We start from the raw sequence: 72089 nt of genomic DNA, 5'->3' as shown, positions 1-72089 counted from the left end.
ATGAAATTAGAGATCAAGAGTTCCGTAGAAAGGGGTTAGAATACTTCCTTAAACAAATTTGAGTCCCAAAGGTATGGAATTGATGCAAAATCTCAAGCCAAAGTAAAGCTTTTTCTTTCTCTACTTCAATTTCTCTTCCCTCTCTTCTCAAACTTATGCTACAGCTCTTGAATTTTCATTTAGTTTCTCCTTTAATTACTTAGGTTTAGCTAATGTAAGAATTTACTAGGTGACAAGCATGCATGAAAGAAGCCTATGTGTCATTCTTAGAACAAACATAGGTGGCACCCTCCTTAGGTTAGCTAGTGACACATGTCCCCCACTTTTTTTTTGTTAAAACTTAATATGAATCTTTCACAAATCATATCCAATTTCTAATATTTATATTTAGGTCCCTATATTTTAAATAAGACCTTATAAAATTTTTAAAAATGAAGGGTGTTGCAATAACTTAGGCACATGACTGGTCGAGATTTATAACTCTAGCACATGCTTCACTATAGTGGGTCTCCCTTTTTTTTTATCTGCACACCTTGGGCTCATCTACTTCCAGCCTCACCATGGTGGGCCTTCTTTCCCCGATTTGCTCACATGGGTAGCTCCTAACAGGGCCTCTTGTGTGACTCCTCGCACTTTCCTGCCACTAGTGCCTCAACAGCAACATACTGGTTGGCCCGCTTGAGCATTTCGGGAATAGTCGCTGGTGGCCTCTTGACTAGCGATCGAAAGAACCTTGAAGGTCATAAGTATGCCAAGAACGCTTGCATAGCCAAAGAGGGGTGGGCATCTGGAACCCCTATGATCTCATTAGCGAAGCAAGTGACGAAGAGGGAGAGGGATTCGTCCTCCTTCTGCCTTAGTCCAAGTAGCAAGGTTGTGGATAGTTTAGGTTGCACACTGGCTAGGAAGTGAAGCTTGAGTTTCTTTGCAAGCTGATCAAAAGACGAGATCGAGGACGACCTCAATTAGCTATACCACATCCGAGCCGGGCCTCGAAGGGTGGTAGGAAATGCCTGACACATTAGGGCATCAGAAGTGTCGTATATGATCATCTGGGCTTGAAAGGTGGTGACATGCTCCGCTGGATCAAAGCCACCATCATAGGCGTCCAGCGTCAGGGATATACTTGTCCTGAATTTCTTGGGCAAAGGGAGACCCAACCGAGGTATTTTCCCTAAGCTCCTCAGATTTATGGAATTCCCTTCAAATCTCATCTAGGCATTGATTCACTAATCATAATTGGGCTCGAAACGAGTCTTCTACCAAGTCGGATGATAGGGTGTTGGCTTTGGGGAAGGTTGAGGTAGCGCGTTTGGGCACAGGGATGTTGTGCTCTACCATTGGCCTCGGGTGCCCTGATTGCTCCCCGGTTGGGGGGTGGGCATCTAGAGCAAAAGGTGGCTGGTCGATTAGAGTGGCATTGTGAGGTGTAGGGATGAGCATAGGTTGGATCATGGGCATCGACCGTGGGGGGAGAACCGTCTACTGAGCTAACTAGGGTATGAAGGGAGCGATGGTCTATTAGGATCAAGAGCGGCACTAAGAGGGGGGGGGGAAGGGGTGAATTAGTGTAGTAGAAAATTTTCTTCATTTCAAAAGTCTTTGTTTCGATTAAAATCGATTCCGACGAAAATGGTTTCGGTTAATGTGATTTGCAGTAATGTAAAATACACAAATGAAAAGCAAACCAGAATTTAGAGTGGTTCGACTAATGTGACCTACATCTACTTTTGTATTCCTCCTTTGACGAGGTCACTAGTGTCCACTAAAGGCCTTCCTTCAATAGGCAAAGACCCACCATCTTTTACAACTCTTTCTCCTTTTATTGGGTTTAGGAGACAACCCTTACAAGTCTTACTCCTCTTTCTTGGATGGTTACAAGGCTAAGAGATGAAGGAGGAGAACTCTTCTCACTTTTATAACACTTTAAAACTCAAGAACTCAAGATTATGCAAATGCTTTCGTGCTCTTTCATACAGAAAAGGGTGAGATTTTTATAGGCCCCAATGGCTTCAAAATTGGAGCCATAAAGTGTCTTATTCAGGATTTTCGGGAGACTGGCGGTACCACCGCTTGACACCTAACACTGGGCAGTACCACTGTTGACACTGGGCGGTACCACTGCTTAACACCTGACACTAGGTAGTACCACCACCTGATAGAGCTCGGAGACTGAGCTCTGGCGGTACCACCGCCTGACGGGGCGATACCATCACCCAGTCTGGACAGTACTGTTAGGAAAAGAGTCGGCACTAAGAGGGGGGGTGAATTAGTATAGCGATAAAAATTACATTGGTTTGAAAAACCTTCATACGGTAAAATCTGATTTCGACGAAAACCATTTCAGAAAGATCTTTAAATTGAAAGCATATAAAAGTGTAGTTGATGTAAAGCAAGGAAGATAGTTTGCAATTAAGATAAATAGCAAAATAGAAATATAAACTAATTTATAGTGCTTCGGTCATCATGACCTACATCCACTCCTCTGATTCCTCTTCCATCGAGGCCACCGGCATCCACTATCGATCTTCCTTTAATAGGCGAAGATCAACCTCCTTCTTACACCCCTCTTCTCCTTTAACCGGGTTTAGGAGACAACCCCTACAAGCACTCACTCTTTGTTAGAACCCTTACAGATTCTAAACTTGGGGTTAATCTCTTTAGGGGATTGGCCTCCTTGGAACTCTATAGGGGTTCCTCCCTCTAAGTTGCTGCTCAAAGGCTGCAGAAAAGATTCATCTATTGCTTATCAAAAGAGGAGGAATATATGGCTATTTATAGGGCTTCTAAACCCTAACTCCTAATAGGACTCCTACTCAAGACTCTTACTTCTAACCAACTCCTAATGAGACTCCTACTTAAGACTCCTATTCCTTTACAACTCCTAATTCTTCTTTAAGAAACAACCTCCTAACCCTAGCTGGCATCTTTACCTCTTTAATAGGGGTTGGTTTAGGTAGGTTTTACATGAATGTCCCTCTCAATTAGGACTCTCTGTTGAATCTCATGTTTTGATGATAAAACCACTTGATATGTGTTTATGATTTAATTTGCATTTTAAGTGACGCAGGATGCTTCGTTCAGGATGAGACAATTAAAGTAGAAAAATCATGTTGTGCTAGAGAAACATGTTAGAAGATTGGATGTCGAGCCGGTGGATCGGTTGACGTATCGATAGAAGGCTTCGGGTCATGGATTCGGGCATCGGGCCAAGAAGAGAAGGTATTGCGCCAAGGATATCGGAGTTGCGGAGTCAACTAGCCGATTTGGCAATAGGCCGCAAGAGAGGACGATGCGCCGAAGAATCAGACGAAGTGTCGAGGGACCAATGACATGTCGGACAACTTGATTAATTGCTTAGGAGTAATTGTCTAGATCGAACTTTTATTTTACATGTGCATGATTAACTACGATAGCTTGAAGACATAAAGCAAGTCTATCGGAGTCATGTTCGATGGGTGTTCGAGAGTCCGAAGATTCGTCGGAGATGTTGCCGGAACCAAACGAGAAGAAATCAGGGACTTGTTAGAGTTTTCGGAAGTCTGTCGAAGAGATCGTCGGAGGTTCACGGAGATCACTGAACAGGCTCAGCTACTCGCTGAACTCGCCACAAGATCGGGAGCCTGATGGGAGTCTGTCGGAAGAAATCCGAGGGTGTATCGGAAGTCCGCCGGAAGATCGCCAGAAAGCTCGTCGGAAGGAGACTTGACGCTTGTCGGTTGAAAACTTACTTAGGACTATGTTTTCAGTTGCATAGTTTGCATGTAATTAGTGTTAGGATTAAGGGATAATCATATATCTGGTTAGGGGCCAACCAGACCCGATATTACCTAGTTTGGGCTGGATTTGAAGCCCATCTAGTGACCCGTAGGACCGAGCGGTGGAACCGTCGGACTGGGCGATGGCACCACCTAGAACCTGAGGATCGGGCGGTGGTACCGTGGGACTGAGCGGTGGCACCACCCAGCACCCGAGAGGTCTGGCGGTGGCACCGCCGGACTGGGCGGTGGCACTGCACAGCATCCGAAAGGTCGGGCGGTGGCACTGCCAATAAACGGTCAATGTGATATTGACAGGCGGTGGCACCGCCAACTTCGGGAATCCAAGAGAATTCAAATTTGAAGCTCAAATTTGAATCCTCTTGGGGCCTATAAATACCCCTCAATTCTCAGTTGAGATTACAACTTTTTGAGAAGCAATAGATTGAGAAAAAAGCCTTAGCAAAGTCTTTAGCAAGTCTTATTTTCAATTGCTTGAGTGTTCACTTCCTTCTTTCTCTTTGAAAATTTGTAAGAGTGTGAACCACTTGTAAAAAGTTATAAGAGGGATATTTGTCCTTCCCCTTTAAAGTGATTTGCTAGTGGAAGTTGGGAGCCTCATAGAAGAAGGCTTCGCAAGTGGACGTAGATCATTTGACCGAACCACTTTAAATTGGTATGTTCCTTGAATGTGTGAGTACTTACCTTTCTGAAATTGTTATTTACATTGCAGCAAGCTTTCATTTTCATCTTCTCACTTTACTAAAGTTACTGTCGAATCGAAATCTCCTTGCATTTACGAATTCATTTTCAAACTTACAAGTTTTAATTTGCTGCACTAATTCACCCCCCCCTCTTAGTGCCGCTCCGATCCTAATAATTGGTATCAGAGGCATGGTTTTCCACTTTGGTTTAACACCCAAATAGAAATGGCTCTTTACGACTTTCAAGAGGGTCACTCTCTCATTCGTCCTCCCTTTATCAATGGAACAGACTATACTTGTTGGAAAACTCGAATGAGAGTTTTCTTACTTTCGTTGAATCTCGAGCTTTGGAATATTATCGAAAATGGATTTCAAAAATCTTCTCTTCCAATGAGTGAATGGGATGAATCGGAGAAGAAAGTTTTTGCTTTAAACACAAAGGCTATGAATGCCTTATATTGTGCACTTGATAAAAATGAATTTAATCGCGTTTCGATTTGTGATTCACCTTTTGATATTTGGAGAACTCTTGAGGTCACTCATGAAGGCACTAGCCGAGTGAAAGAGTCCAAAATCAATATTCTTATGCACTCTTACGAACTTTTCTGAATGAAACCAAGTGAGTCCATCAAAGACATGTACATCTGTTTCACGGATGTCATCAATGGACTAAAAACTCTTAGTAAAAATTTTTCTAACTTTGAACTAGTAACTAAAATCTTAAGATCCCTTCCAAAAAGTTGGGATCCAAAAGTTATGACCTTTCAAGAGGCCAAGGACTTTAAAACATTTCCTCTCGAAGAACTAATTGGATCTTTAATGACCTACAAAATGAATAATGTGATAAAAAGGGAACTCGAGAACAACTTTCCAAAGGACAGGAAGGATTTGGGATATAGAACACATGAAGACTATTCGAGCATAAGCTCAAGTGATGATGAACTTAAACTATAAATGAAATAAAAATTAAAAAGCAAAAAGAACGAAACTACTTGCTTTAAACGCAAGAAGAAGAATACAAATTGGAATGAATCGAGCTCCTCCGAAGATGATGAGAAAATTAAGAAAGGCGAGGTGGCAAACTACGCCTTAACCGCTTTCAACGATGAGGTAATCGAAATCCCCCTAATTTATTTCAAAATTACATAATGCTTTTCATAATACACTTCTTTTTGTAATTTAGTTTTGAATCATTTTTTTTAAAATTAAATGTTCGAAAATAAAAATGCAAAAATATGATCATGCTCGTAATCTTGAAAATGACAATGAAAATTGCATGTTCTATGTTAATGCAATAAAATATTAGATATAAATCTAATACTTGTACACCTAGTAAGATTAATCTTATGAGAAGCAAGAATGTGTATTTTGATGATTTCCATATTGATTTTCAATGACGATGCATGACTTTTGAATGGAAGGCTTGATGATTTTTTATGAACCTTGTTTTTTGTTTTCAAACATGATGTATGGTTTTGACATAAGAACAAAATTTGAGCATGTTAATATAAAGTCAATCATATAAATTAAAATTAAATAAGTTTTAGTTATCTATAAGAATCATTCAAAATTATGTTCAATGAAACCAATGCAATAAAGTTGTAATGAAAATATTAAAATTTTGATACCATGATTTGATAATTTTATGTATGAGATTTTAAAAGTTATACATGATGATTTTTTGTGTTTTATTGATCTTGATGGTTTCTATAATGAAACTTATTTTTTGATCTTAAACGATTGATGATATATATATTTTTTGGCATAAAAAGGACAAAGGCATGCTTATATGAAGTAACTAAATAGATAAAAGTATTTTCTTGAAAATGATTTTGATTTGATGATTTGAACTTGAATGAGCTTTATCTCGATTTTTTGAGATTTATAACTTGAGATTTACTCTATAAAAATCGAGATCTTTTATCGTCAATGTTTCTTTTTAGCATCTACTATCCAAATGAATCATGATTGGTATCATTGCTATATTTCTTCTTATCGTGTGCACTAAAGAGAAAATTTTCCTAAATGAATCGTGATTTTTTGGAACCACAATTCTTATTATGATTCATAATGAATTGAAAAATTTTATATGCTTGAATTAATATCTTGTTCTCCTATAAGATTGAATGAATTTTATCTATATCATGATCTCCTAAGATTTTCCTTTGATTATTTAAGAGGAGATTTTTCAAAAGAAAACGTGTCTTTTGGTATTATCTTTTCATGATATGATTTTTATGCAATTACTTATATTTATGAAATATTTATTTCATCACCAAAATTCTCTTGATATTTTGAATGTGATGAAATGAAATAATGCATGAAATACAAATGATAAGTTAATGATCATGCATGATAGGATGTAATGAATTTTGACATTTAGATACCATCATTTGAATAGCTATGATCATGTTGCCAAAATGATATATTATGAATGCTTGAATATCATGTATGATATGCCCATAGTGATGATTGAGTTATTTGTATCATACATGAAAAATGAAAGGTATAGTTTTGAAATTGTGCATGTTCGAATTTGAAAATATGATGATGCATAATAATGAAATTGTGTAATGAAAATATTAAACATTTTGAAACCATGTTTTAGTGTCATGCACAATGATCATGCTTAATAAATTTTGAAATTATGCATGATGAATCTTGCGATTTACGAATTATTGATTTTTACCATAATAAAAGTGCCTTATTGATCTTTGTTGTAATAAATCTCATACTTTCGATTTGAAACATGATACATGTTTTTATTTGGCATACATGAAATAAAATCATATGAATTGAAATAACTAAAAAGAGAAAAATATTTTTCCTTAAAAAATTATTTTCTCTATCTTATTGATCTTGATGATTATTATGATAAATCTATGTATACTATTTTGAATCTCTTGAAAGTAATGTTGAGATTTTGATGAATTTGACGACTTGAATTTGAATGAGTTTGCATTCAAATTATGATCTTGATTTCTTGGATTTACTACTTGAGATTCTTTTTTAATCATAATCTCTTCTTTGTACACCTACAATTTTTGTTATTTATAAAAAGAAGAGATTTGATAAAATAAATCATATCTTTTGTAATTCAAGAGGTCTTATCTTTCATGACATGACGCCATTGGATTTATGGCTTATATGTCTTGAAATAATTGAAATATTTTACACTATTTTGTTCTTTCTTTATTCTTTCTTGTTTACAATGATAAAATGAAAAAAGTTATAATCATGCGTGGTATGATACAATTTGACAAATTAATACCATCATGATATGAAATATTTATGATCTGTAATGATGCATGCAATACTTGTGCTTTCTAATTATGATGTGATGTATTGCATATGATGTAAATCATGATTTAAAATGCTATGAGTTTTTGCTAAAATGATGTATGTTGATTTAATGCTTTGTGTCATGAATGCTCTAAATGATAAATGTTTGGTATCATGATCAAAATATTGATAAATAGTTAAAAATTTTAGTATCATGTATGATATGCTCATAATGTTAATTGATTTATTCAATATCGTGCATGAATGAAATATAAGGTTTTTGAAAATGTGCATGTTTTAATTTAAAAATATAATAATGCACGAATAAGATTGATAGTTACCTTTATCATAATTGAAGTAAAAGGTCTTCCCTTTTTTTTGACAATGACAAAGGGGGAGATAGCTAGCTAGCACAAGACAAGAGAAGCAAAAAAAATTACAAACGTACATATCTCAATAAGGGGCAAAACTTATTAGCTTGCTCATCTCAAAAGCAAAAAATGCTATCTTGTAATCTCAAACAAATGTGCTATCTTGCCTATCTCAAGAAGCAAAACTTGCAACTTGCACACTGCAATAGGAAGCAAGAATCATGAGCTTACACAAGAAAGCTATCTTGCATTTACTTTCAAAATTTTTGCTAGCTTGTATGTAGTAAAACTTGCATATCGTAAAAATTGCTAGCTTGTAGTCTAAAGAGAAGCAAACAGTTGCTATCTCAAGATGCTAAACATACTAAACTTGTACTTTGCAATGGAAGTAAAATTGCAAGCTCAAACATTACAAAGGAAGCAAAATTTGATAGCTTTCAACTTGCATATTTCGAGAAGGAAGAGTTGCTTTTTGAACATCTTAAAACTGCAAGCTTGCATGTTTTAAAATGTTGTAAAGTAGGACATGCTATTTTACTATCTTGCATATCTAAAACTTGATAGCTTACATATTCTAATGTGATATAGCACTTGCTAAATTTTTGCTAGCCTGCATGCATGATGTAGCATTTGCTAAATTTTCAAGCTTACAAATTGTATGATGATAAAACTTGATATTATATTTTTCATATAATAAGTTGAATTCATCTCTCAAACACATAGAAAGTGACACTTCTCCTTTTTGTTGATGACAAAGGGGGAGAAGTATGATCATGTTATTAATGATGACGTATTGCAAATATTCATGATGAATATTTGCAATGACTTGAATTTGACTTGAATTCAAGATTCTATCAATATCGCATATTGATAGGGGGAGTTTGTTTAAACTCCGGGGGTTAATGTTAACTCCATCATCAAGTGGTTGTCATCATCAAAAAGGGGGAGATTGTTGAATCTCATGTTTTGATGATGAAACCACTTGATATGTGTTTATGATTTAATCTACATTTTGAGTGACGCAGGATGCTTCGTTCAGGATGAGACAATTAAAGCAGGAAAATCATGTTGTGCCAAAGGAACATGTCAGAAGATTGGACGTCGGGCCGGTGGATCAGTCGACGTATCGACAGAAGGCTTCGGGCCATGGATTTGGGCATCGGGACAAGAAAAGCGGGTATTACGCCAAGGATATCGGAGTTGTGGAGTCAACTGGCCGATTTGGCAATAGGCCGCAAGAGAGGACGATGCGCCGAAGAATCAGACGAAGCGTCGAGGGACCAATGACATGCCGGACAACTTGATTAATTGTTTAGGAGTAATTGTCTAGATCGAACTTTTGTTTTACATGTGCAGGATTAACTATGATAGCTTGAAGACATAAAGCAAGTCTACTGGAGTCAAGTTCGATGGGTGTTCGAGAGTCTGAAGATTCGTCGGAGATGCTGCCGGAACCAACTGAGAAGAAATCAGGGACTTGTCGGAGTTTTCGGAAGTCCGCCGAAGAGATTGTCGGAGGTTCGCAGAGATCACCGAGAAGGCTCGACTACTCGCTGAACTCGTTACAATGAGCCTACTGGGAGTCTGCCGGAAGATCGTCGGAAAGCTCGCCGGAAGGAGACTCGACATTTGACGGTTGAAAACTTTCTTAGGACTATGTTTTCAGTTGCGTAGTTTGCATGTAATTAGGGTTAGGATTAAGGGATAATCCTATATCCTGGTTAGGGGCCAATTGGGCCCGATATTACCTAGTTTGGGCCAGATTTGAAGCCCATCTAGTGACCCGTAGGATCGGGCGGTGGAACCGCCGGACTGGGCGGTGGCACCGCCTAGAACCCGAGGATCGGGCGGTGGTACCGTCGAACTGAGCGATGGCACCGCCCAGCACCCGAGAGGTCCGACGGTGGCACCGCTCAGGACCCGAAAGGTCGGGCGATGGCATCGCCACCGACAAGCGATGGCATCGCTAGTAAACGGTCAATGTGATATTGACAGGTGGTGGCACCGCCACCGATAGGCGGTGGCACCGCTAGCTTTGGGAATCCAAGAGAATTCAAATTTGGAGCTCAAATTTGAATCCTCTTGGGGCCTATAAATACCCCTCAATTCTCAGTTGAGATTACAACTTTTTGAGAAGCAATAGATTGAGAAAAAAGCCTTAGCAAAGTCTTTAGCAAGTCTTATTTTCAATTGCTTGAGTGTTCACCTCCTTCTTTCTCTTTGAAAATTTGTAAGAGTGTGAACCACTTGTAAAAAATTGTAAGAGGGATATTTGTCGTTCCCCTTCAAAGTGATTTGCTAGTGGAAGTTGAGAGCCTCATCGAAAAAGGCTTCGCAAGAGGATGTAGGTCATTTGATCGAACCACTTTAAATTGGTGTGTTCCTTGAATATGTGAGTACTTACCTTTCTGAAATTGTTATTTACACTACAGCAAGCTTTCGTTTTCACCTTCTCACTTTACTCAAGTTACTATCGAATCGAAATCTCCTTGCATTTATGAATTCGTTTTTAAACTTACAAGTGTTAATCCGCTGCACTAATTCAGCCCCCACTCTTAGTGCCGCTCCGATCCTAACACTCTCCTAGCTAGAGTCCTAACAGACCCGTCCTCTTCAAATCAGCTTTGTCCTCGAGGCTGATGATTCATGAATTCTGAGAATTTGATCTTCAAGTCGTTATAGTCCTCCCAAGTGGCATCTTCTGTTGGTAGGTTTGCCCACTGTATTAGCACTTCAGTAGTGGGTCATCGTCATCAAGTCACGATCCATTGATCAATAATGGCACTTGGCTGGGTCTGGAGTTCTCCTTAGGTAGTCATATTTGGTGGGTGGCTTTGGGCTGTCTCCAAGCACCTATTTACAACTTTTGTCTGGCCGTCAGTTTGTGGGTGATATGTCATACTCCTTTTCAATTTAGTACTCTGCATATGGAATAATTTTGTCCAAAATCTGCTCGTGAAGATGCAAGTAGAATTTGTCACAAGCACAATGCGTCCCTTATAGCGTAATTCTTTTGAGTCCCAATTGTAATGAGCCACGGAGCTTGGTGCTTTCTCCAATTTTTTTATGATCTTACTAGTCTCCAAATCTTCCTACCATTCCCTCTTAATATCCTTAAGGAAGTCACTAGTCGAAAGTGAAATGGCCAAAAATTCAGCTTGCTTAGGTAGCCGTGAAAGCGCATCTGCAACAACATTCTCTTTCCCCCTTTTGCAAGTTATTTTATAATCATATCCAAGAAGCTTTGTTACCCATTTTTTCTGTGTGGGGGAAGATATCTTCTTCTCCAAGAAATATTTTAGGCTTTTATGGTTGATCTTGATTTGAAAGCATCACCCGATCAAGTACGATCTCCACCTCGTTGCTGCATGCACAATGGCGAGCATCTCCTTATCATATGTTGACATGTTTTGATGGGAGGGAGACAATGCTTTACTAGTGTATATGAGTGGTCGACCATCTTGCATGAGAACGTCTCCAATTTCGACTCTAGATGCATCGGCCTTAATGATAAATCTGGTAGCGCTAGCACTGGCATCGTCGTCATGGCTGCCTTAAGTTTGTTGAAGGCAGAGGAGGCTTTGTCCGACCATTGGAAGGTATCATTTTTTAGTAGAGAATGAGTGGTGCACTGATCTTTCCATAGTTTTTCATAAACTTACGGTTGTAGCCTATTAAACCGAGAAAGCCACCTAGCAATTTTATGTTCTTCGGGGTTGGCCAATTCTGCATTGCTTCTATTTTGGAGAGGTCCACCATCACACCTTTCTCTGATATGATATGCCCAAGGTATTCTACCTTTTGTTGAAGAAAGTAAAAATTCGTAGTGGCCGTTGTGTGTTCGAAAGGTGATTTTTGGTATGTCTTTTTTGCACACTCGTATTTGATGATACCTGGATCGAAGGTTCAGCTTTGTGAAGATTTGTGCTCCTTTTCATCTAGCAATTCATCTACTACTAGAATAAGGTATTATCCTTGATGGTTATGCCATTGAGAGCTCGGTAATCAACGTATATTCGCCATGTTCCGTCCTTCTTGCATACAAGTAGCACCAGTGAAGAGTAGAGGCTACAACTTGGCCGAATAACTCTTGTTTCGAGCATCTCTTTTATAATCCGTTCTATTTCATCCTTCTGGAGATTTAGATACTGATATGGCTAAGTATTTACTGGAAGTTTTCCTGGAAGAATCGTTATATAATGATCATGCTGATGGGTAAGAGGTAGGTTGTGCAGTTCGTCAAATATATTTGAAAATTCAGCAAGCAAAGGAAGTAGGTTTGGATCTTCAAATTCTATTGGCTGTCTCTTAGTTTGCTACTCAAGTTGTACCAAAAAGTCATTGCATGCTTTATGCAAAACCTTATCCATTTGTTGTGTGCAAATCGTCGTTATGTCGCCCCCACTTTTCTCGTGCAGTATCACCTGTTTCTCCTTATTGTAAAATTTCATAATTAGTTGCATAAAATTCCAAAAACATCACCTAATGTCGTCAATCATTTAATTCTGAGTATGGTCTCATGATCATCAAGTGGGAGGAGGAAGAAATATGCAATTATCTCTTGGTCCTACAGCAGTAGTTTCACTCGTGGGCGCCTACGATCACACTTCAAAATCCATCCGTCGACGACCTTAACGTCAAACCTACTGCAATTCTCAATAGGTAAGATCATTTGGATAACAACCTTACTATTTAGGAAGTTATTAGTGTTGAATCTCGAATTTTGATGATGAAGTCAATTGTCATTTGTTATCTAATCCATATGTTGAGGTAAGTGTGCAGGATTAACTACGATGGAAGAAAGACATGCAGCAGGAGTTACGTCGGAGTCAAAACTATGATCACGTTGGGGGTTCGAGAGTTCGACGAAAGTCCGAACGGTCGTCAGAGGTTCTGCAGGAACAAATCTAAGAAGTCCAAGAGTTTACCAAAGAAGTTCATCGAAACTCGCCAAGTGGATCGTCGCAAGTCCAAGAGTTGGCCAGAAGTCCGCCGGAGCATCACTGAAGGTTCATCGGATGTTCGCCGGAAGTTTGCCAGAAGAAGTGATTGACGCACCGGAGCAAGTTGCAGTAAATGTCTTAAGAAATATCGTAGTTAGCATATAGATTAAGCTAAGAATGGGAGGTGATCCCATTAACTTAATCTGGGGGCAATTGGGCCTTTGACAGACCTAAATTGGGCCGAATGGATCAGCCCATTCGGACCCAGATTTCCTGGCCGGCGGTGGCACTACTCGGGTCGGCGATGGCACCGCCCAGGAGCTCAGTCTCCCAGGAAATCTGGGTGGTGCAACCGCCCCAATCAGGCGGTGGCACCGCTTGGGCTCAGTCTCCGAGCAAGACTGGGCGGTGCAATCGCCCCAGTCAAGCGGTGGCACCGCCAGAGCTCGGTCTCCGAGCTCTGTCAAGCGGTTGTACCACCCCAGTCAGGAGGTAGTACCGCCAGGACCCCAAAAATCTGGGAAAAGATATTTCTGAGTTTCAAATTCAAACCAGTTTGGAGCCTATATATACCCCACCCTTTCCTGCATGAAAGGGCACCGAAAATCCAATCTTAGTCTGTGATTTTTAGAGCTCAAAAGTGTTGTAAAGGCAAGAAGTTCTCCTCCCTCTTTTCTTCCAAGTTTTGATCTTTTAAGAAAGGAGAGAAATTTCTGTAAGGGTTGTCTCCTAAGCCCGTCAAAAGGAGTGAAACTGTAAAAGGGTGATTGGCCTTCGCCTATTGAAGGAAGGCCTCTAGTGGACGTCGGTGACCACATCGGAGGAGGAAGCCAAAAGTGGATGTAGGTCAAGATTGACCGAACTACTCTAAATCTCGGTTTGCTTTTACTTTATGTTCTCTATCTTAACTACAAATTGCCTCCATAGCTTTACTTTAACTACACTTCGCCTAATCTAAGTTAAAGCAACTTCTGAATCGGCTTTCATACTGAAATCGCTTTTATCGTACGAACGTCGTATTTCAGTTTGCAATTACATTCTGTTCTCTATCTTAACTGCAAACTACCTCTATATCTTTACGTTAACTGCATCTCGCTTGATCACAAGTTAAAGTGATTTCCAAATCAGCTTTCTTACCGAAATCATTTTTATCATATGAACATAGTTTTAAATCATCGAAAGTTTTCCACTGCACTAATTCACCCCCCCCCCCCCCTCTTAGTGCTCTTGATCCTAACAATTGGTATCAGAGCGGGGTTAACTCTCAAACGGATTAAAACCCAAGAGAGATGGCATACGCCGAAAACCAAGAGGGCCACTCTATTATACGTCCACCCATGTTCAATGGGACGGACTACACCTATTGGAAGACCTGAATGAGGATCTTCCTTATTTTAATGGATTTTGAACTTTGGAATCTTATCGAAAATGGATTTTTGAAGTCTTATCTTCCAATGATCGATTGGAATGAATTGGAGAAGAAGACTTTCACTCTTAATGCAAAGGCTATGAATATCTTATTTTGTGCGCTTGATAAAAATGAGTTCAATCGTGTTTCGGTTTATGAAACTGCGTTTGATATTTGGCATATACTCGAAGTGACTCACGAAGGCACAAGTAGAGTGAAAGAGTCAAAAATCAATCTTTTGATATATTCTTTTGAACTTTTCCGAATGAAACCGAGCGAGACTATTGGCGACATGTACACCCGTTTCACGGATGTTGTCAATGGTCTAAATGGACTCGGTAAAAGTTTTTTATATTTTGAGCTCATAAATAAGATTCTAAGATCCCTTCCTAAGAGTTGGGACCCTAAAGTCACTGCTATTCAAGAGACTAAAGATTTAAACAACTTCCCTCTTGAAGAACTAATCGGGTTATTAATGACCTATAAAATGACTTGCAAGGCTCATGAAGAGCAAGAAGACATCCTTCCAAAGAATAGGAAGGATATGACACTTAGAACTTTAGATGACCACTTAAGAGAAAACTCAAGTGATAAGGACTGTGATGATGACTTGGCACTTCTAACAAGAAAATTTAAAAAATTTATTAAGAGAAACAAGTTTAAAAATGACACAAAAAATAAACTTGAATCCAAAAAGGACCAAGTTATTTGCTACGAGTGCAAAAAATTGGGACACTACAAAAGTGTGTCCCCAAGCCAAGAAGAGAACATCAAAGAAGAAGGCGCTCAAAGCAACGTGGGATGACTCAAGCGCGTCCGAAGAAGATGAGTCCAACACCGAGCAAGTTGCTCATTACGCCTTAATGGCCATCGGAGAAGAGGCAACAAATTTAATTGATGCAGATTTATCATTTGATGAATTATTAAATGCCTTCCATGACTTATTTGATAAATGTAAAACAATTAGTATAAAATATAAATTGCTGAAAAATAAGCATGATAGTCTTGTTAGCAATTTTGATAAATTAAAAACTGAATATCATGATAGTTTAGCTCAATGTGAAAAATGTCATAATCTAGAAACTCTTTAAAAGGAGAACTTGCTACTTAAGGACGTCTTGAAGAAACTTGAGGTTGGTAGCAAGTCTTTGAACATGATCCTTACAAATAAGGGCCACGTTCCCAAAAGAAGTGAAATCAAATTTGTGAGAAGTCCTCACCAAAATCCTACCATCTTGCCCTATCTTACATGTTCAGCACCAAAGCAAATGCAACTTTTATTGCAAACATGGACATAAAATATGTCATTGCCCATTCATGAAAATTAGCCCGAACGAACTGATTTGGGTTCCTAAAGGAACCATGATAAACTCTATGCAACATAATAAAGAATATAAATCAGTTTTTGAGGCACCCAAAAGTAAATGGGTACCTAAAAATTATCCTTTCTTGTAGAGACATACACCATCACAAGCTAGGATGGTATCTTGATAGTGGATGCTCAAGGCATATGACTGGAGATCTATCTCAATTCTCTAAGCTCACTAGCATAGACGAAGGCTATGTCACCTTCGGAGACAATAACAAGGGTAAAATCATTGGCAAAGGAACCATAGGTAATAAATCCAACTTCTTTATTGAAGATGTTTTGTTAGTTGATGGTTTAAAACATAATCTCTTGAGCATTAGTCAATTATGTGATAAAGGATATATCGTCAAATTCGAATCTAATGCTTGCATCATTGAAAAACCACACAAAAATATATCTATGATTGCATTAAAACAGAATAACGTATACGCCATTGACATCAATGATCTTTGTGTTGAATCTCGGATTTTGATGATGAAACTAATTGATTGTGTTTAAATGTTTGACTACATTTTGAGTGATACAGGTCTATTCGATCAGGATTAGACAATTAACGCAGGAGGAATTGACGTTGCGTCGGAGGAGATCACGTCAGGATATTGGATGGCAGAAGGCTTCGGGCGTCGGGCATCGGGCCAAGGAGAGCGAAATTGCGCCAAGGATATCGGGGTTGCGGAGGTCAACCGCCGATTGGGCAACAAGCTGCAAGAGAGGACGATGCACCGAAGAATCGGATGAAGCGCCAACCAATGACGTGCCGGGCAACAGAATGTCAATTTGCGTTATAATAATTGTCTAGATCGGAGTAGAGTGTTTGCTTGTGTGTGCAGGATTAACTACGATAACCAAAAAACACAAAGCGAGAATACCGGAGTCAAGTTCGATGGACGTTTAAGAGTCCGAAGAATCGTCGGAGATGCTGCCAGAACCAACCGAGAAGAAATCGGGAACCTGTCGGAATTTTCGGAAGTTCGCCGAAGAGATCGTTGGAGGTTCACGGAGATCACCGAGAAGGCTCGGCTACTCATTAAAGTCATCACAAGTTCGGGAGCTTGCTAGAAGCCCGTCAGCAGAAAGTTCGTCGGAAAGCTCGCCAGAACAAGACTCGACGTTCGCGGTTGAAAATTTGCTTAGGATGTGTTTTGGTTATGTAGTCCACTTGTAATTAGGATTAGGATTAAGAGATAATCCTATATCCTGGTTAGGGGCCAACTGGGCCCAAAGTCAGAGTTGGTTTAGGCTAAAAATTAAGCTAAACCAGCGAACTAGAGAGCCAAGATTGAAGCCCAACTAGTGGCTGAAAACACTGTAGTTGGGCTGAAAACACTGTAGGCGGTGGGACCGCCTAGCTGGGCGGTGGCACCGCCCACCACCCGAGAGCTGGGCGGTGACACCTCCTGGCTGGGCGGTGGCACCGCCCAGCACCCGAGCCCTGGGCGGTGGCACCGCTTGGCTGGGCGGTGGCACCTCCAACAGCGGGAACCCAAAGAGAATTCAAATTTTGAAGCCCAAATTTGAATCCTCTTGAGGCCTATAAATACCCCTCAAATCTCAGCTGAGTGAACAACTTTTTGAGCAGCAAGTGTTTGAGAGAAAAGCCTTAGAAAAGTGTTAGCTTGTCTTGTTTTCAATTTGCTAGTGTTCACCTCCTTCTTTCTTGTTGAAAATCTGTAAGAGAGTGAACCGCTTGTAAAAGTTGTAAGAGGGGTATTCACCCTTCACTTTCAAGAGACTTGCTAGTGGAAGGTGGGAGCCTCATCGAAGAGGGGCCTCGCAAGTGGAGTAGGTCATTTGACCGAACCACTCTAAAAATCGGCGTAATCTCTGGTTTGCTTTTTATTATTGTCATTTACATTACTGCAAATCTTCTTACTGCTTTAGTTCCTTATTACTCTTGCTGCGCAACTTTAAGAACACGCCTTCAAGTTAAATTTCTCAAGTTTTGTTCTTAACATACGAAAGATTTTTTTATTAAAACCGAAGTTTTAATCCACTGCACTAATTCACCCCCCCTCTTAGTGCCGCTCCGATCCTAACAATTGGTATCAGAGCCACGGTTTTCTACTTTGGTTTAACACCCAAATAGAAATGGCTCTTTATGGCTTTCAAGAGGGTCACTCTCTCATTCGTCCTCCCTTTTTCAATGGGACGGACTACACTTGTTGGAAAACTCGAATGAGAGTTTTCTTACTTTCTTTGGATTTGAATTTATGGGACATAGTCGAAAATGGATTTGAAATGTCTTCTCTCCCAATGAACCATTGGAATGATTTGGAGAAGAAGATGTTTTCTTTAAATGCAAAGGCTATGAATGCCTTATATTGTGCACTTGACAAAAGTGAATTTAATCGCGTTTCGATGTGTGACTCGGCTTTTGATATTTGGAGAACTCTAGAGGTCACTCATGAAGGCACTAGCCGAGTGAAAGAGTCCAAAATCAATATTCTTGTGCATTCTTATGAACTTTTCCGGATGAAACCAAGTGAGTCCATCAGAGACATGTACACCCGGTTCACGGATGTCATCAATGGACTCAAAGCTCTTGGTAAAAGTTTTTCTAATTTTGAACTAGTCACTAAAATCTTAAGATCCCTTCCAAAAAGTTGGGATCCAAAAGTTACGGCCATTCAAGAGGCCAAGGACCTTAAAACATTCCCTCTCGAAGAACTTATTGGGTCTCTAATGACCTACGAAATGAACAATGTGGCAAAAAAGAAACTCGAGAACAACCTTCCAAATGATAGGAAGGATTTGGGACATAGAACACATGAATACCACTCGAGTATAAGCTCAAGTGATGGTGAACTTAAACTACAAATGAAACAAAAATTAAAAAGCAAAAAGAATGGAACTACTTGCTTTGAACGCAAGAAGAACAAAAGTTGGGATGAATTGAGCTCTTCCGAAGACGAGGAGAAAATCAAGAAAGGCGAGGTGGCAAACTATGCCTCACCCTCTTTCAACAATGAGGTAATCAAAATCCCACTAATTCATTTCGAAATTACATAATACTTTCTTGAGTTATTTTTAATTTAGTTTAGGATTAATTTTCTTGAAAATTGCTTGTGTTATGTTAATGCAATAAAATGTTAGATATAAATATAATGCTTATACACCTAGTAAGATTAATCTTATATATGTGCTTGAGAAGCAAGAATTTGTACTTTGACGATTTCCATATTGATTTTCAATGTCGATGCATGACTTTTGAATGGAAGGTTTTATGATTTTTTTATGAACCTTATCTTTGGTTTTCAAACATGATGTATAGTTTTGACATAAGAACAAAAATTTGAAGCATGCTAATATAAAGTCAATCATATAAAGTAAAACTAAAGAAATTTTAAATATCTATAAGAATCATTCAAAATTATGTTCAATAAAACCTTACTTGATGTTGTAATGAAACTATTGAAAGTTTTGATGCCATGATTTGATGATTTTATGCATGAGATTGTAAAGTTATACATGATGATTTTTTGGTCTTGATGGTTTTTATGACAAAATTCATTTTTCGATCCTAAATGTTGATGCACATTTTTATCTAGCATAAATGACATGAATTTAAATAACTAAAAAGAGAAAAGCATTGTTCTTGAAAATTATTTTTCTCTATCTTGTTGATTTATATGAATCCCTTGAAAATGATTTTGGTTTGATGATTTGAATTACAAATGAGTTATATCAAAATCATGATATTGATTTGACTTGAAGTAATGAGTTGAAATCATTTTTTTTTGGAATTATGTGTTGCACTTTTTTATCTTGATGATCTTTGATTTTTTTTTGTTTTAAAACGATGATGCATGGATTTGAAAGAAAAGGAGATGCATGCATGGAATCAATCAATAAGTTGAAACAAAAGGAGGAAAGATTTTTTATTGAAAATTTTCTTTTTCTCTATCTTATTGATTTATACCTAAGAGACCAATAAAATTATTTATGTCATTTTGAATCTCTTGAAAGAAATGTTGAGATTTTGATGATTTAGACGATTTGAATTTGAATGAGTTTTATCTAAAATCATGATCTTGATTCCGTGATATTTACAAATTAAGATTTATTATGAATCAAGATTTTTCATTAATCGATCTCCTAAGATTTTCTTTTGATTATTAATGAGTAGGTTTTTCAAAAAGAAATCATGTCTTCTGGTATTCACATGTTCTAATCCTTCATGATAAAATTTTTATGTAATTCCTTATATTCATGAAATGTTTATCTCATCACCAATTATTTTCTTCTTGATATTCCTTATTTGGTGATATAAAATCATGCATGAAATACTCTTGAGATTATTTTGATGCATACAAATGAAAAGTTATGATCATGCATGGTAGGATGCAATTTGACAAATTAATACCATTATGATTTGAAATATTTATAATTTGGAATTATGCATGCAATACTTATGCCTTTTATTATGATAATATATGTGATGTATTGCATATGATGTGAATCATGAATGCTTTAAATGATAAATGTCTTGATATCATGATTGATGATTTTGTTCTATGCATAAGATTTTTAAAATTATGCATAATGAATCTTGTAATTTACAGATTATCGATTTTCTTTTTACCATAATGAAAGTGCCTTATTGATCCTTGTCATAATAAATCTAGCACTTTCGGTTTTAAACATGATACATGTTTTTATTTGACATAAAAAAAAAGGGAGGCATGCTTGAATGAAATAAATCACATGAATTGAAGTAACTAAAAGAGAAGAACATTTTTCTTCTTGAAAATTATTTTTTCTATATTATTGATTTTGATGAATCTATTTGTATTATTTTTATGAATCTCATGGATTATGAAAATGATTTGAATTTAATGGATTTTATTGAAATCATGATCTTGATTTCTCACAATTTTCTATTGAATGAATCAAGTTTGTTTTCTATTTAAAAGGATATTTATCAAAATTTTCATGGTCTTTTAGTATTCATGATATTGATAATTATATTTTGAAACTCTATGTAAATCAAGATTCTTCATCATGATTCTCTCGTTTTATAAAAGAGGAGATGTTCTATGTGAATCATAAGATTTTATATGCATGAATTGAGATTCTTTTTGCTATTAACTAGCAAGAAACTTGTTTTTGTAAACCATGACATGCTACTTGACATCTTGATAATTTATAACTTGAGTTTTCTTTTTGAATCAAGATTGTTTCCTATCATGTTTTCTATCTACAAAAGAAGAAATTTGTCAAAAATGATATATGTCTTTTGACATTCATTTTTCATCTTTATTATTTACCCTTATCATGATTTGAATATTATAGTAAAGAGAAATGAATTACATGATTGTATTGTTATTCCCTTCTATTTGACACTGACAAAGGGGGAGCAAAACTTGCTAGATAGCAAATTTGCTAGCTTGCACAATTTGAAAAGAGGCAAAATAGTCCATCTTGCACATCTCAAAAGATGTAAAATTTTGCTAACTTTTTTATGTGCAAAAGTTGATAGCTTGTATACTATAAATTTGCATACCAAAAATACAATCTTGTTTATCTCAAGATGCAAAACATACTAACTTGCACTTTGCAACGGAAGCAAAATTGCTATCTCAAACATTGCAAAGGAAGCAAAAATTTGCTAGCTTACAATTTGCATATTTCAAGAAGCAAGAGTTGCTTTCTTGAACATCTCAATATTGCTAGCTTGCATGATGTAGAACTTGCTATCTTGAACATTACCAAAAGTGCTATCTTATATGCTGTAAAACTTGTATATCTAAAACTTGATAGCTTGAATGTCCCAAGCATGATGCATTACTTGCTAAATTTTCTATCTTCAAAATTGCATGATGATAAAAATTTAATATTATGTTTTTCATGCAATGGTTTGAACCCATATAATAAACACATAAGAGTAGCTACTTCTCCTTTTTGTTGATGACATAGGGGGAGAAGTATATTGATGACTTCATGCATTGAATTAAATATTTTATATATTTGCATGATAGTTTAAATGTTTTTCATAACATGTGATGAATGTTACTTGGATTTGGGATAATCCAAGTGTTCTATCAATGGCATATTGATAGGGGGAGTTTAGGTAAACTCCGGGGAGTTAAGGTTAACTCCGTTAGTCATCAATTAGTTGTCATCATCAAAAAGGGGGAGATTGTTGAATCTCGGATTTTGATGATGAAACTAATTGATTGTGTTTAAATGTTTGACTACATTTTGAGTGATACAGGTCTACTCGATCAGGATTAGACAATTAACGCAGGAGGAATTGACGTTGCGTCGGAGGAGATCACGTCAGGATATTGGATGGCAGAAGGCTTCGGGCATCGGGCATCGGGCCAAGGAGAGCGAAATTGCGCCAAGGATATCGGGGTTGCGGAGGTCAACCGCCGATTGGGCAACAAGCTGCAAGAGAGGACGATGCACCGAAGAATCGGATGAAGCGCCAACCAATGACGTGCCGGGCAACAGAATGTCAATTTGCGTTATAATAATTGTCTAGATCGGAGTAGAGTGTTTGCTTGTGTGTGCAGGATTAACTACGATAACCAAAAAACACAAAGCGAGAATACCGGCGTCAAGTTCGATGGACGTTTAAGAGTCCGAAGAATCGTCGGAGATGCTGCCAGAACCAACCGAGAAGAAATCGGGAACCTGTCGGAATTTTCGGAAGTTCGCCGAAGAGATCGTCGGAGGTTCACGGGGATCACCGAGAAGGCTCGGCTACTCATTAAAGTCATCACAAGTTCGGGAGCTTGCTAGAAGCCCGTCAGCAGAAAGTTCGTCGGAAAGCTCGCCAGAACAAGACTCGACGTTCGCGGTTGAAAATTTGCTTAGGATGTGTTTTGGTTATGTAGTCCACTTGTAATTAGGATTAGGATTAAGAGATAATCCTATATCCTGGTTAGGGGCCAACTGGGCCCAAAGTCAGAGTTGGTTTAGGCTAAAAATTAAGCTAAACCAGCGAACTAGAGAGCCAAGATTGAAGCCCAACTAGTGGCTGAAAACACTGTAGTTGGGCTGAAAACACTGTAGGCGGTGGCACCGCCTAGCTGGGCGGTGGCACCGCCCACCACCCGAGAGCTGGGCGGTGACACCTCCTGGCTGGGCGGTGGCACCGCCCAGCACCCGAGCCCTGGGCGGTGGCACCGCTTGGCTGGGCGGTGGCACCTCCAACAGCGGGAACCCAAAGAGAATTCAAATTTTGAAGCCCAAATTTGAATCCTCTTGAGGCCTATAAATACCCCTCAAATCTCAGCTGAGTGAACAACTTTTTGAGCAGCAAGTGTTTGAGAGAAAAGCCTTAGAAAAGTGTTAGCTTGTCTTGTTTTCAATTTGCTAGTGTTCACCTCCTTCTTTCTTGTTGAAAATCTGTAAGAGAGTGAACCGCTTGTAAAAGTTGTAAGAGGGGTATTCACCCTTCACTTTCAAGAGACTTGCTAGTGGAAGGTGGGAGCCTCATCGAAGAGGGGCCTCGCAAGTGGAGTAGGTCATTTGACCGAACCACTCTAAAAATCGGCGTAATCTCTGGTTTGCTTTTTATTATTGTCATTTACATTACTGCAAATCTTCTTACTGCTTTAGTTCCTTATTACTCTTGCTGCGCAACTTTAAGAACACGCCTTCAAGTTAAATTTCTCAAGTTTTGTTCTTAACATACGAAAGATTTTTTTATTAAAACCGAAGTTTTAATCCGCTGCACTAATTCACCCCCCCTCTTAGTGCCGCTCCGATCCTAACACTTTGCAATGAAATGTGTTTCTCGATTTTGAATGAGGATGCTTGGCTTTGGCATAGGAGATTAGGTCATGCTAGCATGAAACTAATCACTCAAATATCATCCAAAGAACTTGTAAGAGGAATTCCTCATATCAAGTTCATCAAAGATAATGTGTGTGATGCTTGTCAATTAGGAAAATAAATTAAGGGTAATTTCAAATCTAAGAATCAAATAAGCACCTCTAGGCCCTTACAATTAATCCATATGGACTTGTTTGAACCAATCTCTACATCAAGCCTAGGAGGTAGCAAATACGCCTTCGTCATTGTAGATAACTATAGTAGATACACATGAACTTATTTCTTGAAACACAAAATTGAATGCTTTAGATATTTCATCAAGTTTTGTAAACTTGTTCAAAATGAAAAGGGTTTTATGATTTCATCAATTCGAAGTGATCACGGTGGTGAATTTCAAAACCATGATTTCCAAGAATTTTGTGAATCTAATTAATACAACCACAACTTCTCTACTCCTAGAAATCCTCAACAAAATAGAGTAGTATAAAGAAAGAATAGAAATTTACAAGAAATGACAAGAACCATGTTGAATGAACATAGCCTACCCAAATATTTTTTAGCCGAAGCCGTAAACACTACATGCAATATTTTGAATAAGGTTCTAGTAAGACCCTTGCTCACCAAAACTCCCTATGAGTTGTGGAACAATAAAAAACCCAATATTTCATATTCTAAAGTTTTTGGGTGTAAGTGTTTTATCTTCAATGAAAAAATGTCTTAGGAAAATTTGATGCTAAATCCGACGAATGAATTTTTCTTGGTTATTCTTCGGTTTCTAAAGCTTTTCGTATCTTCAATAAAAGGACTTTAATTATAGAAGAATCCATTCATGTTGTTTTCAATGAGATTTCTGAAATCAAGAAAAATGACTTTGATGATGATGTTAATTTCGATTCTTTGAATTTAAATGAAACCCCTTCTCCAACTAGCAACTTGGATATATCCACTTCTGAAACATCCTTTTCGTATCTTTAATAAAAGGACTTTAATTATAGAAGAATCCATTCATGTTGTTTTCAATGAGATTTCTGAAATCAAGAAAAATGACTTTGATGATGATGTTAATTTCGATTCTTTGAATTTAAATGAAACCCCTTCTCCAACTAGCAACTTGGATATATCCACTTCTGAAACATCCTTACCCAAGGATTGGAAGTATATAGATGCTCATCCTAAGGAGCTAATTCTAGGAGACACATCTAAGGGGGTTCAAACACGTTCTTCTCTTAAAAATTTTTATGCCAATGCCGTTTTTCTCTCCCAAATTGAACCTAAATGTATTGACGAAGCCATGAAAGATGATTCATGGATTATCGCAATGCAAGATGAGTTAAATCAATTTGAGAGAAATGAGGTGTGGAAGCTTGTTCTTAGGCCAAATGACCATTTAATTATTGGTACTAAATGGGTCTTTAGAAACAAGCAAGATGAATATGGTATCGTGGTAAGAAACAAGACTAGATTAGTGGCCAAAGGTTTCAACCAAGAAGAAGGTATCAATTACGAAGAAACCTTCACTCCTGTGGCTAGATTAGAAGCCATAAGGATGCTCCTTGCCTATACAGTAATAATAATTTTAAGTTGTTTCAAATGGATGTTAAAAGCGCTTTACTTAATGGCTTTATTTCTGAAGAAGTTTATGTTGAACAACCTCCCGAATTTGAAAATAATAGCCTCCCTAATCATGTATTTAAATTAACTAAAGCTCTCTATAGTTTAAAATAAGCCCCAAGAGCTTGGTATGATAGACTTAGTACTTTTCTTATTAAAAATAATTTCACAAAAGGCAAGGTCGATACTACATTATTTATCAAGAATTTTAAAAATAATTTTCTTATTGTTCAGATTTATATTGATGATATTATCTTCGGTTCTACGAATGAATCTCTTTGTGAATCTTTTGCTAAAACCATGAGTCTCGAATTTGAAATGAGTTTGATAGGAGAATTAACCTTTTTCTTGGGCTTACAAATTAAGCAACTAAGCAATGACATCTTTATTAGTCAAACTAAATATGTTTTAGATCTGCTAAAAAGATTTAATATGGATAGCTCAAAAGCTATTAACACTCTTATGAGCACCTCCACTAAGTTAGAAGTTAATGAAAGTGGAGAAAGCTTTGATCAAAAAACTTATAGGGGTATGATAGAAAGTTTACTTTACCTCACTACAACTAAACCAGATATCATGTTCAGTGTAGGACTTTGTGCTAGGTTTCAATCGAACCCTAAGATATCTCATCTCAAAGCGGTTAAAAGAATACTTAGATATCTTAAAGGTATCATAAATATAGGATTATGGTATCCAAAATCCAAGAATTTTGAGTTAATTGCTTATGCTGATGCGGATTTTGCTGGGTGTAGACTAGATAGAAAAAGCATATCAAGAACATGTCAATTTTTGGGACATTCCCTTGTTTCCTGGTCATTTAAGAAACAAAACTCGGTTGCACTATCAACAACTGAAGCTGAATATATTACAGCTAGTGCATGCTATGCACAAGTTGTGTGGATGAAAAATACCTTAGAAGATTATAAAGTCCATCTTAAAAATATTCTCATTAAATGTGATAACACAAGTGCAATATGTTTAACAAAGAATCCAATTCAACACTCAAGAACAAAACATATTGATATTAGATATCACTTTATAAGAGATCATATCACTAATCATGATGTAATCATAGAGTTCATTGATACTAAGCATCAACTAGTTGATATTTTTATAAAATCTCTAAGTGAAGAACAATTTGATTTCATTAGAAGAGAATTAGGAATGTTAATATGTCCGAATGCATAAACTTGTTAAGATTATTTTTTGGACTTTTTTGATTTAATGATCAAATCACTTAATTGCCATGATGATTTTACATAATTACATGCCTTAATTACATGTTGGAAATTATGTGTTTTGGATACAAAAAATTTTCATGATAATAAGCATGTTTTATCTTCATGATTGAATTTGAAAATCTATAACAAAACCTCGTCCGAATGCATGAAAGTGTTAAATTTCATTTTCGGATCTTCTTGATCCTAACAATCGGATTTTCTCGATACATTATTCTCTTCCGGACTTAATAAACATATGTCATATCGAGTTTTGGATTCACATCATTGATTTTTTATATATGGAATCAACTAGCAAATGCATCTCTCATAGACTTATCATGTGAAAAATATCTTTCGAGAAATGGATTTGACGATTCCTTCTCATATCTTTTGAGAAATAATTTTATGTGTAAAGATTTGATTCACACACATATCTTGATTCTTGTAAAAATAAAACGTGCTTTAATATCTTATCAATTTTAACTTCATTTGAGTAAGCTCACAAATGACTTTCCTCATTCATACAAAAAGATAATAACAAATAAAGAGGAAGAAGCAATGAAAATAATCTCCATGTCATGTTTTCCTTGAGATGTTTGTATATTTGGTATCCTATCACTCATTATTGAAAAATGACAGACCTAGTTAAAATTTGCTAATATTGTTCTCCTTTCCGTTGATGACAAAGGGGGAGAAATATATGAATTGATACTATGAGTGCCATATTTGAATGAAAAATATATGAATTGATGCTATGAGTGTCATATTTGAATTTAATGTTATATAAATTGATATTATGAGTGCCATATTTAAATTTGAATTATGTTAAGATATCAAAATCTTGTATCGAAATATATGATAAATTGGTGATAGAATTGCTATGATTGTCATATTTGCATTATGCCATATTTGCACTATGTTAAGATATCTAGAGCATACATCGCAATTCTACAAATTGATATCTTGTCATGTGATGAAATGCTATGATTGCTAAACACTTGAAACGTTGGTATTATGTTAAGATATCAAGAACTTACATCGCAGTCTTACATGTTGATATCTTACCATGTGATGAATTGCTACGATTGCTATCTTTCATATTTGAAATGTAAAACATGAAAATGGATGTCAAGCCTTGGCATCATTTTCAGAGAAATACATCATGATAGGAATCATGATGGGAGCATTGATAAGGTTAAACAATCTTAACTTATCAATATGTCTCTTGAATTCAAATGCTTTGAATTCAAGAATAACTTATCTCAAGTATGGCATATAGATAGGGGGAGTTAAGGTCAACTCCGTTATCAATTGATTGTCATCATCAAAAAGGGGGAGATTATTGAATCTCAGATTTTGATGATGAAGTCAATTATCATTTGTTATCTAATCCATATGTTGAGATAAGTGTACAGGATTAACTACGATGGAAGAAAGACATGCAGTAGGAGTTACGCCGGAGTCAAGACCATGATCACGTTGGGGGTTCGAGAGTTCGACGAAAGTCCGGACGGTCGTCGGAGGTTCTGCGGGAACAAATCTGAGAAGTCCAGGAGCTTGCCAAAGAAGCTCATCGAAACTCACCAAGTGGATCGTCGCAAGTCCAAGAGTTGGCCGAAAGTCCGCCGGAGCATCGCCGAAGGTTCGTCGGATGTTCGCCGGAAGCTCGCCGGAAGAAGCGATTGACGCACCGGAGCAAGTTGCAGTAAATGTCTTAAGAAATATCGTAATTAGCATATAGATTAAGCTAGGAATGGGAGGTGATCCCATTAACTTAATCTAGGGGCAATTGGGCCCTTGATAGACCTAAATTGGGCCGAATAGATCAGCCCATTCGGACCCAGATTTCTTGGCCGACGGTGGCACTACTTGGGTCGGCGATGGCATCGCCCAGGAGCTCGGTCTCCCAGGAAATCTGGGTGGTGCAACCGCCCCAGTCAAGCGGTGGCACCGCTTGGGCTCAGTCTTCGAGCAAGACTGGGTGGTGCAATCGCCCCAATCAGGCGGTGGCACCGCCAGAGTTCGGTCTCCGAGCTCTGTCAAGCGGTTGTACCGCCCCAGTCAGGAGGTAGTACCGCCAGGACCCCAAAAATCTGGGAAAAGATATTTCTGAGCTCCAAATTTAAACCAGTTTGGGGCCTATATATACCCCACCCTTTCCTGCATGAAAGGGCACCGAAAATCCAATCTTAATCTGTGATTTTTAGAGCTCAAAAGTGTTGTAAAGGATAGAAGTTCTCCTCCCTCTTTTCTTGCAAGTTTTGATCTTTTAAGAAAGGAGAGAAATTTCTGTAAGGTTGTCTCCTAAGCCCGTCAAAAGGAGTGAAACTGTAAAAGAGTGATTGGCCTTCGCCTATTGAAGGAAGGCCTCTAGTGGACGTCGGTGACCTCATTGGAGGAGGAAGCCCAAAGTGGATGTAGGTCAAGATTGATCGAACCACTCTAAATCTCAGTTTGCATTTACTTTTTGTTCTCTATCTTAACTGCAAACTGCCTCCATAGCTTTACTTTAACTACACTTCGCCTAATCTAAGTTAAAGCAACTTCCGAATCGGCTTTCATACCGAAATCGCTTTTATCATACGAACGTCGTATTTCAGTTTACAATTACATTCTGTTCTCTATCTTAACTGCAAACTACCTCTATATCTTTACTTTAACTGCATCTCACTTAATCACAAGTTAAAGTGATTTCTGAATCAGCTTTCTTACCCAAACCGTTTTTATCGTACAAACGCAGTTTTAAATCGTCGAAAGTTTTCCGCTGCACTAATTTACAACCCCCCCGCCCACCCCCCCCCCCCCCTCCCTCCTTAGTGCTCTTGATCCTAACAATTAGTGCTTCCCGTGTCGATAAGAACGATCAGTTGTTGTTTGAGAAGGCCTTCAACTTTCATCGTTTGCGGGTTTGAGTAGCCGGCTAGTGCATGTACCGTAACTTCCGTCGGTTGTGGCTCTTCTTCTGCATCTTCTTCTTCATGTTCAAGGCTCTCTTTTGAATGTTGAATTACCTCTTCTTCTACTGGTTCAATCATAAGAAGTATCCCTTTACTATAGTGATGCTCACGGCTCCATGGCTCGTCGCAAAGCTCTTCTCTTGTCAACCTCTTTGGTGCAAGGACTCGGTCGACAGTAGGGGGGTTGAGGGCTTTAGTATTGCTAGTCGAGGAGCGACCCTAGTCCTCCGAGCTTCATGGTTCCATCGCTCCTCTTGATGTCGTGTGAAAGAGATGGCTGCCATAAGCGTGTACGGTTGTCACGCTTTAACTTCTCCCTGGATCTCCGGCTTCAAACCCTCAATGAAAGTCTCTAATAGCTAATTTTGAGACCAATCACGAGTTTGATTAGATAACCTTTCAAACCTAGTTTGGTGCTCCTGAATGATGGAGGTTTATCGGATCTTTGCTAGTTGTCCGTCAATGTTCTCGTAATCGGTTGGTCCGAAGCGGATCAATAGTCCTTCTTTAAATTGTCGCCATGAGAGGATTCCATGAGTGTGTTCAAACTAATCAAACTATTGTATGGCATCCCCTTTAAGATGTATAGCCACAATTTTCACCATAGATGCGTGGACAGTTTTATGGTACCGAAAATATCGCTCCCGCACGAGATCCAACCAATCGGGTCTCCTTCTTCCCATCTAGGGAAGTCCACCTGCATGCGTGGATAGTTGGGGTCAGTCATTGAGCCTCCCCTCCCTTGGAAGTCATCTCTTTAGGCTTAGTGCGATTGGGCAAAGCTCTCTCCTTGATGTGATTTCTTCGGGCTTAGTGGTCGGCGTAATCTGAGTTCGATAAAGAGCGTCTGAATCTTATCCTCTATTTGCGCCTCGAAGGCTTCGAATTTAGCATTGATTGCCTCCTTAGATGTCATAGTATATGCCTTCAAATATGTGATGTTAAGATCTCTCTTTTGTTATCAGGTTAAAGGCATGTATAGGTTGAGAGAAGTGATGGTCGAAAGGGTTGGTGGATCGATAGATGTAGGTTGCGGTTTAGGCTTGTTTTGTGGTTGTTTTGGGTGCATTTTAAGGGTATGGTTTGGTGGAGTTTTAGGGCTATGGATGAAAGTTTTGGATCTGTAGTAGATGACAGCAAAGGTTTGATAGAAATCAATGGAAGTTGTTCCAAATATGTGCTGTCTTGTATGAGCAGAATTATCATCGAAGAAACAACGATTTCTCGATGAAATTTCTACCAAAAACTTATGAGATTTGAGGAGGGAATTGACAGCAAAATCTCAGTTTATATGATAGCAAGGATGTATAATTTAATCAAAAAAATTTTGGCAGTATAACAGCAAGGAAATTGGTGCAAGTTGCGATAGCAGAATTCTTGTCAATAAATTTCAACGGTTTGGGACGAAAATTTGCAGCAACACAAAATCGTTTTTAGAGATAAATTCCTCAATAAATCAATATTAGATAGAAGCCAAGATAATCTATGAAGTGTATAAGAAATTTCATTCAAAAAGGATTGCAAATAGATTGGTTAAGGCAACAATATGTGGCTGAAAATTTCTGCAGATTTTCAAGTATAGCAGATTGGACGTAAAAGATCAGTAGTTTATATTAAAAAAATTTCAATGAAACGAAAGGGAAATCCACTGTTAGGAAGTGTCAAAGCTATTATAAAAATTTTGTAGAGATTTAAATAGAAAAAACATAGTAGAAAGATCAAACAATCTGTGCTATGCGGTTGGAATTTTATAGTGCAGATTTTCAAGTATAGCAGTTTAGACATAAAAGATCAATGGTTTATATTAAGAAGCTTTTGACAAAACTAAAGGAAAATCTACTGTTAGAAAGTGTCAAAGCTATCATAAAAATTTCATAGAGATTTGGATAGAAAAAATACAATAGCAAGATCAAACATATTATGCTATGCGGTTGGAATTCTGCAATGTATCTTTCGTCGTAGAGATGAAAATTTTACAACGAAAAGTTTATGCAGCAATTTTGAAACAATTTTTTTTTTAGATTTTTGAATAAGGATAACTAAATTGTAGTAGCAGTAAGGTAGAAAACCAGACACTGTTGCAATTCATGAGAAGATAAAAGAATGATCTGCGGTGGCGGAGATGACGGTGGAATTTGGTGATGATTTTTTAAGCAATTGTGGGAATTGCTTTGAGTGGCTGTGGAGAGTTGATGGATGGCTGTGGAAGGGCAGTGAGATGCCAAGAATGTTGCTCTGATACTAGGTGTTAGAACCCTTGCAGATTCTAAACTTGGGGTTGATCTCTTTAGGGGATCGGTCTCTTTGGAACTCTATAGGGGTTCCTCCCTCCAAGTTGCTGCTCAAAGGCTGCAGAAAAGATTCATCTATTGCTTATCAAAAGAGGAGGAATACATAGCTATTTATAGGGCTTCTAAACCCTAACTCCTAATAGGACTCCTACTCAAGACTCCTACTTCTAACCAACTCCTAATAGGACTCCTACTCAAGACTCCTATTCCTTTACAACTCCTAATTCTTCTCTAAGAAACAACCTCCTAACCTTAGCCGGCCTCTTCACCTCTTTAATAGGGGTCAGTTTAGGTAGGTTTTACATGAATGTCCCTCTCAATTAAGACTCTCATAGCTAGAGTCCTAACACTCCTCTCTCAAACTATTTTAACACTCAGACTAGAAGAGGAGGATTCTCACAAGAGATTACAATAGCGTTTTTTCCTCTTTAAATTCTCTGTGCTTGTGTTCTTTAACCAGGGATGAGAGGGGTATTTATAGGCTTCAAGTTGATTCAAATTTGGAGCCTAAAAATATCTCATCCCGGGTTTCCTGGGTCCGGGCGGTACCACCGCTAGTGTCAATCTGATACTAACACTACATTGGGCGATACCACCACCCATTCTGGCAATACCACCGCCTAGCATTGGTCCATTGGGCAATACCACCACCTGGCACCCTACTAGGGGCAGTACTACCACCCAGACTAGTGGTACCACTGTCTAACATAGTCTCGAAGATTGTGCCACGATGATGCCACTTCTTGGATCACTATTTGGGCCTTTCATTGGGCCCAACACGGTCCTTACATGGACCCAACTGGCCCATAATTGGGTTGGCCCAAATCTAATCTCAATTATATGCTAACTACGAAATCTAAGACATACTTAAGCTAAACAATTTCGTAAGTCTTGGTTTCTTCCGGCGGGCTTCCGGAGATCTTCCGGCATACTTCCGACGATCTCTCGGCAATATTCTAGCGGACTCTCAGTAAGCTCCTGGAATTCACGATGATCTTCTTGGCGAGTTCTGACGAGCTTCTTTGGCAAGCTCCGAGACTTCTCGGCTGGTTCCTGCAGAACTTTCGACGAACGTCTGGACTTCCGACAAACTCTCGAACTCCCAACGAAATCGAGTTCTTGACTCCGGGACTTCATATTGCTTTATGCCTTACTATCATAGTTAATCCTGCACATGTAAAAAACACACTTCGATCTAGACAATTATTACTAAGCTTGAATCATGTTGTCCGGCATGTCATTGGTCCATTGACACTTCGTTCGATTCTTCGGTGCATCATCCTCTCTTGCGGCCTATTGCCTAATCAGCCAGTTGACTTCGCAACTCCGATATCCTTGGCGCAATATCCGCTCTTCTTGGCTTGATGCCCGAATCCATGGCCTGAAGCCTTCTGTCGATACGTCATCCGATCCTTCGGTTAGATGTCTAATCTTCTTATATGTTCCACTAGCCCAACATGATTCTTCCTGTTTTAATTGTCTCATCCTGATCGAAGCATCCTGCGTCACTTAAAACGTAGATCAATTTATAAACACTTATCAATTGGTTTCATCATCAAAATATGAGATTTAACAGGTACCACCGCCCAGATAACTTGGGGCACTGCTTTCCAAGCAGTCCCACCATCGACCAAGAATTCAAGGGTTGAATGGGCTGCTTAATTCGGCCCAATTCAGCCCTGTTAAGGGCCTAGTTGACCCCTAATTAAGTTAGTGGGATAACCTCCTAATCCTAACTTAATTTATGATCTAACTACGATAATTAAGATATAATCATAGCACTTCTTATTCTGGTACGTCAATTGCTCTTCCAGCGAGCTTCCGGCGAACATTCAACGAACTCTCGGTAATGCTCCGGTGGACTTCTTGGTTGATTCCAACAGAACTTCCGACGAACTCTTGAACTCCCAACGAGATCTCGATCTGGATTCCAGCATAACACTTACTTTATATCTTACTGCTATCGTAATTAATCCTGCAAACTTTTCTCAACATATAGATTAGATCAAACAATTTACAATTGACTTAATTATCAAAATCCGAGATTCAACAATCTCTCCCTTTTTTATGATGGCAATCAATTGATGATTGAGTTAACCTTAACTCCCCCTATCTATATGTCATACTTGAGAAAAGACATTCTTGAATTCAAGGTCTTTGAATTTAAGAAACAAACTGATAAGATAAGTTCATTAAACTTATCAACATGCACATCATGATTCCTATCATGATCTAACATACGATTCCAAGTTTTTATCAAAATGATGTCAAGGCATGACATCCATTTTCAAGCATGATATCTCAAATATGAAAGATGACAAAGATAGCAATTCATCATTTTGTGACAAGATATTAATTGTACAATAGTAAGTTAAACTCTAGATATCTTATCATAATGAAAGAAATTTATCAAGCAAACATGTCAAGCATATATGATGAAATATATTTCATACATTTGTCATCAATTTACCACATTTTGGTATTATCTCTTGTCATCAACAAAAAGGAGAACAATTCAATAATATAAGTATGGTAAAAGAAAAATTCAAGCAAGTTTCACACTCAAAAGTTCTCATCATTAAATGTTATCAACATTAAAGTGATAGATTCCATCAACTTCTCTCCTTTTGTCATCACAATTTTGCATGAAGAAGAGGAAAGAAGGTAAGGAGGGAATCCATTAGGAACTAAATTTGTGAAATGATTTGAATCAAGTCAAAAACGATAAATAAGTTTTCGTTAAAACATGCTTTCATTTTGACAAAGAGAAGGAATTCATGAAAAGGATCGAGATATCCATATGAAATCAAATCCCCAATCTTGCAAATAATTATCACACACGAAAATTTATTTTTCAAGGATTAAGATATCCATTGGAATTCATAAAATTAATCTTTTATGAGAAGAATAAGGAAGAATTCATGGGAGAGGAGTATCACATGAAGGAGAAATTCACGAATAAAACTTCACAGTGAGAAGAGCATTACATCAAATCCATTTCTCATTAAAAATTCACAAGAGTGAAATCCGTGAGAGATGCATTTGTCAATGACTTCCATGTATCAAACATCAAGATATTTAAATGCACAATCAATTTATGCATGATAAAATGTTTTGGCATAGCCTTTCATCACTCTTTGCTTGAAATATCATTATTATTGCATTGTAGCATTCAAAAGTTCACAATATTAAGAATCTGATAATGCATCATTTGTATGATAAAGAGATCACAACATCATAAAATTTTCGGTACAGATTTTTGACATCAAAGTAAGAGTTATAACATCTAAGTAAGCATCTTATTCGCATCATAAGAGGAGAAGATTCGTACTCAAACATCATATAAAACTTGTATGGGAAAATGCATATCGCTCATTGCATATACTATAAGATCATGATTTAAGTGAGTGATCCAAAGAATTAAGAAAGTCCGAAAATAAAATTTAACAAATCCATGCATTCGAACAAATTAACATTCCTAATTCTATTCTAATAAAATCAAATTGTTCTTCACTTAAAGGCTTTATAAAAATATTGGCTAATTGATGTTTTGTATCAATAAACTCTAAGATTACATCATGATTATTAGCATGGATCTCATATAAAGTGATGCCTAATATCAATATGTTTAGTTCTAGAGTGTTGAATGAGATTTTTTGTTAAACATATTGCACTTGTGTTATCACATTTTATGGGAATATGTTTAAGATGAATCTTATAATCCTCTAAAGGTTTTTCACCCACACAACTTGTGCACAACATGCACTAGCTGCAATATACTCAGCTTCGGTTGTAGATAGTGCAACCGAGTTTTGTTTCTTAGAAGACCAAGAAACAAGTATGTCTCCTAAAAATTGACATGTTCCGGATGTGCTTTTTCTATCTAATCTACAACCAATAAAATCCGCATCAGCATAAGTAATTAGTTCAAAGTTCTCATATTTTAGATACCATAATCCTAGATTAGTGGTACCTTTAAGATATCTAAGAATTCTCTTAAATGCTTTAAGATGAGATATCTTAGAATTAGATTAAAACCTAGCATAAAGTCCTACACTAAACATGATATCCGGTCTAGTTACGGTGAGGTATAGTAAACTTCCTATCATACCCCTATAAGTTTTTTAATCAAAGTTTTCTCCACTTTCATCAATGTCTAACTTAGTGGAGGTACTCATAGGAGTATTGATGGCCTTTGAGCTATCCATATTAAACATTTTTAGCAAATCTAAAGCATATTTTGTTTGACTAAGAAAAATATCATTAGTTAGTTGTTTGATTTATAAGCCTAAAAAGAAAGTTAATTCCCCTATCAAACTCATTTCAAATTCAAGACTCATACTTTTAGCAAATGATTTACATAGAGATTCATTCGTGGAATCGAAAATAATATCATCAACATAAATTTGAACAATAAGAAAATTATTTTCAAAATTTTTGATAAACAATGTGTTGAATCTCATATTTTGATGATGAAACAAATTGATAGTATTTATGATTTGATCTGTGTTTCGAGTGATGCAGGATGCTTCAATCAGGATGAGACAATTAAAGTGGGAAGAATCGTGTTGGGCCGATGGAACATGTCAGAAGATTGGACGTCTAGCCGGAAGATCAGATGACGTATCGACAGAATGCTTCGAGCCATGGATTCGGGCATTGGGCCAAGAAGAGCAGATATTGCGCTAAGGATATCGGAGTTGTGGAGGTCAATTGGCCGATTAGGCAATAGGCCGCAAGAGAGGATGATGCACCGAAGAATCGGACGAAATGTCGATGGACCAATAACATGCTGGAAATATGATTCATGCTTAGTAATAATTATCTAGATTGAAGTATATTTTTATATGTGCAGGATTAATTACGATAGTAAGGCATAAAGCAAAATGAAGTCCCAGAGTCAAGAACGTGATTTCGTTGGGAGTTCGAGAGTTCAACGGAAGTCCGGACGTTCGTCTGAAGTTCTGCAGGAACCAGCCGAGAAGTCTCAAAGCTTGCTAGAGAAGCTCGACTGAACTCGCCAAGAAGATCGTCATGAAGTTCAGGAGATTGTCGGAAGTCCGTTGGAACATTGTCGAGAGATCGTCGGAAGTTCGCCGAAAGATCGCCAGAAGCTCGTCGGAAGAAACTAGACTTACGGACTTATTTAACTTAGGAAATATCTTAGAATTTGTAGTTAATACATAATTGGGATTGGAATTGAGCCAACCCAATTAGGAGCCAGTTGGGCCCATGTAAGGACTATATTGGGCCCAATGAAAGGTCCAAACATTAACCCAAGAGATGGCACCGTCATGACACAGTCTCCAAGACTATGTTAGGCGATGGTACTGCTAGTTTGGGCAGTGGTACCACCCCTTGCAGGGTGTCAAGAAGTGGTATCGCCAGTATAAGCAGTGGTACCACCCTTGGCAGGGTGCCAAGCGGTGGTACCGCTAGTCTAGGCAGTGGTACCGCCTAGCGGCCCAGTGATAGGTGGTGGTACCGTTAGACTGGGCGGTGGTACCACCTAGTGCAATGTCAGTATCAGACTGACACTGGTGGTAGTATCGCCCAACACAAGCGGTGGTACCGCCCGAACCCAGGAAACCCGGGATGAGATGTTTCTAGGCTCCAAGTTTGAATCAACTTAAGGCCTATAAATACCCCTCTCATCCCTGGTTAAGATACACAAGCACAGAGAGTTTAAAAGTGAAGAAACACTGTTGCAATCACTTGAGAAATCCCTTCCTCTAATCTAAGTTTATAATTCTATTTACGAGGAGTGTGTGTGCTTGTAAAGGTTATCTCCTAAACCCGTGAAAAGGAAAAGAAGGGTATAAAAGATGGTTGGTCTTCACCTATTGAAGGAAGACCGATAGTAGATGTTAGTGGCCTCGACAGAAGAGGAATCGACGAAGTGAATGTAGGTCACGATGACCGAACCGCTCTAAAATCTTGTTTGCATTTCGTCTTAAGTAATTTACTTTACTACAAACCATTTTACTTACTTACTACCTTCAATACATTTACAAACATGCTTTCAAGTTAAGCATTTCCTAGTTTGGCTTTTATCATACGAAAAGTTTTCGGAACCGACGTATTTTACCGCTGCACTAATTCACCCCCCCCCCCCCCCCTCTCTTAGTACCGATTTTGTTCCTAACAATTGGTGTCAGAGCCTCATTTTTCTCTTTTGGTTTAACACCCAATAAGAAATTGCTCTTTTTGGCTTTTAAGAGGGACTTTCTCTCATTCGTCCTCCCTTGTTCAATGGGATGAACTACACATATTGGAAAACTCGAATGAGAGTTTTCTTACTTTCTTTGGATTTAAATTTATGAAATATTATTGAAAACAGATTTGAAATGTCTTCTCTTCCAATGAACCATTGGAATGATTTGGAGAAGAAGATTTTTTCCTTAAATGCTAGAGCTATGAACGCTCTATTTTGCACTTTGGATAAATCTGAGTTTAATCGTATTTCTATGTGTGAAACGACTTTCGATATTTGGCACACTCTTGAAATCATACACGAAGGCACTGCTAGAGTTAAAGAATCTAAAGTCAATCTTTTAATACACGATTTTGAACTTTTTCGAATGAAGCCGAGCGAAACCATTGTTGACATGTACACCCGTTTTACAGATGTCGTCAATGGTTTAAAAGCTCTTGGCAAATGCTTTTCTAATTTGAACTCATTAACAAGATTTTACGATCACTTTCAAAAAATTAGGATTCGAAAATAACGACTATTCAAGAATCAAAAATTTTGAATACTTTTTTTATTGAAGAAATTATCAGGTCTCTAATGACCTTTGAAATGATGTGTAATACACGTGAAGAACTTGAAAACCACCTTCTAAAGAACAAGAAGGATTTCAGACTAAAAACAATTGAAGACCACTCGAGCATAAGCTCAAGTGATGGTGAACTTGAACTCATCACTATGAAATTTAAAAAGTTCATGAAACAAAAATGAAAGAACAAAAAGAACGCAACTATGTGCTATGAACGCAAGAAGAGGGAAAAACTTTAGGATGAATCGAGCTCCTCTGAAGACGAGGAGAAAATCAATAAAGGCGAGGTGACAAACTACGCCTTAATGACTTTTGACGACGAGGTAAATGAAACTCCCTTAATTTATTTCGAAATTACATGATGATTTTAATGAGTTATTTTTAATTGAGTTTAATTATTTTTTTAATTACATATTTAATAATATAATGAAATTACTAAAAAATTAGGATCATGCTTATCATTCTAGTAATTTTAAAAATAATCATGAAAATTATATATTTTATGATAAATGAACAAAATGTTAGAATTAAATCTAGTGATTAATTTCTTGTATGGTATAAACAATTATGTGTATTGTGATGATTTTGTATTGCTTTTCAAGTTTTGTTGGATGGCTCTCATATGAAAAATTTGAACATACTTATATAAAATCAATCATATAAAAGGATAAATCAAATCTTTTGTCTAAAGAAATAATAATATATATCATATTGATTTCCATATTGATTTCCGACTTTGATTGAAAACGTTCAATCAAATCATGCTTGTTGTTTTTAATAAAAGTTTTGGTACAATGCTTGATGACTTTATTCTATACATGAGATTTTGAAGTTATACATGATAGCTTTTGTATGGAAGGCTTGATGATTTTTATGATAAATCTTGTCCTTGGTTTTCGATTTTAAACATGATGCATGGTATTGATATAAGAACAAATATTTGGCCATGCTAATATAAAGTCAATCATACAAACTGAAACTAAAGAAGATTAGATATCTTTAAGAATCATTCAACATTATGTTCAATAAAGCCATACTTAATGTCTCAATGAAAATGTTAAGAGATTTGATATCATGCTTAATGAGTTTATATTTCGAAATTATGCATGATATTTTTTATGATTTATGGCTTGTTGATCCTTGTCGTGATGAAAATTAATTTTTTGGTTTTAAAACGATGATGAATGTTTTTATTTAGCAAATGTATTCCCCTTGTATGAAATAAAAGGGGAATACATTTCTTGAAAATTTCTCAATTCCTATGATATGAATTTTTGAACCATGAAATTGATTTTGATTTTTTATTAATGAATCCATGTATATTATGCTTTTATGAATCTCATGGATTATGAAAATGATTTAAATTTAATGGATTTTATCGAAATCATGATATTGATTTCTCATGATTTATAACTTGAAAATTTTTTTTATAAATCAAGATTGTCTACTATGATTCTTTCTTTATGCCATTTGAGAAGAATCATAATATATCTCTTGATATTCACAATTTGTCTTCATGATTTGTATATCTCATCACCAAAAATCTCTTGATATTTTTTATGATGATATGAAATTATGCATGAAATACTCATGAATTTATGTTGATGCAAACAAATGAGAAGTTATCATCATGCATGATAGGATGTAATATAATTTGACATTTATATACCATCATGATTTGTTGCCAAAATGATGTATCATGAATGCTTGAATATCATGTTTGATATGCCCATGGTGATTGATTTATTTATATCATGCATGAAGTAAGGATATAAATGTAAGGTTTTGAAATTATACATATTTTAATTTGAAAATATAATGATACACAAATAAGATTGATACTTTATATTTGTCATGATTTAAAAATTATCGTAAAGGAAAAAGAATTATAAAATTATATTCTTCCCTTCTTTTTGACAAGGACAAAAATAAGGGAGATAGCTAGCTTGCTAGCTAGCTTGCACAAGTCAAGAAGATGCAAAGACATGCTAGCTTGCTCATCTCAAAAGAGAAGCAAAGATTGCTAATTTGTATATTTCAAGAAGCCAAAAGTTGTTTTCTTGAATATCTCAATGTTACTAGCTTATATATTTTTTTAATGATGTAAAAAATTTTACTAGCTTGCATGATGTAGAAATTGGTATCTTGAATATCACTAAGAATTGCTAGCTTGCAATCTCAAGAGAAGCAAAAGTGCTATCTTGCCTATCTCAAGAAGCAAAGCATGTTAACTTACAAAATTTGCAATCATGCACATCTTTAAAATTAATGATGATTTGGTGATTATGCATATTGTAAAGTGATATAAAATTGCTAGCTTACACTTTCTAAAATGATGAAAAATTTTGCTAGCTTGTATGTTGTAGAACATGCTATCTTACTACTTTGCATTTCTAAAACTTGATAGCTTGCATGTTCTAATATGATGTAGCACTTGCTTAATTTTTGCTAGCTTGCATGATGATAAAAATGGAGATTATGTTTATCATGCAATGAGTTGAACTTATATTTTCAAATATTTGAAAGTTACCCTTCTCCTTTTTGTTGATGACAAAAGGGGAGAAGTATGATCATGTTATGCATGATGACGTATTGCAAATATTCATGATAAAATTTGCAATGACTTGAATTCAGGTTAGAACATACTTTAGTCAATTTAAACACATGATTAAGGAGATTATCATTCTCAAATCCAAGAGGTTGTTCAACATAAACTTCTTCGGAAATAAAGCCATTAAGAAAAGCACTTTTAACATCCATTTGAAACAACTTAAAATTGTTACTACTAGTATAGGCAAGGAGCATCCTTATGGCTTCTATTTAGGTTCAATTTAGGAGAGAAAAATGGCATTTGCACAAAAATTCTTAAGAAAGGAACGAATTTGAACCCCTTTAGATGTGTCTCCTATTGATTAGCTCCTTGGGATGAGCATCTACATACTTACATTCCTTTGCCAATGATTTTACCCTTGTTGTTATCTCCGAGGGTAATATATCCTTCGTCTATGCTAGTGAGCTTAGAGAATTGAGATGAATATCCAGTCATATACCTTGAGCATCTATTATCAAGGTACCATCTCTTACTCCTAGCTTGTGATGATACATTTTTCTATAAAAAATGATGATTTTTAGGTACCTATTTGACCTTGGGTATCTCAAAAATCGATCTACATAGCTTATCATGTTACATTGAGTCATTTGAGATTCTTTTAGGAACCCAAATCAATTTATGTGGACTACATTTCTTGAATGGACAATGATAAGCTACATGCCCAAATTTGTAACAAAAGTTATATTTGTTTCAGGATGAAACATGCAAAGTATGACCTTTAACAAATGTGGTTGGATTTTGGTGAGAGCTACTCACAAATTCGATTCAGTCTTTTCTGTGAACGTGACCCTTATTGGCAAGGATCATATTCAAGGACTTGCTACCAACCTCAAATTTTTCTAAGGTTTCTTTGAGTAGCAAGTTTTCCTTTCTAAGTGTTTCTGGTTCATCATATTTCGTACATGGAGCTAAACTATCATTGTGCTCAACTTTTAATCTATCGAAATCACTAACAAGAGTAGTATGCTCCTTTTTTAACAATTTATTTTTTTACTAATTAATTTGTATACATCAAATAAATCATAAAAAGCATTTAATAGTTCATCAAAGGATAAATTTACATCAAATGAACTACTCACCTCATCTCCAATGGCCATTAGTGCATAATGAGCAACTTGCTCAGTGATGGTAGGCTCCTCTTCTTTGGATGCACTTGAGTCGTCCCATGTTGCTTTAAGAGCCTTCTTATGTGGTTGTCTCTTCTTGGCTAGGGGATATTCGCTCTTGTAATGTCTCGGCTTCTTACATTCGTAGCATATTACTTAATCTTTCCTGGCTTCAAATTTATTTTTAGTGTTATTTTTAAATTTATTCTTTTTTATGAATTTTTTGAATTTCCTTGTTAAGAGTGTCAAGTCTTTATCAAGGTCCTCATCACTTGAGTTTTCTTTCAAGTGGTCTTCTTGGGTTTTTAGTGTCATATCCTTCCTATTCTTTGGAAGGGTGTCCTCATGAGCTTTACAAGTCATCTAATAGGTTATTAATGACCCAATTAGTTCTTCAAGAGAAAAATTATTTAGATCTTTGGCTTCTTGAATGACCGTGACTTTAGGGTCACAACTCTTTGGAAGAGATCTTAAAATTTTATTAACAAGTTCAAAATCTAAGAAACCTTTACCAAGTCCTTTTAGACTATTGACGACATCCGTAAATCAAGTGTACATATCTCCAATGGTCTCACTCGGTTTTATTCAAAACAACTTATAAGCATGCACTAAAAGATTAATTTTTGACTCCTTCACTCTACTAGTGCCTTCATGAGTCACTTCGAGTGTGTGCTAAATATCAAAAGCAGTTTCACAAATTGATACATGATTAAACTCATTTTTATCTAAGGCATAAAATAAGACATTCATAGCCTTTACATTTAAAGTGAAAGTCTTCTTCTCCAACTCATTCTAATCGTTCATTGGAAGAGAAGACTTTTGAAACCCATTTTCTACAATATTCCATAATTTGAAATTCATTGAAATTAGGAAGATCCTTATTCTAGTCTTCCAATATGTGTAATCCGTCCCATTGAACATGGGCGGATGTGTAATTGAATGATCCTTTAGGTTGCTAGTAAATGTCATCTCTCTTGGGTTTTAAACCAAACGAGAGTAAACCTTGCTCTGATACTAATTGTTAGGATCAAGAGTGTCACTAAGATGGGGGGGGGGTGAATTAGTGCAGCAAAAAACTTTTTAGATTTCAAAAGTCTTTATTTCGATTAAAACTGATTCCGACGAAAATGGTTTCGATTCAATCCGTTTCAGAGAGAATTTGAACTTGAAAGCTTTCGTAAAAGTGCAAAAGAAGATTAAGGAGATTTGCAGTAATGTAAATTACACAAATGAAAAAGCAAACCAGAATTTAGAGTGGTTCGGTCAATGTGATCTACATCCACTTTTGGATTTTACCTCCGACGAGTTCACTAGCATCCACTAAAGACCTTCCTTCAATAGGCGAAGGCTAACCACCTTTTACAGCTCTTTCTCCTTTTGTCGGGTTTAGGAGATAACCCTTACAAGTCTCACTCCTCTTTCTTGGATGGTTACAAGACTAAGAGATGAAGGAGGAGAACTCTTCTCACTTTTACAATACTTTATGACTCAAGAATTCAAGATTATGCTAATTCTTTCATGCCCTTCATGCAGAAAAAGGTGAGGTTTTTATAGGCCCCAATGACTTCAAAATTGGAGCCAAAAAGTGTCTTATCCCAGATTTTTGGGGTACTGACAGTACCACCGCCTGACAGAGCTCGGAGATCGAGCTCTAGCGGTGCCACCGCCTGACATAAGTGGTACTACCGTTGGCAGCATTAACTGCCAATGGTACCATCGCCCAATCTGGGCAGTACCATCGCCCAGATAACTTGGGGCATTGCTTTCCAAGCGGTGCCACCACCAACCAAGAAATTAGGGGCTGAATGGGCTGCTTAATTCGGCCTAATTCAGTCCTGTCAAGGGTCCAGTTGGCCCTTAATTAAGTTAGTGGGATTACCTCCCAATCCTAACTTAATTTATGATCTAACTATGATAATTAAGACATAATCATAGCACTTCTTGTTCTGGTGTATTAATTGCTCTTTCGGCGAGCTTCCGGTGAACATCCGACGAACTCTCGATAATGCTCCGATGGACTCATGGCAAGCTCCTAGACTTTACGATGATATTCTTAGTGAGTTCCGATGAGCTTCTTTGGCAAGCTCCTGGACTTCTTGGTTGTTCCGACAGAACTTCCGACGAACGTCCGGACTTCCGACGAACTCTCAAACTCCCAACGAGATCACAATCTTGATTCCGGTATAACACCTGCTTTATGTCTTACTGCTATCATAGTTAATCCTACACACTTTTCTTAATATATAGATTAGATCAAATAATTTACAATTGACTTTATCATCAAAATTCGAGATTCAACATGGTCTGCATCATCTCAGCTAATGCTTGCACCTGGTAGGTGAGGTTAAGGAATGCCTCAACGGAGACAACCAACTGGCCCATGCCAACCTCGGGAGGTAAGAGCCCAGGTTTTTTTAGCAAATGCCAATAGTGCCCCGGATTCTAAGCCGAAGCGCTTCCATCCATATATGGTAGAGTGGGGAGCTGCTCTTCGAGGTCGAAGGTGGAGATAGTGGCAGGTACCTTCTCTCTAGGGTGTTTGCTAAGGTTGTTTGGTGGTGATATCGGGCTCTCCTTCTAGCACCAAAATATTGGTGAACCTTTACTCCGTGGTTGAGAAGTCAACATGGCTCGGTTCGATCCTAGATGTGCAAGGTTGCCCACATAGAGACTCGGGTGGCAGAAGTGAGCATTGGGTCTAGTTAAGCTATGGGTCTCATTGCTTGCTTCTTCGTTGCCCGCCCTTGCACTCAAGTCAAGGTCGGGAGGGGGATTTCCCGACTCGACCCCTCCAAAGCTTAAGTTAGAGTTAAGTGGAATAAGAGTGAGTTGAATATGCGAACTCCCCCTCTACATTAGTCAGGGGTTGGCTTTTATACTTGCGAAGGGGTGGTCAGTCGTACATGGTATTTTAATGATTGTTAACTCCTTGGGAGGATAACTTATACCCTACGGATGAGCGCAGACTAACCCGTACGGGTCGGTGTCGTGCGGCGCCGTTCCAAGTTTTGTGGAACGGCTCCATGGTGTTCGATGCTGACTTGTACGACGCCGAGTAAGATGACTTGTATCCTATAGACGAGCGTCGATCGACCCATACGGGTCCCTGTCGTGCGGCATCATTCCGAGTTTTCCGAAATTGCTTCGTGGTATTCGACATTGACTTGTACGAAGTCGAACAACACGAAGGTCATGTGATCATCTCGTTCAGATCCGAGATGTCGCATCATGTCAGTCTAGAGGTCTTTTGTCGACTCTGTCATGGCCCTCGTTTGCTACCATGGTGCTGAAATATGTCATATCACATATTTTTTTTAAAAAGAGGGCTTAGTCAATGTTGGGTTTGACCGATGGTTGGGGTTAAACAATAACGGTTCACACCTAACCCAACAGTTAAAAGGAGGGGCAAAGGGCCTGTCCCCTTTAAACAGTCACATAACAATTATTTTTAGTGTCTGTTAATCATTTTATAATTTAAAAAAAAAAAAAATTATCTCTTCCTATAACTAAATAATAGTTAGTTTTGGGAGCATTTTTGGAAAGAGAGATCTTCCAAAACCCTATAAAACCCTCTCAAATTCCATATTCTTCCTCACACATTTGATTAAGAATCTATAGGCTCTTTAAGTATTCTCTTAAGATCTCTTTGCTCACTTAAGTTCTCTACCGAATTCTGATGATAAATGAAAACTATCACTTCATCAAAGAGCCTTTCAAAAGTCTAATCGTGGCAACCCAAGGAAACCAACACGTCAACGTCAAGCTAGAGCCGGATAAATTCGTTACATTCGGTGGAGTTAAAGAGTTTAAAGATGTTGTACTTTGAAAACCACTATTTTCTCACTTAAAAGAAAGTTTTGTAAGACAAATGATTCTAACAATTAGGGAATGAGAGAATATTATATCAAATTAGTGAGAAAAACCTAAAGAACACTTCAAACCATAGCTTCAACAACTATGGACTGATGACAACTCTCACTGTAAAGCTATGACGAACTCAATTATGAGGAAGACAAGTTTAATGACCTTCGCATTATGATTTAAGGCTTTAATAATCAGTGTACAATAAGGGCTAAACTCGAACTGGCGACATAGTTTTATTCATAATTTTGGACTACTCGCTCATGAGGATGAGGACTTCCAGTGATCGATCATGGTGATGAGCGAGATAACCCTCTTATGTTACTGGAGGATAAGAAGATAATAATATAAGATAATTTCAAAAAATATAAGAGATAACACAAGGTTTTGTTGAACCATACCATGTATTCTCCCTTATTTCCAACCAAATAGAAAAAGGTTGCTATCCACTAAATTTTTTTCAGATAAATTATTACTTTATTTTCTCTCAGTTTTTTTTTTTTTTAACCACATTGGTTTTTAAGTGGATGGCAATCTTTTTTTTTTTTTTAAACCATATTGGTTCCCGTAAAACCTTTGTGTTCATGTGTGATCGAATGATGTTTGAGAATCATTTGCCCCTATGCAAATAGCAATATGTGATTCTGAATAGAGTAAATACTATTCCGAAATTGTAAGATTTAAGCTGTTCAATGTAGGCGTGGAAATACAATTTAAGCTGCCTAACCCTTATGTTCGTACATCATTTGACTTTCTTCTTTGAAGATAAATAAGCTGTCTGTATGACTTTCTCCTCGCAGAAATGTCATTTGACCTTGGCATTTGAGATACCCCAAAGGCACTACATCCCAAGCACCTCAAGAAGAAAACACCTATTCCCCTTCTATAATTTCATCTGTCAGGAACCTTAGTCTGCCATCCGAAGGAGAAGGGTTCTCTTTTTTTCTTTTTTATGTTCTCTTCCTAATTGGAACAGACATAATATATCTGAAACTAATAAATCCATTGGCTGCATGACATCCTTGTCCGAGACCTAACCACCACCACTAAAACACTCCATTCCAAGAACAGCCCGAGGGATGACATATAATATCACAAGGCATATTCTTCGGAAGTTGGGGTCAGTCTCTTCGATTCAATCCCGTCACGTGTGCACAAAGAAATGGTTGCCTGTTGCCCCTTGGCAGTCCTCAAAGGCCAATCCATGTCCTGCCTCAGAAATCTGAATCCTTCGCTGCAAGAAGCCATCGAAAGCTCTGCCCAAGCCGAGGATGACCTGCAAGAAGATGACCTACTGAGCACAGCCCTCTCTCTCTCTCTCTCTCTCTCTCTCTCTCTCTCACGCGGCTGGCAGATGTGGCGTGTCGTCCTCTTGTATGCCGAAGATTCTGAGCTGATTCCTTCCCCCACCGAATGGATCACGGCCGTCTGCTTGCATCGTGTCGAAGATCCAGCCGTTTGTCGTTCGATCTTATCTCTTCACCTCGTCGTTGACGTCCGCGCCAGCGCGTCCATCGCAGCGGAATCGCTCGGGGAATATTCAACGCACAACCGCGTACTTTTCCTTCGCTTCATCTCAAAATGACGCCCGTTATAGTCCTCAATTCAGTATCCCGATACATATTTATGATAGTTAGCGTCTAGTTATCATCGATGACTCGATATGGAGGATGATAACGAAACGTTACACTGAATATAACGGTTCTGTAAGATCTTGGCAAAGATTCTGATATGCACGCGACGCCCCGTACTTGGCTTCCCCTCCTATACGCCTCTCCTCTTCTGATCTCCCCTCTTTGTTCCTTCCCATGCCATCCCCATGTTAGCTGATTCCGCCTCTCTTCCCCCATCACTGCCCCTCGATCATTTGAGCTCTAAACAAAGCAGAAACTTCTTTCCTTGACGGTCTCCCCCGCAGTCGTCTGCTTATACCTGTACCATCTCAAATCTTTGGCATCAGACCAAGCTATGGATTTCTCTGCGACGCTGCCGAGCTGTGGCGACTACGTTCGTGCGCTCGAGGAAGAGCGGAAGAAGATACAGGTGTTTCAGAGAGAGCTGCCTCTTTGCCTGCAGATCGTCACGCACGGTATATAGAATCGATTGTTCTCTCATGTTGTCGCTATGTCTTCTGGTTATTTGTCTTCGTTGATGAAACGTAGTGACGACTGGTTGCAGCCATCGACAGTGCAAGACGACAGATGAATGGCCATGCTACGATGAGCGAAGACGGGCCTATTCTGGAGGAGTTCATTCCGTTGAAGCCGAGCTCGCCTTCGTCGGAGGATAGAAGCGTCGATGGAGCTGCCAAGAAGAGCGGGTCGGCGGCGACCAGGGCCGATGAGAAGCCGGACTGGCTTAGATCCGTCCAGCTCTGGAATCAGGAAGCGGACGCATTTGGGAAAGTGGTGAGAACGATCTCTATTGCTTCCTTCTACCGAGGTTTCATGTTGTCTTATTCGTGAGCCGAATCTGATGGATGTTTGCTGTGTTAGGAACCTCCGACGAAACCGATAGCAGTGAATGCCAGGAGGATCGGGGGAGCATTCCACCCCTTCGAAAGAGAAAAGCATGTTGCAGCACCAATCCCAGCTTCCAGTTCAACAACTAGTGGAAAAGGAGGAGTTGGTGGTAGTGGTGTTGGTGGAGAAGAGAAGGAGAAGGAAGGGCAGTCTCAGCCTCATAGGAAGGCGAGACGGTGTTGGTCACCGGAGCTCCACCAACGATTCCTGCACGCCCTCAAACAGCTCGGTGGCTCCCATGGTAGGTCACCGAGTTCATGAAAGAAACACCTGCCGTTCTCATCATATACATACGATTTGTATGATTACCATCACGTATCTTGTTTCTGAGGAATTGGAGCTGATTGCTTGCAGTCGCGACGCCGAAGCAGATCAGAGAGCTGATGAAGGTGGATGGCCTCACCAACGATGAGGTCAAGAGCCATTTGCAGGTTCGGGAGTATCTTTACCCAAAGTCGATTCTTCTTCTCTCAGTTTCTTCTGTTCATCACTATTGAATCTTGCAAATGGAAACCAAAGTAGAGAATGCGCACCTCCCTGAGTTGGATGCATTGCATTTGATGATGTTAGGTTGTCTGCAAAGCATCAGATTCCTTGGATATTTTTGCCCCATAGGAACAGATTCCCTGGAACTTATCAGCACAAATTCTGATAGACATAAACGAGAACCCTCCCACCTCAGATTGTTGTTTGGTCATTTGGACAATGGCAATCACTAGTAAACATCTCAGTCGTGACATAATTGCTAGGTTTTTATTATAAGCTTATCTCCCTCTTTCCCTTATGTTCTATTCTGCACATGCTTGGCTGAGCAAACAACTGCATGGACCATATAATGTTACGCTGCATCTTTTCGTGGACCTAATAATTGTTCAGGCCACTCAACATGAAGATAACTACTTCCATTTCTTGTCATAGAGTTCAGCATTGTATTTAACATCTATTCATGGATCCTGTTCATCCTTTTCCACTGAAATGAGGTCAAACCAAAGCACTAGAGAACTTTGAAGATGTTTACATGTTTGTGATCTCGTTGTTGCAGAAATACCGGCTGCACAATCGGCGGCCGAGCACTGCAGTTCACAGCAGCAGCAGCAACACCACCAATCCTCCCATTCCCCAGTTTGTGGTGGTCAGCGGCATATGGGTTCCACCTCCAGATTACACAGTTGCAGCACCACCGGCCGATGCTCCTTGTACTCCTGCAGTTGGAGTTTTTGCCCCTGCGGCATCACTCCCGTCAGACTCGAGAGTGCGGCCGCAGCAGAGCAAGCAATCGGACAGGTCGCCCACAGGGCCACAGCTCGAGAAAGGTGGACGCAGCGAAGAAAGTAACAGCAGCGGGAATGCTGCTGCTTTCAACTCTCTTTCTCCTGCCGCCTCTTCTTCCTCACAGACCACCACAGCCTCGCATCGTTTACACAGATCTTGACTGCGCATGCATTTCCTCGTCTCCTCTTGACCAGAGCTTTCGCCACCTCCCTCCATCGTCCCCCATGAAATAAACAGATAAAGGTACACGAAGCACATGATCTGTTTGTACGTTAATCAACTTGAGTTAAGATCACATGCAAGAGTTTTATGGTAGGAAGACAGTAAAACCTGCTACCTTTCAAGCATTCAGGGAAGTGAATTGTTGTTTACCCGCATCACAAAGGAGTGGATAAGCATGGTGGTCAACGCGCTCTGGGCCAAACAGCGTCTCTATTGGTTGACAGCTTTGTTGATGATTCGTTGGCTCTCTTATCCTTTCATTAGATTACTTGTTTGGTTGATGTTGTCGGCGGTGCATGGCTGCTATCATTCAACAGAAGCTTCCAGCCGACGCAGCTTTCATAGAATCCTTAAATAATACTCAAAACAGCGAGAGGCCGGATGAAGTGTCAGAACAAGATAGCCACCATACAGATTTCATGGATAAGGATAAAAGAGAACTTTGGTTGAGACTTTACAGGCTTTCCTCTCTGCTCCTCACCCTTTATGCGCAGGACACCGAAACTTCACGAGTACTGTAGCAACTTTTCTGCACAAGAACATCACTTTAGCGAAGGAGACCAAGTGTTTGTAAAAATGATTCAAACGTGTTCTTGCAGAGCTAAGGGAAGCGAAGGATGCAGTTTTCATCTCTAAGGAACAAAGTGATAGCAGTTTCACATAAGCAAAAGTAAAACCAAAGGAATATAAATGAAAACGAAGAGTGAAGTTTACAAGGAAAGAAAGATGGTAATTAGCTTAGTTAGTAAAGATCTTGACGATTGAAGCACTCCGAAAACATTAAAAATCTACAAGGAATAAAAACCAAAATAGTCATAACAGCCATGAAGTTAAAAAAACAATCATTTAATAAAAGAAACGATTAGTTAACAAATTTGTAATGTGTGTGTCATGTTAAATTATGAGTAGTAAATTTGATATTTTCTCCTAATTTCTAGCATTTCTCTCATACTTTGAAAATGAATACACTAAACAAGGGATTATTACGCACATTGTGACTCTTGACAATCCATGAAGTTGTATACTACTTAACGTTGTTGAAATATTATATATAGCATGGAGTTGGTAAGTGCGTTATCCTAGTGTTCTATGGTGTGGAGAAACTGTGTTGTCAATGGCCTCTGAAGAGTTCTTTGGCTTGAGAAGACCTTCAAAGACCTAGTCATCCAAAAAGAAGGCTTAGGAATATTAGGTTGAAAGGCATGACACTCCCACAATTAGTTTGTTAAGTATCCAATCATAAACATTGATAAGGCTTTGACTTCTGATCTGTTTTTTTCCAAGCATTCATATGCACAAAATATTTGATAATATGATTTTATTTAATTGATTAACATATATTAAAGTTCTAATTGAATTATGATTAGGATTATCACCAATAGAAAGTAAGTCATTTATGACATGATTCGTTAGGAGATAATCTTAATAGAAGTGACTCTTCTAATTATTTATCATAAACACTTTACTCTTGAATCCTTTAGGAATTATTTTTTCTATTAATCCCTACTCCATCATTGATCGTGATTTTGTGAAAGATAGTAAGAGAAAAAAAAAAAAAGGTCTAGCATTTTTCTCATAAATTAGTATTGCTTCATACGGATTGTCCTACGATGCATACTCAAATCATAGAAAAATGTATTTGGACTTGACATCCAAAGATATGTAATCTTAATTTTAGATATATGATTATTTAATTTTGATTTTTTTATATTAAATTTATTTCATATAATAGTAGTATGATTATTTTTATGCTCATACGAAACGGTCTGAATTTTAGTTGGCTACAATAATAATTCAAATGAAGGTATATTTTATCTTTAAATGTAAAATAGTGAACATAAGATTTATTGATGCTCCTATTAATTTTTACGAAGAAATAACAAATAACATAAGATTTATTAATTCTTCATTGCATGTATAAAAATAACAAATATAATATTTAAACATCCCTCTTTAATTAAACTTTATTAGAGATTTGAGCTACTTCAAGAAGTTAGTCAAATCACAAATGCGTAATAATGAATACAAGATTATATAGTTCAACATTCTTTCTTATTTTCATGAAAAAAGAAAATACAACTTTTCACTACATAGGAATAATAAATGTAAAAATAATTTTTTTTCTCGAGTTAAACCAACCTGAGTTGGAGGCCTCTTGTACCCTTTCTTATATTAACCTCAGAAAAAATTTCTTTTACTCGCTTTAGATCTATCAAATGCTTTTTTTTTTTCTTTAATATCACCTTCATCAAATTTTCTCTTAGTTCTAACATGATGGACATTATTAATTATATTTATTTTGATTATATATTTTGGTTGCTAACTATCTGTTAACTAGCCAATTTGGGATACATAGAGTATTTACACAAAACAACAAACTCATTATATCCAAAAGTTTATTTTCATACTTGAATTTATATCTTTCAAGTAACTTGTTTCCCCGAATAGATTCTAATCAAGAAATACCAACTCCAACATCATATTTATGTAAAAAGGAAGATCTAAACAAGATCAATGTTATATTAGCAAAATAATATTACAATGCATGTCATGAACCACTTTGGATCCACAATATATTGTCTTTCCTCATCGAATATACCAACAACATGCTTTGTTCCAAGGGGGCCTACCGATGCTTTGTTCTCGGCAACCCAATGGTTTTGCCCATTCTATGTGGCTATAAAAACGATGATGGAGATGTGTAGTATTTTATGCCAATTATTGGGTATAGGAGCACGTCTAAAGATTTTGTTCACCAATATCTTTGCAATCGTCACTTAGATTCTTAGCAGTACAATTGACTTTGTTAGATAGAGTAGTACAAATGGCTCCCTTAATTAATTCAATGCCAATGCCTCTTCCTACTTATTCAAATCTTTATTTTAATTAAGCCTCCAAAGTTGAGTTGGATGAGCTTTTACTTGTGTTGGCCACCGATTCTTCAATGGCAAGTCTTCACTCTCATTTTTTTAGTTTCCAATTGAATCTTTTATTTCATTGTTCTTAGTCTCTTGTTAGTGATTGGGGATGATCAAGTAAATCTAAATCGATTTTAACCCAGTTGAAGCAAACTTAAGTTTGAATACGAGATTAAGGACTAGATTTAAGTCAGCTTTAATCTCACTCAAATTAAGCTCTAAGTCTAGTTCAAGTCAAATTCTAATTAGTATGATTCAATCTCAATATCTCAACTCGAGTTTAATCTTAAATCTCAAAGTTAGATATAGCTACTTTGACTAGCTCAAACTAACACCAAGATCCAATCTAAATTAGACTTGGATTTAAAAAAAAACTAGCGATCAATTAAAAATAACAACAAGGGGTGTCAATCTTGAGAGCCCTAAACTCTTTAGGACTCTCTCCCCACACCCCACCCTATATAACAAGGGATAACCTTTAATTCATCGAAAACTAGTCGATCCTAACCTCTAAGTCAATAGAAAGAGAAAGAGAAAAAAACAGTGAAAAAGAGAGAAGAAAAGAAGAGCTTGATCATTTTATTTTCCTTAAACAGTAACTCAGTTCTCGTATCCAAAAATAGAGATTCAATATTTCTTGATTTATTAGTTGATTTATATTAATTAGATTCTCTTTAACCCTGTAAATAGGGTTATGTAGAACTTATAATTATAATAAATGCTTTCTTCTTTTTTTTTTTTTTTCTTCAAAACATGGTATCAAAGCATTTGAATGAGAAAGAACTTGAAAAGCCCCCCCAAATATTACAGTAAATTAATTCAAATGGTTCAGTAGTAGAAATTAAATTTAGACTAAAGGAGATTTAGCTTGTTTAGCTTAAAGGATAAATATCACAAATTTATTAGAGCAAATCGAAATTTCATATATCGATTCTACAAAATGCCTCATAGGTTGTATGGATGGGTGGCCAAAACATCTATACCATAGATCATGTTGTGAAGATGTATTGTTTGTTTTTTGATGAGCGTTTTTGTTAGAGGTGATGAAATTATAAAAATTAGTAAAGACCATTATGTTGCTTCTCAGACTAATCATCTTCTTCGTTGTCAAATCCTATAAGAGACAAAAAAAAAAAAGAAAAAAAAAGATGATTGAATAATTCAACCATTTTTAGTCATCTTGCTGATTGATAATAGATTAACATAAAATAAAGACACACAAAGAACATCTGAAAGAATAATTTCATGATCAAGTTTGGTAAAACCAATAGAAGCTACTTGTGCCTTTTTTACAATGGACAGTCCAACATAGGAATGTGAAGAGATATTTATTTTATGTAATAGACTAGGGGATGAGGCAATATGATCTGTATGATCCATTTATTTGAAATTATAAAATCAATATGAGATGAAAGACAAAAAGGAATAGACTAACCTATAACATTTGCCTTTGCCTGAGTGTTACCATTGCTTAAGAGGGCCAAAAGTTATTGATATTGTTCATGCATGAAAGTTGGGAGTATCTGACTGACTGTACGTTGTTGACAAATGCCTCTGTTCTATCTTCTGATTTTGTTTTTATAGAATTTGTATCCAGAGGAAAACCATGCAAATGATAGCATCTATTCTCATAAAATCAATCAACTAGGCCTATCACGTTAGCACGAGCATGAGAAAAAATTCTTTAAAATATTTTTAATATACATATATTGAACTATTCTCTAGTGCTAATTTTACAAGTGTTAATACATATTCTAGTTATTCAACTCAAAGTCAACCAAGGTCAAATCGTATGTATCTTGATTTTGTTAATTTTGCAAGTGTTAACATATATTCCGGAGAGTATCGAACTATTCTTTGGTGCTAATTTTTAATATGCATGATTGGATTTGAGAAAGTAACAAATCCCCTTTATTCTTTAAGATGTGGAACTCTATAAAATTATATCGAGGGTATGTTTATATAGCTCATTCGATTTTTAAGTTAGACTTATTTATGAGGTGTCACCCGTGTTGAGTCCTTCAAAGATTAAACGTAAGAAAACTCGAGTGTCTTATAGCTTAAAAAACACACTTGAGGTGGTCTTTTATGAGTATTTTCATGATTGTTATGCTCGAGGATGTGTATTAATATTAGGGATAATTATATACCTCTCTTAATTATAGTGAAATTATATCACACAAATTTGAAGAACGTGCAAAAGTTGTCAATACGATTTGTAATATATGAAGAGGGGTACCATGTCGAGATATTAACCAATATGACATCGAATTGTCAAACATCCTTGTGTTGGTGGTCACATGGCACTAATGCGTTGATTATGTAGTATCAAGGTGTCGACTATATGGCAAGGTGTCAACAATATCATCATTCTCCTATCATATATAATCGAGATCTTGATGCTACGTAATCGATACTTTGGTATGGTATCATGTGACAACACTTTGATGTCATGTATCCAATAGCCCCGATACTATATTGATTAACATCTTGATATCGATCTCACCCAAACGAAGAGAGGTGCATAATCATTCCAAATATTAATGCACATATTTGAACAAACGATCATGAAACAACATTATAAAATGTCCTCTCAAGTATGCTCTCTAAGTTAGGACTCTTAAGTTTTATTACGTTTAACTCTGGAAGGACTTGCACACCTTTTAAACTTCTTGAACATATTTGGTAAGAAAATGATAGAAACAATACAATGATTTGCTGAACTTATATGTGCATCACTTTATAGCCAGGTTTATGATCCTAGTTGGGCCCACGTAGGCCCAAGCAGAAGTTAATTTAGACCAAGATCCTGTTTAACTCGACTCACATTCCAGTCCAGGTCCAGCATGACGGGTGTACTTGATGTAGGTTCGAACTGGACCCGTTAATGAGACTCACAGGTGGATTGCATCGCCCACTCCGACCCATTTATGTGAATCCAATTGGGACTTAAAAGTGGTCACATCTCGGACCAATTAGGGCCAACTTCTAAAGGCTAAGTTGATGTGAGGCCCATGAAACCTCTGTAGGCCGGCTGCGTGAATCCTGCATGATGCATGACAGGGAATCCCAGCCCTACAACCTTTCCTTTCGATATGTAAATCGCCGTCCAATTATATTATGATGATTGGAGGAGAGAGAGAGGAGCGAAGGTTGGGGTTTGATCGGAAGAGAGGAGGCGACGAGAGAGATGGATCCGAAGCTGGTGGAAGTCACGCAGCTCTTCGAGCGCTTCAAAGCCGCGTTCGTGAGGAACGATTTCGGCGCCTGCACCGATCTCCTCTCCCACCTCAAGGTACGCTCCGCTCTCCCATCTCCCCTTCGTTCCAGAAATTAGAAGGGATTGGTGCCGAGAGATGTGCCTTCTTCTTTCAATTGCTTCGCCTGGAGGGTTTCCCTGGGTGATTGTTGCAGATTTAGCACGGTTTCTAACCTTGTTCTTTGTGGATCAATGGATCAAAAAACCCCCGAACGCTTGATTCGAGCTTTTTAGGGTTCTGCACAGAAATCTACGTGGAACCTACTCCTGCAAGGTGATGATGTGATGGAACTTAGGAAAATAATTGAAATTTAGACTTGTAGAAAAATAATCCGAAACCAAAATTTTGGAGTACATGAATTGCTTGCTATATTCATGTATATTTATTTATACACAGTCAAAGATAACTGTTTGAAAAGGTTACAACCTACATTAATTACTTTTCTTCTCGAGAATAAAATGATACTAGTTGCCCTATTGTCATGCCATTTGCAATGTGTTGTACCAAAATGTAATGTGTTTATTTGCAACATCATCTTTAACTCTCCAATTTAGCTAGAAACACCGCAATTTCCATAAGAAACCCTATGAAAATTATAAGGCGTAAACCTGAACAAGTGACATAATTCATGTACACATCCTGGAAGTCATATTCAATCATATAAACGACCAAAAGAACCTTGTATCCCATTCAACACAAGTTTAGATACATACTTACAAGATCTCCATATCGGATCTAGAAGCAGCATATTATTTTAATATTATACAAGTCCAAAACGTAAGAGGGTTCCGAATCACAAATTTTTTCCTTAAACATGTCTATGACATTCTACTTTTGGGATTTTGAAAAAAAAAAAAAGAATAAACATATGAGCAAGCAACAACTTAGTAAGCATCATAATTCACATACTAGACAAAAATGATCACAAATATGTACCAATAAATAATTTGTTTAAAACTTATAAGGTCTTGCATTCAATCTTACTTTCAAAACAAAAGGTACAAGAACCTTAAGTCCTTTATTTTTTTAGTATTTAGATAAAATCATACACAACCTTTATATGCATCTCAAACTATAAATTTGTTCATATGAAGTACTTAGAATATCTTTTCAAAGCACATTTCAGAAATAAAGTCACATATACGGTTAACTTACATATCAGAATAGATGTTGCATTCTTATAAGTGTCTACCGATAACTCTTCGCAAATTAAATAAATATATCGAAGAATGCAAATCTGAATTCATAAATAAACATTACTATAGCTGAAGGTATATGGTAGAATAGTAGCCATAGTAGTACTAATGGCTGTGACCACGTTATATTTTGTGACAAGATCTAGAAGTTTGTTTACCTCCTATGTTGTAGGTAACATATTTATCCATGGGTCACGTTTTAGTTTCTAAAACATATACCAATATATAACTTTTGTAGGGTTTAGGGTGCTGATCATAGTGATACCCACTAGACAACTGAATGTCATGCAATATAAGGTATCAAATGCATTTAGCAAACTAACGTTTGTACATATTCATTTTACACTTTACTTCAAATGTAACAGACTCATAAAACATTTAAATCTAAAAATATTTTTCAATATTTTTGAATAATTATATTATCAAAACAGATAGTTTTGAAAACCAATACCTATTTCGTTTAATAGGTGCAAATCATATATTTTCACAATTTGCAAACTTATACATTAAATGCAAACAAATGTAGTATTACTTTTCAAAACAAGCTAGAGATAGTTATTGGATAGTTACATTGGTCATGGATCCTTAAACTCACTCAATAATCAAGATGCCCTATCCTAATTATACAAAAATATAATTTACTAATCGCACATAAAACATAAACAACTACACCATATGTAGAATTTTCAAATTATATATATATATATATATATATATATATATATATATATATATATATATATATATATATATAGTCATATTTTCTTTTTATTCCAGAATTTTGTCAATTTCCTCTTTTTTGTCATCTTGACATTTTTTTTCTTTTCCTCTGTCATCTTTTGTCATGAGCATGATTACAGTTTCCTACAAATACTACCTCCTTGATTTTCTGAGCTCTCATATGATTTCCTTGGTGGCAAAATGAAGGCTTGGTAAATTTCTTCCTTCTTTGTCTCTCTCCCTCTTCCTCTTTCTATTTATTTTTCTCTCTTTCTTCCTCTGTTTCTCTCTTCTCTTCTACTTCGTTTTCTCTATTTTTCTTTTTTTAAAGGGTCAATTTGACCCTTCTTAAGTTATCATTTGCAATTAGGTCCTTTAAAAAATATATCTATTACACCAGCTGCCTCCAGACTAGTCATGTGAGGGAAAGCAAACTGAATTATCTTATCATTAGCAACCATTTGAGTATGCTCCATGAAAAATTATCCATCTAGTAGTAGGCTTACTATTTTTAAGTGTATAAGTGTTCTGTAGGATACAGGATCTCTCTACCTCTTGGGAATGAATTATAGTGATTCAGATACTACCTCCTTGACATTATGCTGGTTCAAGTCATTTTCTTGAGATGCTATTTGACATTCTTAATCAGTCAACCTAGAGTTTCATGCCCTTGTGAACCATTACCTTTATGTTAAATCTGCACAATTAATCTCAATGTAGTTATAATCTTTGAGGACATGCAAGGATCTTTCTGTTTGAACTCTTTTTATTTCATCTATAAGAAGCGCAGATTATCGAAGACATTACTTCTGCCTTGATTCAGAAAGATTTTTTTATCTTTCTATTTCTGTTCAGCTATATACCCATGTCCTTGAACCAATCAATCCTAAATTTAATCCTTCTGTAGAAGCTGAAATTAATCTAAAATTCACCTTCCCAACCCCCAAGGTTATCTCTATTAGTAACCCTACCTCGTTTGATGTTCTTTCACATAACTAGTCTCATTATTATAATTTTCCTATGCAATGATCTTTAGTAGTTCTTGCTGTAATATCTCTCATTTTTGAATTATTTATGATATGACAAAATTTTATTATTATTTTAATGTGAGAATTTATTTAATAATTTCTTGTATTAAGTAATTTTATATTGGAGGATTAATGCTAGGGACCTAATTGTGAATCCTAGAATTTGGATATGATTTGTGAAGTTTTCATATTAGGTTAGTGGAGAAGAAAAAATATGAAAAGAAAAGAGAGAATAGAGGAAGTGGAGTACGTGTCACTAGCTAAATAAAGTAGTTTGCCATCCATGCTTACTAAACTGTTGACACCTATGCCTCTATGTTGCATGCTTGCCACATTACAACCTTTTGTGTTATCTATACACTTGTAATTAGAGAACAAAAGTGAAAAAAGATTACCAAGTTAGAAGCTTGTTGCCCTTTACCTAGTGAAGGGAAGAATGGAAGAAAGTGGAGAAGAAGAAGCAAAGTCTTCTTGCTTTGGTTAAGGAATTCGGGCTAATTCAACATCTTTGGGATTAGTTTTTTAAGGCAAGTGTTCTATCGTATTCTACAGTGTTATCTTTGATTCCTTCTTTTTTATGAATAATTTATAAAGCTTTGCCTCTTTCCGATAGCATCAACCTCAATTGAGTTGTAAATTTGTAATGTTGGAATTTTATAAATTTTGACCTATCTGTCTTATTTTAACTATAATATTCTGTACAAAGCTTGAAATTGAGCAAACTCTCTTTTGTTAGAAACTTGATTATCTTTCTGTCAGTGCCTTGTTTGACTGATTTGAAGTACAATTGTCTATCAAAATATTTATTTTAATTGATCTCTCGAATTCTGTGAAATAGAGGCAAAATGATTCGAGTTGCCTTGTTTTAATTATCGTGTTCTGTGCAAAACTCTAAATCAAGTAAAATATCTTCGGATGAAAACTAGACTATAATATCTTTCATTCAATACCCTATTTGAATGATTTGAAGGACAAATGGCTGTCCGAATGATGAATTCTTTTGATCTCTTGAATTCTGCTAAACAAAGAGGATATGTTTTGGCCTGTCTGCATTAAATTGCTTGCACGTTTTTGTAGACATTTCTAATTTGTAAAACCTATTTTATTTGAAAGTAGACTCGTATATCTTTCGAACAATATCTTGTTTGAATAAATTGGAGCATAATTGCCTATCCGAACATCTCGTGCAATTTACCTTATAGATTCTGCCAGAAGAACGAAATGTCAAATATGACTCTCCTCTTGAGCTCATTGCCTTGCAATTTGATATTGATTTGCTAATATGTTGCTCCTTGCTTCTTTGTTATCAATGATTCAAATGAAATATCAAATATGACACTTGAGTTCATACTTTTGAATCTTGACTTGCTTATAAGTTATTCTTTGCTCCCTTGCTATCAATGAATTAATGAAATATCAGACATGACTCTTAAGCTCATACCTTACATTTTGATTCTGATTTGCTCATATGTTGTTGTATGCTCCTTTGATATCAATGAATTGAATGGAATGTTGAATATGACTCCGCACTTGAGCTCATTCCTTGCAATTGTTTTTGATAGGCTCATATGTTGTTCTTTGCTCCCTTGTCAAGTATGAATATAATGAAATGATATTTATTCTTTTGAATCCATGCTTTGCACCTTGATGCTTATGCCACATGATTTGTCATCTTTATGCATTGGATATGCTAGTCAATCATTGAGCTTTGTAGCCTACATTGTTGCTATATAAATTTTGCAGGTTAGTTTGTCACTCACACTCATGTTAGTTTTGGGTGGGTAGTGGGTAGTGGAATGTTAGAAGTTTGTGGCATGTTTTTAGTGGTTTAACAAGATGTTATTGTAAAGAACACCTTGCTTGTAATATTATCCAAAAGTATGAGTTAGTGTGTGTTATAAATGTTAAAAGACCTTTCATGTTTTGAAAGTTAGAATGTTAAATCTGAAGTTTTTATGTTGATGTGATTATAGTGTTTCATTGATCTTGTGAGTTTATAAGTGATTGTTAATGATTTTTTTGAGTTTATAAGTGATTATTAAGCGATGTGTTGAATGATTATAAATTGCATAGGTTTTATAGTGTGTGTGAATGAGAATTAAATGCATCTGGTGTCCTCAAATTTTTATGTTATGGATCCTAGGTTTGGATTATGGAGAGTTAAAAAATTATATTCTTTTTAAGATAAGTTCATGCCTCTAGGATGTCATCTTGGGGGTGTGATGCTTGCAAATTAGATCAATTACTAATGTGGTCAAATTGATAGGTCAAATATATGGTTACTAGCCTACAATGTCTTTGTGAAATTTATTTGGAATCTCAGGATTTACAATGGATTTTTTTTTATATATTTTACATAGTGAAGGCCATTATAATGATTTTTTAATATTTATGTTACATAATCAAGGCCATGATAAATCACTTTTAAGGATAGTAGTAATGCAATCATTTGTAATTAGTTTTGTTTTTATTTATGTTATTATTTTACTCAGTGAAACCTCTTATATTTCTAGGATTTCTTGTATGTAAAAGCTGTTGTTAACTTTTCAGGTTCTGCTGACAAAATTTCCTAGTTTGCCACCATCATATCAGGAAACACCAAATGCTGTCCAGGAACTGACAATTGCAAGTAAAATTTTATCTCATAAGGATTTATTCCTTTTCCTGTTTTTCAGTTATTAATGAAGCATGTATGGCAGTTTAGCACTTATGTGACAGCATGTTGCCTTCCAATATAGTATTGGTCATTTGATTTCACTGGTTAATGGGATCTTCATTCCTATATGCAATTCATATCTAAAAGTTTTCGATCAATGCTGCACATTTTGCTTGATGGAATCTAGTTTATAATTGTGGGCAATTATTATCTAAAAAACCAAGGATTGTTGTGGCAGTTGGCATGTGTCAGGACTATATGAAACTTTATGTCAAAATGTTATCAGCATGCAACATGTTGATTGATGCCAAAGACATCAATATATTGGCTACGATGAAACATGATTGTGCCAATTGTCCCAGGCCACAAAGATAGCAGCACTTCCTTGTGCCACAAATTACAATCATTAGTAAAAGCATTACAGAAACATAGGAAACACTAAAGAAGCACATGTGCTACTTTATGCATCATCATTTTTTTCACCTTGTCTTTCAAAGCTGATAAACAGGAAATTGAAGTTGGTTTCCATGTTGATGCTGACCTATAAATATGGACTGATTAATCCACTTAGGTAATCAGCTGGGCTCTTTCTTCTCCAGATTGGCACTTTGTTCATTTCATGTTTTACTATTGTTGCCAAAATATAGGCTAATTGTGTCTTAAGATTTTCAATACCTTAGGCCTTTTACATGACAATGTAACGATCAAAATTGTTTCTGTCAACACTCTTATTTGTCTAATGCACTTGTTATTTAATCTTTGTGGAACTGCTTGACTCAGTTTAGTCCCATAATCCTTTGCATGTCTCTGCCTTCAGAAAATTCTGGAGAAACAGGTCAGGGAGTTTGAAGTTAAATTCTCAATTGTCTATACTTGTATGATAATTTTTTAATTAATTCTCTAGATATCCAGATTAAGGATAATAAGGTCGTTAAAGATTTATGCAAAGCAAACCAGTGATCCTGAAAGTAAAATAAAGAACATTATATGGACTGTTTCATCTTTGTTATCCAAGGTTTTTAATTTCACATGTGCTGTCAAGCTGAATGACGGCTGGCAAATGCAGCCCTCAGTCATATCTATTTGATATCAACTTCCACACTCTCACTTGACATTGATGCTTGTTTTTTGTTTGTATCTCGTGTATATCATCTATAGAGATTTTTGAATGCTCATTTTTATCGGTTCAATTATGCTAAAACTTCTCTTTTCCTTTTTGGATTGCATTAATTATTGTAAACTTCTAAATTTAATAAAATTGTTTGCAAAATGAATTCATGATTGCTGTTGCTGGAGAATTTTCAGGAGATATATATGAGCATGCTGTTGTCTTGAGTGTGAAGACTGAAGATCAAGATTCTTTTGAAAGAGATTTCTTTCAACTCAAACCGTTCTATACTGATACTTGGTATGTTCTTTGAAATTCATTCTTTTGTTAAGTTTGCTGTTATATATATATATATATATATATATATATATATATATATATATATAGAGAGAGAGAGAGAGAGAGAGAGAGAGAGAGAGAGAGAGAGAGAGAGAGAGAGAGATTATACTAGATTGAACTTTGACTATGACTGGCAGAACATATAGATTATACTAGAAAATGATTACACCAGCATATTGGTCATACATGGTAGATCATTTTGTATATCAACTAGATGTGACCTGCAATATGCTATGATAATTATGGTATGGTGCTCATGTATTGGTCAAATTCCTCCTACTGACTAGTTACAATGGGAAAATGATGACCTAACTAATTTACTTGTTTTGTATCTTTGGTGATGATACTGTTACAAAATTATATCCATTTTCATTATATGTTGGTTTGAGATAAAGATGTTATGTGAATTTGTATAAAGTGCATGGCTACTTGGCATCTTCCATATCTTACTTCTTTATGCCTTTTATTGAACAGTGGCATAATACCACCGTCACCCCAAGAGTACCCAATCTTGGGCCTTAACCTTCTGAGGCTGCTTGTACAAAACAGAATAGCGGAATTCCATACTGAACTTGAACTCCTTCCACAAAGTGCTTTGGAGAATCCTTGCATCAAGCATGCCGTGGAGTTGGAACAATCTTTCATGGAAGGTGCTTATAATCGTGTATTAAGTGCGAGACAGACTGTGCCACATGATACTTATGTTTATTTCTTGGATCTTCTTGCGAAGACAGTCAGGTAAAGTGCCCTGTCCATATTGTCAGTTATATAATTGTAATTTGCAAGTTATTTGAAAGCAAATTCATGGTTCCTTTTACTTGCAGAGATGAGATTGCTGGGTGCAGTGAAAAAGCCTATGATTATTTGTCAATTAATAATGCCAAGAAAATTTTAATGTTCTCTACGGACCAAGAGCTTTCGGAGTATATCACAGAGGTATAAAGTTTTTGTAGATATATACTTTTTTCTTCTGTTGATCTTTTACTTCTCAGTAGTATGACTTTTCCTTAGTTAAGATGATCATGACTACTATAGTGTTTTTAGCATGAACTAGAAAAAAGGTTCCATTATGTTTCTCCTTTTTATATTAACTATTTGCAACAGTGACTTTATTAGGATCAATACGACACTAAGAGAGAGAGGAGACGACACTAAGAGAGAGAGAGAGAGAGGGGTGAACTAGTGCAGCGATAAAAATTTCGTTGATTTGGAAAATTTCTTTCGATACAATCGTTTCGACAAAGCCCGTATCGGAAAGTAATGAAAATAATGACTTAAAGTAAATGCGAAGTGTAGAATGCAGCTAAGTAGTGAAAGAAAGCAGTAAGGAAATAACATACTAGATTTACAGTGATTCGGTCGTTGTGACCTACATCCACTTTTGATTCCTCCTCCGTTGAGATCACCAGCGTCCACTAATGGTCTTCCTTCAATAGGCGAAGGCCAATCACCTTCTTACAAAGCTTTTTTCTTTTCACGGGTTTAAGAGACAACCCTTACAACTCTCACGCCTCTTCTCTAATGATAACAAGGCTGAAGAAAGAGAGGACACTTAGCACTTTTACAATTCTTTCACACCCCAACACTTCAAGATTTTGTCCACAGTTTGATACCCTTTCATGCAGAAAGGAATGTGGTATTTATAGGCCCCAATAGCTTCAGAATTGGAGTCAAAAAGTGTCTCATCTTGGGTTTTCGGGGTATTGGCGGTGGTACCGCCAGTACTGGGCGGTACTACTACTTGACACTCTGACATTAGGCGGTACCATCACCTAGTCTGACGGTACTATCGCCTGACAGAGCCTCGGAGACGGGGCTCTGGCGATACCATTGCCTGACAGCATTAATTACTAGCGATACCATCGCCCAAACAACTTGGGAGATCGAGTCTCAAGCGGTGCCATCGTCGGCCTTGGCTTGGGTCACTGAATGAGCCTTTCTCTTGGCCCAATTCAGTCATAATTTGGGCCCAGTTGGCCCTTAACTGAGTTAGTGGGATTACCTCCTAATCCTAACTTAATCTAAGTTTTAACTACGACAATGAAGGCATTAACTAAGCAATCTTTGTCTGGTATGTCAATCATTCTTTCGGCGAAGTCTCGATGAACTTCCGGTGAACTCTCGGCACGCTTTTGGGGAACTCCCGACGAACTCTCGGTAAGCTCCCGACGAACTCTCGGCGTACTCCCGACGAACTCTCGGTGAGCTTCCGACACATCGTCTAAATCTGTCATATCGTTCGATCTTTAACTCTGGCCCAATATCTACTTTATGCCTTATCCATTATCGTAGTTAATCCTACAACACTTATCTCAACACATGGATTAGATCATTAATTTATTAATTGATTTCATCATCAAAATTCGAGATTCAACAGACTTTTGATCTTGTATTATGTTCTCCAGTGTTTGTTAATTTCTTGAAACAAGATAAACTGAATAAGGTCATAAACTGATGCATTTCACCCAACAGGTGACACAGGCTAAAGTTTGCAATTTCAGCTTGAGAGGGCAAATTACATGATTGTATCATCTGTTAAAGATCCTTTGACTTCTGTGGATATTTTTGCTAATCATGAAACTAATTCATGTTATAGTTATATTATCTTTTATCTTTTAACCTGCAAGTTTCATAAGTTTATGGTTATACTCTCTTCATTCTCTAGGTAGAGCAATCTTGCCCATCATGAACCACCTGATATATATATGACAAGGTGATTGAGATTATTATAACTTTCATCTAAAATTTGCAATTTGGGTTTGTGAATTTAGTCAGGAACTTGATGATTTCCTTATTTTTAGGTAGTTAAAATTGTAGTTAGCCTCTCGGTCTTTAATGTGGTGGCCTATCCCTATGTAGCTGATTTCTTAGAAGTAGCTGATTCTTTTCGAGTCCTATCCCTACGTATGATGTATTGCTTATTCCAACAGTTGCTAAGATACTTCTGGTTACAGATATAAGATAATTTACAATTTCTTTGGCATATTAGAAATTATTTTGCCTATATGTCAGGATCATCAATAAAGTTTTTCTCAACACTTCATGTCTTCTTTTCACATGATAAGACCTTAGGGTTTTATCATGGAAGAAAGGGGATGATCACTTCGAGGGGATCGACCTTCGAGGGTTTGTCAAAAGACTGAATAATATTTCATTGCTTGTTGAAAAGAAACAGTTACATCCCTATTTATAGAGTTTCACCTAAAGTCTACCAGGACTTGGACTCTTAATAATAAATCAATATTAAATAAACCTCTATCCGACTCTTATCGGACCTAATAAACTCAACAAAACATTATTCAAGAACTCAAAAAATAAAGGGATCCTAACAATTCCCTCCCTCTTCAAATCAGTCTTGTCCTCAAAGTTAAGCAGCATCAAACTTGAGGAGTTTCTATTTCAGCACTTCAGTCACAGGGTATCTGCGGCGCATCACAACCCGTTGATCAAGTAAGTACGGTCTCCACTTCTTGATAATGTAAGCAATAGGTTGGCCTTTTGGTGTTACAGTCTTCTGAAAAACCCTCTCCATCCGATGGCTAGTGGTAGTTGTGACCTTACTTCCATGTCTTCCCTTTAGGATCACCTGCTTTCCATTAATAAAAAACTTCATGATTAGTTTAGAAAAATTCCACGAAACATCACCATAGCCATTGAATTCCAAGCACCTCTTCCAAGTCTTCCAAGGGTAGCAAAAAGAATTCCACAAGCAACTCTTGGCCCTGTATAATCAACTTTATCTTCGAACATTTGCTATCACAAGTTAAAATTCGTCCATCAGCGACCTTTACTTCGAATTTGTTACAGTCTTTAATGTGGTAGGCCAATCATCGATCAACAACCATACTGTCCATAAAATTGTTAGTGCTACCAGTATCAATCAAAACTGTAACATGCTAATGTTCCAAAGTTCCTCCAACCAAGGTTCGCCGTACCGTACCGTACCGGCGTTTCGACCCACGCTCGGTACGGTACGGTACGGGTGTACCGACCGGTACACCGAGGTGTACCGAGGTGTACCGGCGGTACACCCGATTTTACCGATTTAACCCTCCGAAAATACCTGAAAATAAAAAAAAAAGTTAGGATAAGGTTTTCAAGTTACAAATAAATATAGTAATAGTATAAGTTTGACAAAATCAATGTAAATTAGATAAGAATAGCATCACATATCTTTTTCGGGCTTTGAGGTAGTCTTGTTCGAGATTCGTATTTTAGCTCGTTATAGATTGAAATATCTACAGAAAAATTAGTTGAATTGTTAGACTATTTTGTTACAATATAAACTCTAAAATTCAAATGAATTAAATAATCATATATCTAGATATACCTGATTGTTAATTCTACCACCAAAACGAACGACGGGCCTCCACGGGTGGTGGATCAGGGTCCTCGATCCGATACATATCAATATGATACGTTTGTTGGACCCAATCATGAAATTGATCCCATGACATAGTGTATTGATACACCGTATGCCATTGATGCATCAATGTGGTGCTGATCGTAGATTGATCGTCATGAATCATATTTGTTCGAGGCAGCTCTTGAGGCATATATTGATGTTGTTCTGTATCATGCTGTTGCTCAGAGAAGGATGACCAACTATCACCATACTGTTGTTGCCCATATGATTCTCCATAATACGATTGCTGTGAATACGATGAGTCTCTTTCTGTGTCTATATCATGTATGCTCTGTCGCATTTGTTCATATTCATCCACTGCCTTCCCCTTCTCCTTTCCCTTCCGCGCATAAACTTGACCAGTACCTTGTCGAGTTCCATGATCTGAATCTTGAGTGGCATGTGTAAAATATTGCTCCTCAGTCCATTCACCACCCTCAAGTTGTGCAGACGAGACCAACGACTGCCCGGTATCACCGCCATCATCTGTTGAGGCACTGCTGTCCGTGTTGCTATCATGTCTCTGGACCGAGCGAGAAAGAGAATGTGATTGTGAAGGTGTCTCGTCGCCCGACTCGATTCTTTCCAACGATGCAACTGATGCTACTGCCTTCCCCTTTGCCTTTGTACGTTGGGCGGACGAGTGTGACCGTTGGGTATCGGTAGTTCCTCGAGCAGTTTGACTCATACCATGTTGTAATCGAGGGGGATTTTCCACCTGTTGGGGTTGTGCTTCTTCTTCTTCTTCTATTGCCTCGGTGATAAAACGCGAAGGACGCTGAGGATCTCCCGCCTCATCAAGTAGAGGATCCTCTTGGTTCTCTGCTGCTTCAACCCAATCTAACATTGGCTCTGAATCTTCGTTGTAGAATTGGAGGTCAATGGGATCAATATCTGGTTCCTCTGGCTCCTTATCCAACTCAGCACATCGTAATTTTAGCCGCATGTTATAATGGACATATACTAGTTTCTCTAACCGTCTGTAGGAGAGTCTGTTGCGGACCTTCGTATGAATCAATGCAAACGTTGACCAATTACGTTCGCAACCACTAGATGTTGTTGTCTGTGAAAGTATACGAACGGCAACCTTCCTTAAATGTGGTGCATCGCCTCCAAATTGTAGCCACCACTCGACTGCAAAAAGATATAAATAAGATTTTATTAGCATAACAAATAATCAACATTAAATATAATTGATAATCAATATGCATAACTTTTTCTCACCAGGATCCATAGTGTAACGGCACGATACAGCTACAACGTCGGAGAATGAACCAATTGTTTCTCGAAATAATCGACCCTCCATAAGAGCATCGGTTGCCTCGGTAGTGTTTGGCAAGAGCCGATATATAACATTTCGTAGTGTCGTTAGGAAATTATTTTGCGTTCCGAGAGCATATCGATATTGAATTGCTGGGTTTAGATAATACGCTGCAAAACATAATTTTGTTAGTATGATTTTTTATTCTCTAAATAATAATAAATTAAATTATTCTTAATATGAATTTACCTGCATTATGGATATCTTGATCCATATGAACATCGGTCCGACGATCAATGATTCGTACATATTGGTCGGCCTTAAAATCATCTTTGAATGCTTTCCTGACCTCCTCTCTTGCTGAAATCAACATATATTTAAGATACGGCATTTGTGGACGCTTGTCCATATCGACCTTACGGAGGACAATATAAAGTGGTTCCACACCTTTTATGATTTCTGCTATAGTATCCCAAAATCTAGAGGAAAGAATGGCCTTTTCTATCTTCTTTCCATCACTCAATTTTGAATATCTGGATTCAGACCACTCTTGTGAGCTAGCCATTGCCTTCAAGCCTTGCCTTTTTTGCTGTAATGACTTTAATGCAATAAAATTGGTAGCAAACCGAGTAATTCCAGGTCGAAGTACCTCACCATTTACATACTTTTGCATTAATGCGTGGACCCAATGATGATTATATATAAATTTGGTAATTGATTGTGCTCGAGCTACACATTTTTTGACCGCATCCAACTCACCAATATCCTTCAACATTAGATCTATGCAATGAGCTGCACATGGAGTCCAAAACAAAGTTTTTCTTTTTTCCATCAATTGCAAACCGGCCTTTTTGAAATTCGCTCCATTGTCGGTTATTATTTGTACAACATACTGTGGTCCAATCTCCTCTACCATAGTGTCCATCAAGCTCTCAATGTAGTTTGCATCTTGGATCTTTTCAGAAGCATTAACGGACTTATGAAACACCACTCTTCTATTGCAATAAACAAGAAAGTTGATGATACTCATTCTTGTTGGTCCTGTCCAACTGTCACACATCAATGTCACCCCATATTCTTCCCATTGCCTCTTGAAGGATTTGATCCAATCCTTTATTTCTGCCACCTCCTCATCTAAGTACACGCCGTGAATCTCCTTTGGTGTTGGAGGTTGGATCCCCGTGCCAGACTTTTGAATAGAGGAGATCATGCTCTGATAATATGGACCTTTGGCTGTGTTGGCTGGAATCCTATGAAAGTTAAACCATTTTGAGATTGCCTTCCCAATATCCCGTTTTTTTTCTTTTGTGTATGCATCGTCAATCCGTGTTTGTTTCGCTGTTTGTGGGGGATAGGCTTGCGGATCAATATCAACAATATCTGGTGCGGACCTCCTGCCAAGACCTCTCATAAAACCACGGAGTCCACCATATCTCATGCTACTAGTTCGGCCTAGCTGAGAAGGAGCAGTTGGTTGCCTCATGCTGGTTGACCTCTGGATTCCACTACCAGTGCCATGCTCAAATTGTGAGTCAGGTCGTCGATGCCTCATTGCTTCATCGACCGTATACTGATGCTCCAATGATGCACGAATCCCAGCTGTGAGATCCGGGTCGACTTCATCGCTGCAACCCTCATACTGATCATAAACCGGTTCCTGTGTAGCCCTATGATATTCTTCCTCAACTCTTGCCTTCTTTTTTAATGTATCTTCCTTTGTTTGTTTAAGCTTGCTTTGAAATAATTTACGGATCTCCGTTGGAACTTTCTTGCATTTTGCAACATCAGGATACCCACCAGCCAAATGCATTTTCACTCGAGTTATTCCTCCACCTTTGCCAATGTAGTCACAATAAATACATTGCCAATGATGACGGTTTCCATCTAGCTTTCGGGCATGAACCCATGCATCATCATGTGGCTGTTCCTTTGGTGCCATGATCCTATCAAATTTAATTCAAATAAACTATAAAGTATAAACATATTAAATTGATCAAATATCGATCATAAATCACTAATCACAACATTAAGTAATTTTATTAAAACATAACTAATTGTATTTTATTATCATAAATATGTTACATGCATAAAATAAGTATTAACATCATTAGATACAATAATTACGTGATTAACATAGTTAATTTTTCACTAATTACTTCTCATTCAACACTATAAACATGGCAAACACCCTAATAGATATTAAAGAAATTAGATTCACATAAAATCAAATAAATTTCGATTAAATCATCGTTAAAATGACTAATTACAGTATTAAATAACTTTAATAAATTATAATTAAACTTATTTTACCATCATATATATGTTAAATACATAAAAGAAACATTAAATATGTAATTTTAATCTAATATGATTCAAATTATGATAATTATCATTTATCTACACTAATTACACGATTAATATAGTTAATTTTTCACTAATTACTTCTCTTTCACCACTATAAACATGACAAATACCTTAATAGGTATTAAAGACATTAAATTGATATAAAATCAAATAAATTTTGATTTAATCATCATTAAAATAACTAATCGCAGCATTAAATAATTTTAATAAAATTTAATTAAACTTATTTTACTATGATAAATATTATTCAATATTTACTATGCATGAAAAACACTAATCATAATCTTAAATATCTTAATTACTCTCTAATTAAAGAAAACGAATACATACCTCTTGATTAGAAAGTTCTTCCTCTTGATCTTTCCAAATTAGCCTCAATTGAATTCACAAATCGTTATTTTATAGAGTTTAGGAGAGAAAAGAAAAGTTTGAGAGAGAGTTTAAGAGAGTATAATGAAATAGGGGAGAGAAGATTGGTTTAAATAGGAGGAGAAAGGGCTCCAACGGTCAATTTGACCGTTGGAGCACTGTAGCACTGCTACAGTGTGGTAACGGTCGATTTCGACCGTTACCGAGTGGTACCGGTTGATTTCGACCGTTACCGAGTGGTACCGGTCGAAATCGGTCGTTACCGAGTGGTACCGGGCGGTAACGGTCGAAATTTCGACCGTTACCGCCCGATATTAGGGTTTTTGGGTGTACCGCCCGGTAGCGGGCGGTCCGCGTACCGGTCACCTATCGGACCGGTACGTACCGCCCGTA

The 72089-nt window shown here is 37.0% G+C and overlaps 3 protein-coding genes and 1 long non-coding RNA gene across 5 annotated transcripts in view; 3 read left to right on the top strand and 1 right to left on the bottom strand.

The window, feature by feature from the left end:
- The first annotated feature begins 47401 nt into the window (after nucleotides 1-47401).
- LOC103971360 (transcription factor NIGT1) lies at nucleotides 47402-50529 on the top strand. 2 transcript variants are annotated; one of them, XR_001976130.2, is made up of 6 exons: nucleotides 47402-48145; nucleotides 48235-48464; nucleotides 48552-48819; nucleotides 48933-49009; nucleotides 49621-50093; nucleotides 50203-50529. XR_001976130.2 is itself a non-coding variant. In XM_009385359.3 (5 exons), the coding sequence occupies exons 1-5, from the start codon at nucleotides 48025-48027 to the stop codon at nucleotides 50008-50010; spliced, it is 1086 nt and encodes a 361-aa protein (XP_009383634.2). In that variant the 5' UTR covers nucleotides 47402-48024; the 3' UTR covers nucleotides 50011-50529. The 2 variants fall into 2 exon arrangements, 1 of the variants encoding a protein (XP_009383634.2); XM_009385359.3 differs by having other exon boundaries at nucleotides 49621-50529.
- Nucleotides 50530-56111: 5582 nt separating this feature from the next.
- On the top strand, nucleotides 56112-64281 carry LOC135597264 (26S proteasome non-ATPase regulatory subunit 8 homolog A-like). The gene is made up of 5 exons (XM_065089976.1): nucleotides 56112-56285; nucleotides 61745-61823; nucleotides 63156-63258; nucleotides 63772-64035; nucleotides 64122-64281. The coding sequence occupies exons 1-5, from the start codon at nucleotides 56181-56183 to the stop codon at nucleotides 64237-64239; spliced, it is 669 nt and encodes a 222-aa protein (XP_064946048.1). The 5' UTR covers nucleotides 56112-56180; the 3' UTR covers nucleotides 64240-64281.
- Nucleotides 64282-67342: 3061 nt separating this feature from the next.
- Nucleotides 67343-70576, bottom strand: LOC135597262 (uncharacterized). The gene is made up of 4 exons (XM_065089975.1): nucleotides 69213-70576; nucleotides 68927-69133; nucleotides 67628-68836; nucleotides 67343-67535 (listed from the first exon to the last, which is right to left on the bottom strand). Exons 1-3 carry the CDS (start codon nucleotides 70513-70515, stop codon nucleotides 67641-67643), a joined length of 2706 nt encoding a protein of 901 aa, XP_064946047.1. The 5' UTR covers nucleotides 70516-70576; the 3' UTR covers nucleotides 67343-67535; nucleotides 67628-67640.
- Nucleotides 70577-71493: 917 nt separating this feature from the next.
- Nucleotides 71494-72089, top strand: part of LOC135597265 (uncharacterized) — a 12351-nt gene continuing 11755 nt past the window's right edge. Inside the window, exon 1 of the long non-coding RNA XR_010481167.1 lies at nucleotides 71494-72089. This exon is cut by the window's right edge and continues 11472 nt beyond it. This is a non-coding gene — a long non-coding RNA (uncharacterized LOC135597265).

This window comes from Musa acuminata, chromosome BXJ1-11 (assembly GCF_036884655.1).
Source record: "Musa acuminata AAA Group cultivar baxijiao chromosome BXJ1-11, Cavendish_Baxijiao_AAA, whole genome shotgun sequence".
NCBI lineage: Eukaryota > Viridiplantae > Streptophyta > Magnoliopsida > Zingiberales > Musaceae > Musa > Musa acuminata.
The sequence above is the reverse complement of the archived record's forward strand: the minus strand, read 5'-3'. Positions and strand labels throughout refer to the sequence as shown.

What these genes read in the sequence shown, in the direction of transcription:
- LOC103971360 (XM_009385359.3), top strand. Translation starts at nt 48,025, where the DNA reads ATGGATTTCTCTGCGACGCTGCCGAGCTGTGGCGACTACGTTCGTGCG. An exon ending in CCTGCAGATCGTCACGCACG is followed by an intron (nt 48,146 to 48,234) that starts GTATATAGAATC and finishes GACTGGTTGCAG; the next exon opens with CCATCGACAGTGCAAGACGA. An exon ending in ACAGCTCGGTGGCTCCCATG is followed by an intron (nt 48,820 to 48,932) that starts GTAGGTCACCGA and finishes GATTGCTTGCAG; the next exon opens with TCGCGACGCCGAAGCAGATC.
- LOC135597264 (XM_065089976.1), top strand. Translation starts at nt 56,181, where the DNA reads ATGGATCCGAAGCTGGTGGAAGTCACGCAGCTCTTCGAGCGCTTCAAA. An exon ending in CCAGGAACTGACAATTGCAA is followed by an intron (nt 61,824 to 63,155) that starts GTAAAATTTTAT and finishes GAGAATTTTCAG; the next exon opens with GAGATATATATGAGCATGCT. An exon ending in CTTCTTGCGAAGACAGTCAG is followed by an intron (nt 64,036 to 64,121) that starts GTAAAGTGCCCT and finishes TTTTACTTGCAG; the next exon opens with AGATGAGATTGCTGGGTGCA.
- LOC135597262 (XM_065089975.1), bottom strand. Translation starts at nt 70,515, where the DNA reads ATGAGGCATCGACGACCTGACTCACAATTTGAGCATGGCACTGGTAGT. An exon ending in TCAAGATATCCATAATGCAG is followed by an intron (nt 69,134 to 69,212) that starts GTAAATTCATAT and finishes TATGTTTTGCAG; the next exon opens with CGTATTATCTAAACCCAGCA. An exon ending in CCGTTACACTATGGATCCTG is followed by an intron (nt 68,837 to 68,926) that starts GTGAGAAAAAGT and finishes ATCTTTTTGCAG; the next exon opens with TCGAGTGGTGGCTACAATTT.